This window comes from Sceloporus undulatus, chromosome 2, assembly GCF_019175285.1.
Source record: "Sceloporus undulatus isolate JIND9_A2432 ecotype Alabama chromosome 2, SceUnd_v1.1, whole genome shotgun sequence".
Taxonomy (NCBI): Eukaryota; Metazoa; Chordata; class Lepidosauria; order Squamata; family Phrynosomatidae; genus Sceloporus; species Sceloporus undulatus.
The window spans coordinates 106608781-106680869 of NC_056523.1; the positions used below are offsets into that span (position 1 = coordinate 106608781).

General features: G+C 38.7%; 2 protein-coding genes across 9 annotated transcripts; one reads left to right on the forward strand and one right to left on the reverse strand.

The window, feature by feature from the left end:
* The first annotated feature begins 2592 nt into the window (after positions 1-2592).
* On the forward strand, positions 2593-59541 carry TCERG1 (transcription elongation regulator 1). Of its 8 annotated transcripts, XM_042448397.1 has the most exons (23): positions 2614-2743; positions 4579-4748; positions 6328-6419; positions 6918-7143; positions 18359-18511; positions 18724-18973; positions 22103-22345; positions 25630-25692; positions 27162-27362; positions 28829-28968; positions 32356-32444; positions 33281-33441; positions 34000-34066; positions 34231-34366; positions 35306-35395; positions 38403-38521; positions 40988-41138; positions 46401-46565; positions 53410-53592; positions 55477-55656; positions 56598-56681; positions 57066-57166; positions 58351-59541. In XM_042448397.1, exons 4-23 carry the CDS (start codon positions 6919-6921, stop codon positions 58550-58552), a joined length of 3003 nt encoding a protein of 1000 aa, XP_042304331.1. In that variant the 5' UTR covers positions 2614-2743; positions 4579-4748; positions 6328-6419; position 6918; the 3' UTR covers positions 58553-59541. The 8 variants fall into 8 exon arrangements, with proteins under 8 accessions (XP_042304325.1, XP_042304327.1, XP_042304333.1 ...); XM_042448396.1 differs by lacking the exon at positions 4579-4748 and having other exon boundaries at positions 2610-2743; XM_042448398.1 differs by lacking the exons at positions 2614-2743; positions 4579-4748 and adding an exon at positions 2815-3076.
* Positions 59542-64904: 5363 nt separating this feature from the next.
* On the reverse strand, positions 64905-66273 carry GPR151 (G protein-coupled receptor 151). The gene has a single exon (XM_042448400.1). The coding sequence runs from the start codon at positions 66171-66173 to the stop codon at positions 64935-64937; it is 1239 nt and encodes a 412-aa protein (XP_042304334.1). The 5' UTR covers positions 66174-66273; the 3' UTR covers positions 64905-64934.
* Positions 66274-72089: the final 5816 nt, after the last annotated feature.

The window sequence follows — 72089 nt, forward strand, 5'->3', positions numbered from 1 at the left end:
CAATGCAGTTCTAGGCTGCATCAATAGTAGTGTCTAGATCTAGGGAAGTATTAGTACCAGTCTGTTCTGCTTTGATCAGGCCCCACCTGGAATACTGTATCCAGTTCTGGGCACCACAATTCAAAAAGGATATTGAGAAACTGGAGCGTGTCCAAGGGAGGGCAACTAAAATGGTGAAGGGTCTGGAAACCTTGCCCTATGAGGAACGACTCAGGGAGCTGGGGATGTTTAGCCTGGAGAAGAGAAGGTTAAGAGGTGATATGATAGCCCTGTTTAAATATTTGAAGGGATGTCATATTGAGGAGGGAACAAGCTTGTTTTCTGCTGCTCCAGAGAACAGGATTCAGAACAATGGATGCAAGCTCCAGGAAAAGAGATCCCACCTCAACTTTAGGAGGAACTTCCTGACAGTAAGGGCTGTTCGACAGTGGAACACACTCCCTCCGAGTGTAGTGGAGTCTCCTTCTTTGGAGGTCTTTAAGCAGAGGCTGGATGCCCCCCCCAGTTCCTCTCTTTGCTCCGCAGAAGCGCCGCAGCAACCAAATTGTGTGGCGCTGCTACGCAACAAAAAATACCGCCCGGAAGCGGCTCCTTTTTGCGGCGCTGCTGCAACGTCGGAAAGCGCCAGAGATGGCACGGTGACCGTTAGGATGCGGCACAGCTGCGTCATCGTTGTGCCCTGTCTGTACGGCACTGTGCAGCTGCGGCGCGCCCATGATGTGCTAGGGTTGTGGGGCGTGTGCATGCCCTGCCCTAGAGCAACCCTAGTCATGGGCATGATGCAAAGGACCCGTCTGTACCATAGAGTTGGAAGAGACCACAAGGGCCATCCAGTCCAACCCCCTTCCATGCAGGAACTCTTGATTAAAGAATCCCTGATAGATGGCCATCCTAATGTTGAGGTGGAATCTCTTTTCCTGTAGCTTGCATCCATTGTTCCAGGTCTTGTTCTCTGGAGCAGCAGAAAACAAGCTTGTTCCCTCCTCAATGTGACATCCCTTCAAATATTTAAAAAGGGCTATCATATCACCTCTTAACCTTCTCTTCTCATGGCTAAACATACCCAGCTCTTTAAGTCTTTCCTCATAAGGCATGGTTTTCAGGCCCTTCACCATTTTAGTTGCCCTTCTTTGGACACACTCCAGTTTCTCAATGTCCTTTTTTAATTGTGGTGCCCAGAACTGGACACAATATTCCAGGTGGGGCCTGACCAGAGCATAATAGAGTGGCACTATTACTTCACTTGATCCAGACATGAAAGGCCCAAACAGACAGGCCAAAATAAAGCTGCTTTGGGCCACTTTGGAAGTGTGCTGTTTAAATGATGCATGTGTACCAACAGGCCAGAAACTGTGCCAAAGCCACGCTCTGGTCCTCAGGAGTACAGCTTTGGCGCAGCTTCTGGCCTCTTAAGATACATGTGTCATTTAAAGAGCAGACCTGAAGGAGCTTTGTTTTGGCCTGTCTGTTTGGGCCTGAAACTTCTGTTGATGCAGCCTAAAATTGCATTGGCCTTTTTAGCTGCCGCATTGCCCTGTTGACTCATGTTCCACTTGTGATCTACTTCGACTCCTAGATGCCTTTCACACGTTCAGCCATGTGCCCCCCATCCTATGTCTGGGTGAGAAAAAGAAATGTCTAGCATAAAATCAGATGTCAGCAGGACTGGAGTCCAGCACATCCACACTGGAGAAATAATCCAGTTTGAGACCACTTTAAGTGCCCTGGCTCAGGCAATTCTGAGAACTGTAGTTTTGTGAGAAATATAGCCTTCTCTGTCAGAGATAGCACCACAGCACACTACAATTCCCAAGATTCCCTAGCACTGAGCCAGAACAGTTAAACTGGTCTCAAAGTGGATTATTTCTGCAGTGCAGATGCAGCAGCTTTGCTCAGGCAGCAAAAGAGAGAGAGAGAGAGAGAGAGAGCAGGGAGGAAATATAGATCGTCGTGCTTTAAAGTGACGTCTTTTTAGCTTTTTTTTAAAGTGTATTTATTAACCTTAACCTGCCCACAGTATTTGTGACGTTTTAATAATGTTTTTGTCTTGTGAGCCGCCTTGGGTCCTGTTTGGGGAGAAAGGTGGCATAGAAGTGAAAGAAAACAAACCAAGATTTATTTATTTTTACTGAGGAAAAAACAAATTTAAGATTTTATTTTATTTATGATGTTGCTTCTAATAAGAGTCTTCCAGCCAGAGAGGAACCCTGAGGCGCAGTTGCTTCTGTTTCTCTATGGCTTTCTATGGGCGGCCCTGCCTCTTTTCAAAATGGTTCCTCTCTCTGAATAAACTCCGAAGAATTACGTCCCAACGACGTCACGGCGCTCTTCCATTTTCCTCTCTCTAGAATCCGATCCTAGCTTTTTTCTTTCTTTCAACCGCATCACTTCCGGGTCGCAGTTCATGTGACGTACTCCCAGAGGCTCTCCTCGATGACCTCCCATACCACCCAGTCACCGCTCGCTTTCCTCCCCTCATTCAAACTCGGCGGCGGCGCCAGCCAATCGGGAGAGAGGCTTGTTCTCTGACGTCCGGTAAGTGACGCCTCGGGCAGCCAATGAGGAGGAGGAAGACTTGGGCGAGGGTGGGCGTGTGCGGCGGCAGCACTGGTGGGCTGGTGATGGCGGAAAGAGGAGGAGGTGGCGGTGGTGGCGGCGTTGGTGTTAGTGGCGGAGGAGCCGGGGGCGGAGAAGGGGACGCTGCGGCAGCGGCAGCGGCAGAGCGATACAATAATGAGATCAGGTAAGGCCAAAGAGGAGGAGGAGGAGGTGGGGCAGGTCGCCTGGAGCACGGGGCTTTTGTGAGCGAGCGCGCGCGCATGTGAACCGCTGAGGTCACTGACTGGCGCGCGCGCGCTCCCTCCATGCGCATGCGCGCGCGCGGAGAGAGAAGCATGGAGGGAGCGCGCGCGCCAGTCGGTGACCTCAGCGCTTCACCTGCGCGCGCACACAAACCCGTCCTCGCGCTAGCGCTCGAGGCGGAAGTGGCCGTTGGTCCAGTCAGTTTTTAGTCAGCCTAATAAGCCCCGCCCCCTCCTCTCGCTCTCTCTCCCGCTTTTCATCTCAAGCCCCGCTGGTGAGCCTTTCCCCCGTTAAATGACTGGCGCCTTTCCTCAGCAGCGCCCGCCTTTGCCTTTTTAATCGTGGCCCTTGAGGGGTTCGGTTTCATTTTAAGGGCCTTCTCCTCGGGCTGTTTCTCCTGCTTCTGAGGAAGGCGGGATTCCCGCGATTCAAGGCCTCGAGGGAGGGAGGGAGGCCTCGTTCTGACCCGCTTCAGTCGCAGGAACGATCCCAGTTCGAGGCTGCGTCCACACTGGGGAAATAACCCGGTTTGGCACCGCTTTTATTCTATCTGGTTCTTTGCTATGGAATTCTGGGAGGTGGAGTTTGTTGTGGCCCTCGGCTCTGAGCCCCACAACAAACTCCCAATTCCCAGAATTCCATAGCCTCGAGCCAGATAGAGTCAAAGCGGTGCCAAACCGGGTTATTTCCCCAGTGTGGACACAGCCTCAAGACTGTTTTGACTGCCCTCCCACCGTGATACTCAAAATAATACAGTTTGACATCACTTAAGTGTCACCCTGAGGAATTCTGGGATTTGTAGCTTGTTGTGGGAACAGACCTTTGACAGAGAATGCTTAACGTCTGGCCAAGCTACAAATCCCAGCATTCCCTTGAGCTACAGCAGTTAAAGCAGCGTCAGACTGGATTATTTGTTCCGTGTGGAAGCAGCCTTTATGCTCAAAAGAGACTTAGAGCTAGCAAGGCTGGCGGAAAACACGCTCCTGAAGGACCGGCTGTTCTTCAGCCTGATGCCTTGCGGATGTGTTGGGCTTCGGCCCCTGTCTTGGCTGGCATGATGGGAGTTGCAGTCCAAGCGCATTTGAGGTGCTAGGCAGGGAGACTCCTGTGCTAGACCATACTTGGCAAGGGGCCCTTGAGGGTAAATACTGTATTGGAATGAAAGCCAGGGGAATGGGATGTTTGCACATAGCGTCTCCGAGAACAGGGTTGACTTTGACTTGCAATGGTTATCTCACCTCTTGCAGTAGAAACAACCCAGCTAAAATGTTACTATTAAAACAGAACTACTGTATTGCACAAGGAGACTCCACCATCTAGGAAGTGCTGAATGCCATGTATGATGTCTGCCTCTGTGCCTGTCTTCTGATGGGAAAAGTGGTAGATGTTTTGGTAGAAAGCTGTGTCACATGTATTGCAGCCTGCCAGTGTCTGGGTGCAGATCAGGTTGTGCATAATTGGTCCTCGTGCATCATAGTCTTCATGCGAGGTTTGGTCCATTTCTGTACATAGAAATATACTGCTGCAGTGTGCAGAGTGACCCTGAGAAGCCAGGGAGAACTTCACCAAAATAACCTTCCATGCCAGTGTAAAGTCAGGGGGAAGGCAAGATATTGTGTAGTGTTTCAGGTGCAAGTCTGAAAGGCAGTTGATGTATTCACACAGCATGGCAAGCCTGGGATCTTTGAAACCTCCATTTCTCATGAATTGGCAGCATGGCACTTGATTGCTCTATTTCCATTGGAATGGCTTTTCTTTTCTTTTTTGGCTGTCTAGCTGCATGCAGCTTCCCTTCTCTGGTTTCCCTCCAAATAAAGTAGAGAAAGATGTCAAGAACAAATCTGGATTCCTTTCCTCCATGTTTATTCACAAGGAATGGACCAAATACTAATCTCCAGTGCCAGAGAGCCCACTCCCAGATGCAAGTTGGTTTATCCTTTTCTCCTGTAAGTTCATTTGGGATGAGCCACACTTTCCAAAGATCACTTGCTGATCATGTTATGTGAATCTATCCTGTAACTAGTTTTGATGGAAAAAGAGTTATCAAAAGTCCGTTTATGAGGGTGGTGAAAAGCACTGCACCATTATTTACAGCCTTACAATCAACTGAAAACTTTTAATGCCTTATGTTTGTATCATTAGGCTCTGTGACTTTTTAAAAACCTCTTGAAATACTGCATTATGACCAAGGAACAAGGTTAGACTATGCAAACAGGACAGCCCTTGTACTCTAGGCCCACAACTTTCTGTTCATAACAGCCGTGATTACAGCAAGTAGGACTTACAAATCCTGTAGTAATAAGCCCTCCGTATGCTTGAGGCCTAAGTTGCTGCCAGCCTCTCTTTTCCCTCAAGTGCCAGGCTTTAGAGAAAGACAAACATCTAATGTCTAGTGGATGTTTGGGGAGCTGAGGAAGTCCTGTACCACACCAGAACACTGTGTACTCTTTGGCAGGTTGTCTGAACCCGAAAAGCCATCACGCACTGAATTGAAAAAACTAAATTGTCTCAGCACATTTGCTTCACTGGTCATCTTGTAATGGAAAACAATAAACTTAAGTATCAAATGAAATTGGATTTCTACAGCAAATATCTATAGGAGAAGTTGCCAAAACAAAAAGAAAAATCTGTGAGGTTTGGTTCACTTGTTAAATCTCCTTGGCTGACACTTTCAAACAACTGCCCCCCCCCCCCAGAACCAATGCCCATATTTATTGGAAGCGACAAAGAAGCCAGCTTTCATTATGTTTGTAGTTATATGTGTGCACTTTTAAAAGAGGTCTCATAAACATCTTGATCTGAAATTGTTGAGAATGCTTTCCATATAAATGTTTGGGACCTGAATTCCTCAAATAGTATTTAACAGAAACCCTTTGGGGATTCTGCTATTGAAAAGTTATGATTCCTATGTACCATCTCCAGTTGTTTATAGAATCATAAAAATTAAAGTGAGAATAAAATAACAAAATCAATTTGGAGTCCATTTGTTGACTGTCATAGTTTTGTGGCCTACAGTAATCGTATAGATAGTGTCTTCCATAATTGTCAAAAGAGGTTCCTTAGCAAAATTGTTATTTTTAAGACATGTTGCACATAAATATTGACAAATAACTAGATAAAATTTATACTGTGTTAGTTATGCACAATTATCTAATGTGGCTTTTTCATTTTAAAATAAATGGGAGTAGTACTTAGAAAGAATCCCAACCTTGTTTATATTTTAAAAACATAAATTGAAATGTTTACATATGTACAGTTCATCCCACATGATGCTATATACATGATTACATAGTCTGATTCATTTGTCAAGGATACAGTGATCTGGTGTGGCCAGGAACATCTCAGTTGCTAGAGACCACATATGGTGCCACATTACAAATTTACAAATTTATATGCAGCAATAGAAGTTTTATATACCATAACGGTATGCAGTGTCTAAATTAGAAAATGTTTTAATAACGAGTATTGAATTATGTGTCTGTTGTCGTTCGCCACCTTATAACCTTTGTTTTTTTCAATTTTGAGTCATCATGCCAACATTGGTATTGCACTGGCACTAAATGGTGGGCAAAATTGTTTTCCTGAGAGCATCAGAAGAGCGTTTGTTGGTTACAAAGGTGAACGTTTTTTTCTATATATACATTTTCTAAGTTACCTCTTTAGAGGGCTGGGTGGCACAGTGGGATTAACATACTCAGATCTGTCTTTAGTTTATAAATGACAGGATGTAGATGCCTTCATTCAAATGAATCATGGGCATCCTTTCACATTATGACACTTTTGGTTGCCTTTCTATCTGCTACCAGTACAAAAAGATTTAGATGCCCTGGATATTTTAGAGTAGTGGGTATTACACCTTATGTTGAAGGTGCTTTACAGTTAGACCTGTGGGAGGGAAGCTTGCACAGTGCCTTTCCATTCTAAGTAGGCACCCTTTTTATATTCTTTTGTCATAAATTTAAATTTTGAGGACAGAACCTCCCAAGAAATTTGAACCCTAGCATTGTTCATGAAAACTTATGTCACAAAATTCTCATTCACTTACCACACCCGCACCCTTCTATTGTGCAACAAGCTTGAACGTAAAACTGTTTCTTTCTTGGTTTTGCTCACAGGATGGCTCAACAACAAGCACTGAGATTTCGTGGTCCAGCTCCTCCACCAAACACTGTCATGAGAGGGCCACCGCCTCTTATGCGTCCACCTCCACCTTTCGGCATGATGCGAGGCCCACCTCCACCACCTAGGCCCCCCTTTGGACGTCCTCCATTTGATCCAAATATGCCTCCAATGCCACCTCCAGGAGGGATTCCTCCACCTATGGGACCTCCCCACCTACAGGTAAAAATGTCCATGAGGTGCATTTTTCAGAATAGTACAGAGGAGTTGTTGTTGTTGTTGTTCTGTAATAGGCAAAGGACTGCTTTTCCTGGGTGAAATATGTGGTCATTCCTTTACTGATAGTGAGTTGTCTAAAGGTTTGCAATAAACCGAGATAATTTTAGATGTCTGGGTTTTTCCCCTCACTGTTGACTCTTAATATTTTGAAGTTTAAACTAATGCACTTAGCTTATAGCTTGTCTTCCTGCATGAAATTTACTGCAACAGCATTCACCTTTAGGCCCTAGGTATTTTCCTCAGCCTTTCTTCCTGTTTTGCTACTCAGTTCTACTCTCCATTCCTTCTCTAATTCTCCATCTAAAAACATTTTTTTCCCTTTTTGGTTGTCTGCTCTTCTTTGGTCAGGTCTCACCTGAAAGACTTTGTCCAGTTCTGGACGCCACACAATTCAATAAACTATGTTGACAAGCTAGAGCTGTCCAGAGTTGGACAGGGCTGGGGAGTAGTGGTGATTCTGGGGTTACTCCTTATCTTACTCCAGAGTAAGATTTTTTTTCTTACTGTTATTCCTACTCCATTAAGAACATCTTACCTCGTCCTCCTGTTCCCCAGCCCTAGAGGAAAGCCCCGATTGCTTTACAAGGCTGGGGTGTGTGTGTTTGTGTGTGTAAGTGTCTCTTTGCCCCCGAGTCCCATCCTCAGTGCACTATAATAAAATTGGGGTTTTTTTTTTTTTTTTGGTTTTTTTTGGTGTTTGCATGTACAAACAGAAATAAGGAGTAAGAAATACATTTTGTTATTTCTTACTCCTTCTCCTTTTCTTCCTCCTCCTCCCCCTACTCCCTGCAGGGCAACCAAAATGATGAAGAGATATGGAAACCATGACTTATGAGGAGAGATTTAGGGAGCTCAGTATGTTTAGTCTAGAGAAGAGACAGTTGAGAGGTGATAAGATAGACCTGTGTAAGTACAGTATTTGAAGGAGTGTCATATTGAGGATGGAGCAAGCTTGTTTTCTTCTGCTCCAGAGACTAGGGCATGGAGCAATGGATGCAAGCTATAGGAAAAGTGATTCCACCTAAACATTTGGAGGAACTTCCTGACAGTAAGAGGTGGAACACAGTCTCTCAGAGGGTGGTAGAGTCACCTTTGGAGGCTGGATGGCCATCTGTTGGGGGTGCTTTGATTGTGAATTCCTGCATGACCAGATTGGAGTGGATGACCCTTAGGGTCTCTTCCAACTCTATAACTCTGTGATTCTACTTGGAACTTACTAATGTATGATTGATTTGATTTCCAATTTTTCTTTCTCCCCCAAAAAGGAGGATCCATAGCGTCTAATAATAACATTAGATACAAGCATAAAGCAGACTGATTGAAAATAAAACATCTAACAACATTAAAGTCTACTAAAAAATAGATCAGTTGGTTAGGGGAAAGATTCCAAACTCTCAAGCTCCCTGCCATCCTTGCAACTTTGTCTCTGTGTTGTTTTCTTTCTCAAAATACCTTCTCTTGTCCAAGGTGCAATGTGAATTTTTCCCAGCCCTCCTATTTTCAGCTGTCAATTCTTTCTACAACTTTATGCTCTCTTTAGATTTGCTTTTGACATCTTTGCTATTCCTTTTTCGTATGTGCTTTCTTTGGTGTCCTGTTTTGCCATCAGGTGCGTGTGGTGTATCTTTTTTTTTAATTTTAATATATTCTTTATTTCAATAACCTAAAACAACTTAAACAAAAAATACATCCAATATATCTATATTATCCTCTTCATGCATTACCGATCCAGAGTACAGACATATGGTTAATAAGTTTAAGTACAACCTTGCACAATCTCACTATATGTATCTTTTTTTACTATACTCTGTTGAGTTTTTCATTATGTTATGACTCTCCAATCTGAAATCTTACTGCGTTCATGTATGCATATTATTATTATTATTATTATTATTATTAACTTTTATTTATAAAGCACTGTAAATTTACACAGCACTGTACATACAATCTTTTAGTTAGACGGTTCCCTGCCCTTAGGCTTACAATCTAAGAAGACACGACACAAAAGGAGAGGGGAGTGGTGGTGGGGAATGGGTCCAGCAGTTCTTCTCCACCTCCGAGACCTGGACCAAGGCAGATCGACTGGAGGAAGGGCTTGGCTTCTTAATGGATGGTTAAAAGGAGGCTTCCTGGGTCAGAGAGGGGCTCACCTCTGGGAATGCTTCTCTAAACAATGTAGTCTTTAATTAAGTTTTGAAACTGGGTAGAGAAGTGATGAGGTGTGCATGTGGGGGAAGATACTTTGTGTCAACATAAGTAAAGTAATCAAATTGATCTACCACCATAATATAGTATCTCACGCACCTATCTTCTTACTTTAACCTCACATTCTCATCCTAACGATTAACTTACATTCTTACATTCTTATATTCCATTTTTTATACACATATTATTCAAAAGGTATCCACAAACCATTTTCATATTCCTCATTTTTTAATAGTGCAGTTAATTTGTCCATTGCTTTGATTTCCAAGACTTTCTGTATCCATTCATCTATGTTAGGTAATCTTTTCAATTTCCAAAATTTGGCAAGAAGTATTCGAGCCGCTGTTACAAAATATAACACGCTTTTCCAATACCTTTTCTCTGGCTCGATCCCCAAATAAGTGGTCATATTGAGCAGATATAGCTCTGGAGTCATAGTATATTTTACTCTTATTATTTTTTGTATGCTGTCATGAATTTTTTTCCAAAAGCACTTAACTTTAGTACAGGACCACCATACATGATAATAACTTCCCTTTACCTTGCCACACTTCCAACATTTATTTGCTTTAGTATTATGTATCTTGGATAACCTTGACGGCGTCAAATACCATCTGTTTACAACTTTCAAGTGATTTTCCTTCAAGTCTTATGCCACTGTAAATTTTGCTGTTTTTTTCCACGAATTTTCCCAATTTTCCAGACTAATCGGGTGCCCCACATCCTGTGCCCATCTTCTCATATTAGCTGTAATCAGTTCAGGTTCAAGCTCCCTTAATGACAGTAACTTATAAAATTTTGAAATCTTTCCCTTATCTGTGTCCAAAATTTTTTATCCAATTCATTTGGCTGAGTCTCCAATCCCTCCTTTAATAAATCTTCTTTGAATTTGGATTTAATTTGTAAATACAGTACGTGAACCACTGAACAATAATTCCACTACTTTCCAGTTTCTCTTTGGTTTTAATTTCTATTTCACCTTTTACCGTCCTTTTAATTAAATCCTTATATCTTAGCCAACTTTGTGTTCTTTCCCATCTGCCAGGCAGAGCTTCTTGAGCAAAGGCCCAGTATGGTATCTTTGTGTAGAACATTGATCTTATTAATTTCCAGATTCTTAACAAAGGCTTCCTAATTGAGTGATTTATGAATTCTTTATTAACCAGGTCTTTACAATACCATAAGTATCCATGCCATCCATACCTCATATTGGATGACTCAGTATTTAGCAAATTGTTATTTTCTAATCTCACCCAGTCTTGCAGCCATAATAGTCCTGCCGCCCAAAAATACTACTGTATTTCATGTTGGGCAAGGCGCAACCTCCTTTTTCCTTTCTTTTCTGTAATATCTGAGCTTTGATCCTTGCCCTTCTTCCTTTCCATAGAAATTTGTTAATCTGTTTTTCCCATGTCAAAATTACTTTATCATTGTTAATAATGGGCAGGTTTAAAAAAAGATACATAATTCTCGGGAGTATGTTCATTTTGATAGTACTTATTCTTCCTAGCAATGACAGGTCCAGCTTGTTCCATCTTTGCGAATCCCTTGTAATCTGTTTCCATACTACCTTGTAATTATTTTGAAATAATTCTATGTTTTTATTTATTAACCAAATACCTAAGTACTTTGCTCTTTTTTTAACTTCAATTCCTGATTTCAATGCTAATTTTTTATCATCAGCTGTTCTCATATTCCTTGTAATCAATATAGTTTGGTTTTTGTTTATCCTAAATCCTGAGAATAAACCGAATTCATTCAATTCCCCTAAAACACGATCGATACAGTTGTTTGGATCTTCTAATATTAATATCATATCATCGGCATAGGCCCGAAGCTTGTATTCAACGCCCTTAATTCTGGTACCAGTAATTGTCTTATTTGCTCTGATAGAATTATTCAATACTTCTAAAGCAATAATAAAAAGCAAAGGTGAGAGGGGGCATCCTTGTTTTGTGCCCTTTTCTACATTAATACAATTTGTCTTTTGCCCATTTACCATAACTTGTATTTTCTGATCCGCATATAATTGAGCAGTATTTGATAAACATCTGTACCCAATCCCCATTCTTTTCATGACCTCAAACATGAACTTCCATCGCAAATTGTCAAAAGCCTTCTCAGCATCAACCAGCATTAGCGCCATCTTTTTATTATTGTGTATTGTATAATGTTCTATTATATTCAAGATGGTACGTATGTTAGATCTTACATGCCTTCCCGGCAAAAATCCATTTTGGTCTACATGTATAATTTCCTCCAGTACTTTTTAAAGTCTATTTGCCAGAATTCCAGTATAAATCTTGTAATCTGTATTTAGGAGTGCAACGGGTCTGTAGTTGACGAGCTCTGTACTATCTTTACCCTCTTTAGGTATTAAGGTTACATTTGCTAACTTCTACATGTTAGGGACCCCCCCTTCTGCTATGTTATTGAATACTTTCTCTAACTCCTTAGTGATCTCTTTTTCAAAAGTTGTATAAAAAAAGCCGTGTAGCCATCCGGCCCAGGTGCTTTCCCCTCTTTCAATGCCTTTATCCCTTTCGATATTTCCTCCTCCTGTATCGGTTTTTCTAACTCCTCAATTTGTTCTTTTGTCATCCGTTTTATGTTCTTTCTATCAAGATAAGTACTTAATTTTCCATCAAAGTCTTCATCATCTTTATTTTCTTTAAATACATTTGTAAAATATTCTTGAAACACTCTTTTTAACTCTTCCTGTTGAGTTATTTTTTTTTGTCCTATCTTAATTTCATTGATCATTTTTTTCTCTTGTTTCCTTTTTCAATTTGTATGCTAACCAACGTTTTGATTTATTAGCTCCTTCAAAGTGTTTTTGTTTAATTCTCATTAACTTTTTCGCAGTCTCTTCCGTATTTAACTGTTGTATTCTATTTTTTAGTATTATATATTGTTTTTTCAGATTGTTACTATTCTTGTTTATCATCATTTTATCTTCTAATATCTTTAGTTCCTGCATATCTTATTTGTATTTTTCGTCTTTCTGTCTTTTATTTTCTGCTCCTTTTAAAATCAACATTCCTCTTATAACTGATTTAAAAGTATCCCAGACAACCTTACTTTTTATTCCATTTGTATTGTTTTCCTTAAAAAAGTATTTCATTTTCTCTCTCATAACTTCCACAAATTTTTTGTCTTTAATCAGATTCTCATTTAATTTCCATGGCCTCCCCGTTTTCCTATACTCGACATCTATTAATACTTCTATCAAATTGTGGTCAGACATTACTCTTGGTGCTATTTCCATCTTTTAAAGCTTTGTTGTTAATTCTTTAGTTGTGAAAAACATGTCCAGATGGGATAACAAATTATGTACATCAGAGTAGTATGTGAATCCTTTTTTTCCCTTATAAAGATGTGTCCATACGTCCGTTAATTCATGTTACTCTAACAATTCAAAAAGGGAACTTGGAAGTTTACCTTGATTATTTTGGATTTTCCTCTTGGATTCCCTGTCTCTTTTTGGTTTTATAACCCCGTTAAAATCTCCTGCTAGTATTATGTTAATTCCATTGCATTCTATCAGTTCTTTGTTTAGCCTATGAAAGAATACATCCTTTTTTTCCAGTGTATACGATTTTAATTTTTTCATTACCAACAGCAACTTCGGCCGCTACAAATCTTCCTTCTGTGTCCTTAAATATTAAGTTAGAATCATACTTTCTATTAACATAAATAGCAACTCCTCTTCTTCTCTTATTTTCATTTGAGGAATAATACAAACATCCTATTTTGGGGTTTCTCAAAAATTTTATTTCATTGTTTCTAATCTTTGTCTCGTGCAGGCAAATTATGTCACAATTGTTTTCTTCCAAATAATGAAAAATCTCTTTCCTTCTGTAATTATTGTTTAATCCTCTCACATTGAAAGAGCAAATTTTTAAAGTCACATTTATTTATTTATATAGTTCAACAGGTAATCTAACCTATTCAGTACAATTCGTCTGAGTTGGAATCTCTGCTAGTTTCATGCACTGCTAGGTCTAAATCTATTAATGAAACTTCCTGCACACCTAATTCCTTGTCTTCTCTAGCTTCCTGAGTATTACTTATTTCTACAAAACCTATTTCGGTATTGCTTCCCTCCTTTTCTTTTCTTTTTTTCTTTTTCTTTAAATTCCTTCTCTTCCTCTTTCTTTTTTTTAGCTCTCAATTTCCTGTATATGTCTTTTGCTTTCTCTATCGAATTAACTCTATATCTTTTTTGCCCATATGTTAAAGAAATGCCTTCTATTCTTTCCCATCTGTACCTGATATTCCATTTCTACAGAAGTTGGGTTAAAAATCTGTATTCCTGCCTTTTTTTCAAAACATTAGCCGGTATGTCACTAAATATCTCAAGTTCTTTATCATTTATAACTAATCTTTCTTCATAACTCAACTGACACAGTTTCTCTCGAATTCTAGAATTAGTAAAACATACAACAATATCTCTTGGCAGGTTTCTCTCCTTAGCAAAAGTTGAGTTGATCCTAAAAGCTTTTTCAATTTGTAAATCTAGCATTTCATCAGTTACATCCAAATAATTGGCTAACTCCAGTAATAAACGTAAAATAAGATTTTCCTTTTCGGGAAGCCCTCTGATTTTCACACTCCTATCCCTGTATCTGATTTCTTGAATCAGGATATTTTGCTTATCATTTTCCCTATCTTTTGCTATCTTTTCCGTTTTTCTATCCAATTCCTTAGTTTTGACTACAACTTTGTCCACTTCTGCTCTTATTTCTATTACTTCCTTAGTCATACTATCTATCTTTTTAGACAGCTCTCCAATTTCTTTGCATACATCCAATCTTATTTCTTCCCTTGTATCTTTAAGTTCCTGTCTAATTTGCACGTTGAAATCTCTTAATTCTTTTAATATTGTCATAGTTATATCTGGTTGTTTATCTGATGTTTCCAGTGATCCCCTCCTGGAATTGGAGAAAATTCTAGTTTGTGTTGGCGCCTGTGTTTGTGTCTGTATTTTAGATCTAGTACCAGCCACCATGACGCAAATTTAGTTCTGCCTCAATCCTTACCTATCAGTTACGAAGCCTTCAACAAGCCTCCTCCACCATTCAAATGGAAAAATCAAAAATACATATACAATTCTAAATTTCTATGTCAACCACAAACGTTAATTATATGTTCCTTCTTTACATTCAGAAGAGCATATTCTAAGTCCAGTAATTATTGGTCTATACCTATTTTCGGCACTCCTTAGTCTCTAGTAATTTAACTGTTGATACTAAAAAAAGGAATATCAGACTAACGCTAATAGCAGTCTATCGTGGCAATGGCTACTCTGCAACCCTCTTCCCTCTCTCAATCCTTACCTCCCTTGGGAGGATCAGGAAGAGAGAGAAACAATAGGTCCCCCTCGAGCCCACAAGTCACCCCCCTTTTCTGGAGTAGAGACCCCGAATCCGTAGATCCGGCTTGCCACAATAGAAGGATAGGGAGCCAAACTGCCCCCTATTCCAATCGTCCGATTCCCTTCTTGGGTCTGCGCCTTGAAGTGCGGAGAGAGCAGATAAATCAGAGGCGTTTTTATGGCCCCCGGCTGCTCCTCTCTCACCCGCACCGCAGCTGGTTGCCAGATGGGAGGGGGTTGGAGGCGATGGTTGGGCCTCCGGTGCTCCTTCCTCTCTCCCCCACGCCACCGCGCAGCTCGTGTATCTTTTCTTTTGCTATACAATTAGCTCTCCGTATCCATGGATTTTTTAACTCATGGATTCAGCCTTCCAAGTCTTGAAAATAGCCCCATATTTCCCCTAAAGGAAACCTAAATTTTGCCATTTTATTTAAGGGACACAATTTTACTATTCCATTGGATATAATGGGGCTTGAGCATCCATAGATTTTGGTATCCATGGGAGCATCAGTTTAAAAGAACATATAAAACCAATGCATATTAAAAGTTAAATTAGATTTTTTTAAAAAGACCTGGCAAATTTTGTGAGTGGTTAGAAAACCAAAGGGAAGTTATTGATGCTAAAGAAAGGAGGATTAGGAGTACCAGATATGAATTTATACTTTGAATCAATTTGTATAACATGGGTGAAGGATAGTGGCACATGTACCTCTGGTATGGTAAAGTTAAGATGATTGTGGATTTTAAAAATCACATAATAGGAAGAGCATTGTTGAGAATATGGGTTAAATATAAAGACCGATTTGGTACTAAAATACCTGGCTGGCTCTCTCTTCAAGAAGCATTCTGTCAGAAAGTGGTAATGTACAGGAGTGGCTAAGGTACCAAGATTTAATAAAAATACAACAAGGAACAGGGAGAATGAAAGAATTGCAACAATTATAAGAGGAAGGGCACAAACTGCAATGGTTAATGCACTTTCAATTAAGGGAATGATTCAAGAAAGATAAAACTAGATTTAGCTTTGAACAAGTAAAACATTTTGAAAAACTGATTATGGAAGAAAAGCCCACTCTTGCAAAATTTATAAATTCTTAAGATTTGAAACAGAGGAGGAACAGATTCAAGATTGTATGGTTAACTGGTCCAAGGGTTTAAAATTTGCATGTAGTTATGACCTTAAAGAGAGTTACTTGTTTAAAATGATGCTACCTCTCCCCAGATAAGTTGGCCAAAATACAGTCGGCCCTTCTTATACACAGATTTTTTTATACACGGATTCAAGCATCCAAGGTTTGAAAATGTTCAAAAAAAGTATAAATTTCCAATATCAAACCTTGATTTTCCTTTTTCTATAATAGACACCAATTTGTTATGCCATATTTAATGGGACTTGAGCATCCATGGATTTTGTTATCCACAGGGGATCTTGGAACCAAACCCCAGTGTATAAAAAGAGTCCGCTGTGTATAAAAATGCATATAGCAAATACAGGAAATGCAATAAATCTATTGTATAATAATACTAATAATAATATTTATTTTTATCCCACCTCTCCCTATGGATCGAGGCGGGTTACAATAAGAGGAAATAAAATCCAAAACACACCATAATCAAAATAATACAATCTGCAACCCTCCACCAACATCAAATTAAAACAATCAATTACAAATTCAAGATTAAAATTAGTTATAAAATTATTAAAAGAATGGAGAGTGGAGTAGAACAACTAGGGGCAGGCGGGGTTATCTTTTAATGGTAGGTCATTCTGGGAAGGCCTGCTGGAAGAGATCCATTTTTGACAGCCTTTTTAAAGGGTGGTAATATGATGGATCACCTCCAGCAGGTCATTCCACACTTTTGGAGCGGCCAATGAAATTGTATTTTTTTTACCACCAATGGTGGTCTTTCAAAAAAATATTGGTTAAAAATAGGGAAGATGATGAATAAGATTTTGAAGACAGATATAATCTAGACCTGAGTTGTTCCTTTTAAATATGATTGATTATGAAGAAAAATCAGAAAGAGGGATAGTACTCTGATTTGTTATATGATTACAGCAGCAAGAGTACTGCACGTGAAATGCTGGAAGCAAAAGGAAATTCCAAATGTTGAAGAGTGGCTAGAAAAACTAATGGATCTTGCTACATCAGATAAATTGACCAACTTGATAAAAGAAATCTTGACTCAAGTGTATATGAATACCTTGCAACCCTTTATAGATTATTTTTTAAAAAAGATTGGGAGACAGTGCAATTATTGGTTTTGATGTTTAAATATGAATTATTTCTTATGGATCAGGAATGTACATACATATAAATGAAAGTTAATTAGAGAGGACATTATATAGTAGAATTGTTGACTGCAGTCAGGAATATTGTGTCCTGGAAATAATTGCAGTAAGATAAGAGAAGGGGATGCAGGGGGGACCATATGTTAGATATTCTTATCTCTTTAGGCTTGTTAGGGGTTTTTTTTTCTTTCCTTTGTTGTTTGTTTCCTTATTTGTTTGTCTTGGTGTGGATTTTGTATGTACAGTTTTTGTGTGTGTTGGTGTCTTCTATTTCCGTTTTTTGTTATTGAATTATTAATAAAATTTATTTTATTGTTTGTACCATTACAGGGTTTTCTGTTTTCCTGAACATTTAGAATGCTTATAATGTTCTCTGATATTAAAGATCTCAACCACTGGTGAAGGAATGATTGACATAGTTACAATAATTCTATTATGTTTAAGTCATTATCTGGTAACATGTTTTATGGATTTTAAAAAATTACATGGTTTTGGAATGCCGTTCATAGTGAAGTTTACTGTCCTACATGGTGGGGTGAGGTTGGACTGGTGGCATTGGCAGAAGGCAAAGATTTCCCCTGCTCTTTCAGTTTTTTTAAAATTTGCATTGTGTTAAGTCTGTTTTGATACTATGTGATTTCATTTTGAATATTAATTATTGCGGCTTTGTAAATGTGCAGATAACCTGGTTTATAGATGGCAAAAAATGTAATAGATTGTGTGTCAATGGAGTATGCATGTGGAGGTCTTCTGTCCTTAGAGTACTAACATTAGCTGATTATTTTTTGGTATGTACAATAAAAATTTTGCAGTTATCATGAATGGAATACTTTCTGTATGGCAAGTGGAAAGATTAATATGATGAATTGCATCAAAATATTCTATGAGTGTCTTATTTTGATTCTGTCCTAAATCCAGTGCAGAGCTGAAACCAGATACTGTATTCTTAAAACAATTTGGCCAGCTTGGATTAACCTCCTCCTCTCCTCCCCCCCTCCCCCCCCCCGCAAAAAAAAACCTCGCTACAGACCAACTGTCACGTTTTTTTAACTCCAAATGGTTAGATTGTAGCTTTACTACCCAGGTTTTGTTTCTCCTTTTACTTGTAAAGTTGAGTGCTTTGTTACATCCCATGCTTCTTTCTGCAATGACCACCTGTTGGTTTTACATTAACTACAATTTTTTAAAGGCTAACTACAATATATGCTTTTTCTTTTTAATTGTGAAGACACTGTGAATTGGAATACATATAATCTTTTATTGACTATTGTATATTTTTATAGAGACCTCCTTTTATGCCTCCTCCTATGGGTAACATGCCACCACCTCCTGGTATGATGTTTCCTCCAGGGATGCCACCAGTCTCTGCCCCTGGAACTCCAACAATGCCACCTACTGAAGAGATATGGGTAGAAAACAAAACTCCAGATGGAAAGGTCAGATTTATTTCTAGTAACAATTGTTGTTATGCCACCTTTACAATGCATATTGTATTATAGAACTTAGTAATCTTATTGATTCAATTGTTCGGGTAGTTAAATGTTAAGTTCAATCAGTAGATAGATTGATTTGATATTTTAGCTGTGAACTTCAAGCATAAAGGATAAGATCATATATGTAACCTAAAATTATGTATTTTTTTCTGAAGGTTTATTACTATAATGCACGAACACGTGAATCAGCATGGACCAAACCTGATGGCGTGAAAGTTATTCAGCAGTCTGAACTGACACCAATTCTGGCTGCACAGGCCCAGGCCCAGGCTCAAGCTGTAGGTGCTTCCACACCTACTACAAGTAGTCCTACATCAGCAGTATCTCCATCTGCATCATCAAGTAGTCAGGCATCTACAACCTCTACTACTACTACAGCTACGTCCGTTTCACAAACAGTTTCCAGTGAGTAAATTTTGCAGGACATAGGAAGGGAGGGATAGGAAATATTCTTTATTTGGGGGAAAATGCTACTGTGTCACTTGTCAAATGTAAGGCCTTTCAACATGTATAGATTGCTGCTGCTTTTCTTACCTCCCTTTTTTCTCTTTCCTTGTTCCATTCTGGACTTATGTGGAAGAAGATGGGCTGGATCACATTTGTAAACTAGTTTTTTTCCCCTTATCAAAAATCTAATCTATTATGTGAACATAGTGTTTTCTGTGGTGACTACCTGTGTGGAGGATCCAGGTATAAAAATAGAGTTAAGTTATGAATATTTTAAAACCCACATATTCTCCTGTTTAGTAGAGGGGAAAAAACTCAATTTTTTTGAAAAGCATGATGTGAGTCATGAGTACCTTTAGGATTTTTCTGGTTTTCCCTCTTGATATCATGGGATTCCCTTATATCTAGTGAGCGCTTAACATCATGCATCTGAAGAAATGCACCCACTATGTAGATTCTTGATCAAGATCTTATCTTGCTTATGTGCTGTTTTCAACAGGAAGGTGAATGGTTCCTTTTTTGTTGCAGTTTACTCCTGGAGTCCCTTTGTAATCTTCCCACATCTGATCTAAATTTCTGGTGCACATACTGCCTCAGTAGTAGTAAAGACAAGAATATATTGCTTATTTTCAGAAGCATTCTTATCTTGTCTGTGCATTGGTTATTAAGGTAGTACAGTGGATCCTTGTTATACGCTGGGGTTTGGTTCCAAGATCCCCCCGTGTATAACAAAATCCATGTATGCTCAAGTCCCATTAAGTATAATGACATAGCAAAATGGTGTCCCTTATAAAAAATGGAACATCAAGGTAAATTTATACTTTTTTGGAACATTTTCAAACCGTGTATGCTTAAATCCGTGTATAAAAAATCCGTGTATAAGAAGGGCTGACTGTACTTGCAGATAAGCTTGACTGTTTTTTAAAATGGTTCAGGTTTCCAAGGTTTATCGACAGTGAAGCAACCCATGTGATCCAGCTCAAATAAACTATTGGATTTATATGTCGTCTGCTTTGGTTTCTATTATTTTTTGAAGTGTTTCTATTGTGTAAGGGGAAGGAAGACCTTAGAAAATATCTGGCCCTTGTGCTGTAACAGTTTAATGTATCTGTAATTCTTCTGCAGATTTAGGCCTGTTATAGACCGCTGCTTTGTGGCGGCCTGGGGCTGACTTTAGGGTTCGGAAATGCGGAGCGTCCACACGCTCCCGAGCCCTACCATGTGCACCCCCTGGTGCCATCATGGCTCGCCCCTGTCCACACGGGGGCCACCATGATGACATACGTGTGGTGCAGCCTCCAAATGGCGCCACACGTAAATCATCACTGCGCGTAAGGGTGCCAGTGGTGCCTTGGCGCATCCCAGAAAGATCCTTTCTATGCCTCCTGGAGGCCCCGCTGTTTAGTTGGTGCAGCCTATGGGAAAAAATGGGTGGATGCAGATCACCCTTTCAGGGCTGTCTATACAGCCTCTTAGTTATGAGAATGTTACTGAAAGTGTTTTATGGTATATTTTGAATTTTAATTCTTGGTTCTCATGTAGGCAGATGAGAAAACCTATACTGAATGACTTAATTTGAGATACTTCGTGACCTTAATAACAAATTGAGTGTATTGCAGGGTAGAAAAATGCCCCAAATGCACCCCCATGTAGGTGCAGAAACAAAGTTTCTCCATAACATCCAAACACCCAGAACTAGAAAACATATGCTCACATGAGATTGTGTCTTTGTTTTGCCTGTCAGCCTTCTTTTTGTGCAAAAAAGAAAGAAAGGAAATAAACCATCATACTGATTGTGTCTTAAAATACTGATATTTCATCTGTTGATTTTTTTTTAATATGGCAGGTATCTATAAGTCAGTGAGTACAATTCTTTGGTGTAGTAAATGTTACAATATGCAGTGTAGTAAATTGCCTTGTAGGTTTTGTTCTTTGCAAAATCTGCAAAAAAACCATGATGCAGGATTAAAATGTTCTGAATGCCAGAATGAGGCTTAAAGTGAGCAAATTCTATACTGCAACCAATTACATTTATTAGGTTGTCCTGCATTTTATGCATATTGGAATAAGCAACATTAACTCCTTAAATGCCTTCCATAGTAGTAGCATTCAAAGATATAGCCATGTTAGTTTGTAGAATCAGTACATAGAGAGATCTTGTTGCACATCTGAGACTAACTGAAAGAAAGAAATTGGCAACATGAGCTTTTGTAGACTTCAATCTACTTCCCCAAATGCATTTGGGGAAGTGGACTGAAGTCTACAAAAGCTCATGCTTTCAGTTTCTTTCAGTTCATCTCAAAGGTGTTACAAGACCTCTCTGCATCCTTAAATGCCTGCAGAATTCAATATTAAATACTAATGCCACTTGGAGGTGCTACAGGATTCTAGATTGCTTACAATGTCTCAATTCAAGGGGTAAAACATTGAGCACTGCTGACATGTTTTATATTTTTTTGTTATATTGCACATAGCTTGTGCACTCGAGTTGACCAAAATGGTAGTTTTATTGTTTGGGGTGGTTCTGTATTTTCTTGGTGTTATGTAAGTTGCTTATGCATTCATAAACTGACCATCTTTGCTGTTTGGTGAATCAACAGAAAACTTCTGCCACTGCTCTGGAGGTTTGTTAGGTGCATTATATGGAAAATGTGAAGGTGAAATAAAATGCTAGAACTGTCCTTTGAAGAAAGCTGAAAAATCTCAGTATCAGCTCTTTTCAGAAATTTACTTTACATAGGCAATTGAGGTGAGTGTGTGTATGAACAGAGTAAATGTTCAGAGCTGCAGAGATTGTTCCATGATTTGTTTCTCATAGCAGAAAACTTCTTTAAAGGGGGCTACAGTAACAGAGCACCTTGAAGATCCTAGCTATAATTTGTAAAACAATTTGTTATAATGGAGATCTGTACTGAAGTGAAATAATATGTTGCCTCTCTGAAAACTATATCAATACTGTATATATGTTTAAATCAGCTGAGATTATGCCCAGTTTAGCATCAGTGTACAAGGCACTGTTGGTTAGTCCTATTAAATATACAGCTGATACTGTATGATACAGTTTCAGATGTCTGTTTTCTTTATCAGCACCTACAACACAAGACCAGACCCCCAGCTCAGCTGTTTCAGTTGCCACACCTTCAGTCAGTGTTTCAACCTCTGCTCCTTCTGCTACGCCTGTGCAAACTGTACCACAGCCAGTCCCACAGACATTGCCTCCTGCAGTTCCTCATGCAGTTCCTCAGCCAACAGCAGCAATTCCGGCTTTTCCACCAGTAATGGTACCTCCATTTCGTGTTCCCCTTCCCGGCATGCCTATTCCACTACCAGGTAAATTGGGAAGTCACAACTGTCTTGTCAGTCCCATGTCCATGTTGTCAATTTGTTTGCACTCATGTGTCCACTGTGTATGGAATTTGCCTGAATCTCTTCATTTAAAATTTATTCTTCAACAAATTTGGAGTTATTAGACAATCCTTTGAAAGCAGAATTTCCAATATTTATTTTTATTGGAAATAAGCCGCATCCAGTCATGTGAAATACTATTTTGGCATGAGCAGAATACATCTTGTGCTTCAGAAAACATAATTTATTGATTTTACAATTAGTAGTTGGAAGAAATTCATCTTGTCTCTGGTACTTAGTTTGTGATCCTTTACATACTTATCTTGGGAGTAAGTCCTATTGAATCCAATGCATAGGATTGTGCCATAAAAATGTTATATTAGGCCTTACCTGTTTTAAAATTGGATGATGTCTGGTAGAAGTAGACTACAGCCTTCAAGTAAAATAAGGTACAAACAGCTTTTACATCAGGGTTGGAGAACCTGTAATTCTTCAGATGATGTTGGATTGCCATTCCCATCATCCCTGTAATCCAACAACATCAGGAGATCCACTGGTTTTCCAACCCTGTTCTCTGCAGATTGATTCTTAGGCTGACTAGTTCTCTGTAGAAACCCTTGTAGGCTAAAATGCAGGTTCAGAACAGGTTTTTGTATGTGTACTTGACAGAAAAGGTGTTGTAATCATGGAAAGTATTCAGTATTATACAAACAAACAAAGTTATTTGGATGTCAAGAAATGTGCAGATACAGAATACATAGATTGCAAAAAGGCTGTGACTGTTGGCATATTGACATTTGAAATAACATATGCTGTGTGGAACACACTGTAATTTTAAAGCTGTATCTGAGTGGACTACACTCCAGCTTAAATTCTTATAATATGAACCTTTCACTACAAAAATGGAGTGAGGTTTCACATCTGTATGATTTAAGAGAGAATTGGTACATTGTGAGCACCATGAGAAGATAAAATGCTGGTTTACTAAGTCTAGATCTGTAGAAGTTTTGAGAACTTGCATATGGCCCCTTTGCGTCTACTTCATTCTTTCCTTCACACAAACAAGGAAAATCTTTATTTAAAAGTAAATAAGCCATTGTATTCCCTGTTATCATGTATGGATGTGAGAGCTGAACAGTGAAAAAAGCAGATAGGAAGAAAATCAATTCATTTGAGATGTGGTGCTGGAGAAGAGTATTGAGGATGCCATGGACAGCCAAAAAGACAAACAAATGGGTCCTAGAACAGATCAAGCCAGAAATCTCCCTGGAAGTTCAAGGACAGCAGCCTCAGATTATCTAATTTGCAATCAATATCTGTACAACTATAAAGAGGGTTTACAGAATAACATTTGGCAAGACTAAGATTATATTTGTTGTTACCCCTTGAGTCTTGAGAAGGTACAACTCACTGGAAAAAACAATAATGCTAGGAAAAGTAGAGGGAACCAGAAAGAGAGGAAGGCACTGTCTTTATTCTTCTCTGTAGTTGCAGTCATGCAAATTTCTACATCTCTAACGCTTAACAAAGCCAATCTAGTGCAGTTACATATTGTGTGACATACCTGTAACTGGAACAGTGGGCCTCTTTTAGGACATTCAGGCAAATGGTACATTTTAACATGGTTGAGTTTGACAGTGAAAATGACTATTTTCCTGAGAAATCTTTATGGATAAAATCTTAATTCAATTAACTTTTATATTTATTTGCACATACTAGTTTCTAGTACAATCCTATGCATGTTTATGGAGAACTGTATACACAGTTGGGCTTACTTTTCTAGTAAGTGTGTTTAGGATTACAGCCCTAGCTTTAATTTTCAGGCACATTCAGAATATGGTTAACAAGATTAACCTCTGCATTCATTACAGGTTTTATAGCATTAATTCACCCTAGCATATATCAGCAAATACTCTGCTTGACCTGCCAGGTTGCTTTTTGTTCCATGCATGAATAAAGCTTGGGAATCTTATTAGAATATTGGACATTATCTTCAAGACTGATAAAATACAAAAACCTTTGAATGATATTATAGTTTATTGCATAGAACACTCTCTTTGAGAAACATTTTGATTTTTGTGTTTTGAATTTATATTTTTTTCTTTAAAGCACACCCCCCCCCCCCCGACAGTAAAATATAATTTTTTCAGGAATTCAGAGAATTACTTTTTGCATTTCAAAACTGGAAGATACTGTAACAATTTGGTTTTTCTCATGTAGTAGCCTTCTTTAAATGATCTCTTGTTGGGAATCTCACTCCAATTCCTTTATTTTCCTTCCTCATTTTCTGGTTACCTTATCCTATGTGACCTGTCAATATCATTTTTCAATTAAAATACAGTTCTTGAATCTGTTCTTCTTAACTAGGAAACTTAATTTCAGTTAATTTCAAAGGTGCTACAAGATCTCTCTACATTAATGGTGCCCAGTAAATGCTATCCTAATCACAAGATGGAAAATAGTTCACATTTGGCTTGGATAACACGTAAAGGGCTATCCTTGAATTGATATAGGAGTGGGAGAGATGAGAGAAGATGTATGGGAGTGCAGATAGAGTGATATAAAAAGAATGGTACAAAAGTACAGTTCTTCTTACTCAGTTTTACACCATTCTTTTTTAATCACCATGTATAGGCTGCTAAATAGCCATCAACTCAGTTTTTTGTTTCTTCTCTCCATATCTTGTCTCCTCTTATTTCACTTCACTTTCTTATACTTCCCCCAAAACTGGTACACCTGTGCCTCATAGTATGATATTGTCCTTTTAGTATTACTGTTTTCTCTTGTTTCCCAAAATAAATACATTCCTACAGCTTCAGTCCATTGCATACTTGGGATTCAGCCCTACTGAACACAGTGGGATTTCCTTCCAAGTAGTTATATATATGATTGGGCTGCCTGAGATGTTTTGCCAAATACTGGGTAAAGTTCTAGAGAATAAAATAAGTATGGACTATCTTTTTAGCACTGTTTCTCAAAGGTCAAGGAATCTACCCACACTTAATCTAAATCCCTGGGTCATCCCACAATTTTAAAGGACCATATCTGTTGTCCTTTGAGTCTTCTTGCTCAGCATAAATCAAGGCTATTGCAGGAACTGTGATCAATCTGACATCACTTCAATAAAATGTTATCCCTGCTTGTTGTTTATTGCCATTGAAAAAAATGGCTTGCTAAATTTGTAGCAGGTGACTGATACTGCTCAGATTCCCAGTGGTAGCTGACATACAGTGGCAGCTTTCCAACATGCTTGCTTATCCATTTTACAGGTGTAGCAATGATGCAAATAGTCAGCTGCCCGTATGTAAAGACAGTCGCTACCACCAAGACCGGTAATTTTTTAAAACCATCTTAGTCTGTTTTGTCTGTAAGTTGGCATGGTAGTGAATGTTGTTGTTTTTATCTTTTATTTGCTTTCCCCAAATAACTGGATCTCTAACTTTATTTTCAAAGTACACTTATACAGATTTCACATGTAGCCAGCAAGAAACCTTCCAAATTAACTGACAATATTACCTTACATAGTACAAAATCTTTTCAATTTAAATTATTCTATTCATGTGAATCTCTTCCATGTCCATATTTTGCTTTTGTTGTTCTTTGTGGGATACAGTGTTTTGGTTTTTTTCCTCTCCTGCCATCTGTACATTGATCAGACTTTGTTTGCATGTTAGTGTGCTTGTGTATGTGTATATATATATGTATGTATGTATGTAAAATTTTTAAACTAAACTTTTAATGTTGTTCTAGATACATACAGTTTCACAGAAAAAGCAGTTTGTGGTCAGAACCATGTACTTACACTCAGTACAAAAGTTAAGAGTTGAATCACTAAATCTATTCTGTATGCCAAGATCCTAAATCATAGTACATTTAAGGAGAAAAATACTTAAAAGTTATGTCAATTTATTCCTTCTGCTGCTTAAATAAAGTGAGGAAATGATTCTGTCATTAATTTAACTTTATACTTTTTTTCTTTCTAAAACTTCCAGATAAAGTTCAGCTCAAAATAGTAATAATAATAAAATATGCCCTATCTTTTTCTAAAAATCTTCACAAACTTTATGAAACATTAAACTAAACCCAAGAAGAAGGGAATCAGACACCTACATGCCAGATCTAAACATTTGATCCAGCCTCCCCGAAATGGCTGCTAACGCTAATGATAATTTGAGCTCAATAAGTGTACTATGCTCTGTTCACCTACCTGAACAGAGTTTCTCTTGCTGGATCACAAATTCTGAGCAATCAAGAAAGAGAAGTAAGAGACATAAGAGAGATTATTTGCTGATAGATATTCACTGCATCTGTACAATAAAATCTGGCTTTTTATTTTAATACTCGCAGCCACTGTAATTTCTTTCAGAGAACTTATTCTTCACTGAATGTTGATCCTGATCCATATATAGAGTATATGGAATTGGGAATACTTTATTCTGTGGAAGGTGCAGAGAATCGTTTAATTCTGCTCTTGATCTTTATACATAGTGTATAGTATTGGGAAATAAATACAGTTGGTTTCTTAACACTTATAAAATGCTGTGAGCTCACATGATATGTAAAATTCCACCTACATTTTGTGTTGTAAGCAGCTAGGTGTACAATTAAACAAGAGCCGCTAGTGAGTAGTGTAACAAGTGTGGTTTACTAACATCAGAATACATTTTAGAAAGAATATGTCATCTTCAAGTGTTAGTTGTTTTGTTTCCTTTATATGACATTATAAATGCTGGATTCATTTTGGTTCTTAAGAGTCAAAAATGTTTCTTTATCAATACTTTTGTTGCCTCCTCTGACCTAGGTGTCTTGCCAGGAATGGCTCCTCCTATTGTACCTATGATCCATCCTCAAGTTGCAATTGCTGCATCACCCGCTACATTGGCTGGAGCAACAGCAGTCTCTGAATGGACAGAGTATAAAACAGCAGATGGGAAGACTTACTACTATAACAATAGGACACTGGAATCAACATGGGAGAAGCCACAAGAACTAAAAGAGAAAGGTAAAGTATTTAATTTTACATCCTGTATGCTATTTACAATGTGTTTTGCAAAATTAGGAAAGCTCTTAACTGATGAATTTGTGCATACCACTCTGCACGTGTACAAAAGTTTGTTTAAAATATTGCTCATTAACAAGATTCCAGCATAACATACAAAATTAATAAAACAAGAATTAAAATTAAAGTACAGATACAGAACCCATAGTGAAACTGAAAATTTTACTGAGGTACATTAAAATGGGCAAATTCTTAATCAAATGGACTTGTTTTTAGGAGGTGGCAAAACAGTATTTATGCTGCTGCCTGTCATATTTGTTGAAGGACAGAATTCAAAACACAAAGTGCCATATCAAAAAGCACCCTGCTTTCTGCTTGACTAAACAATCAGGCAGCTTGACTTTTGGATCACTGTGAATTAGTAGGCTTCTACCACTCAGTTTGCTTTTCAGGGTTACATCCTATCTCACTATTCCTTGGTGTCATGTTCATTATTTATCTCCCTTTCCTGGTCATTTATACAATCTGTCATTCATCTTTTCAATTTCAATTACTATCATCATAGTATTACTCTTCAGTCTCCTTTTGTGTGCTTGTTTTTGTAGTGGTCTTTAAACAGCTGTCGAATCACATATCCGTCTAGCCAAACACATCTTTCCAAATGTTCTGTCAGTATCTTAAACTGAACATCAAAGTTCGAGATCCTGTTTTTTCCACCCACTAATACTTTCTTATACCACATGTTACTGTGTTTTCTTTTTTTAGGTAAGTATCTAGTGTGTTTGTGTGTGTGTGTGTGTGTATGTAAAAATCCTATGTGACCAAAATATAGGAAATTATATGTTCTACTGGTTCTTCATCCTTAAATTCATCTTATATCTATCTTTTCTTTTCCTTGTTCTCTTTTCATTATTATTTCTAATAACTTTGAAATTAGTTAGGTAGCTTGACTAGATGTGTTTGAAAGTAACTGATAAAAGCATTCCATGGAATAGTTATCTCAAGTTAATTTTCCAAATAATCTCTGCATTTCTGGCAGTCCAATTTAGCTGTTGCACATATTAGGTTAAAGGGATTACATACCCCCCCCCCCCCCGGACTCTTCCTGTTAGAAACAAGCTCTATCCTGGGCCTAAAATGCCTGAGGAGCATGGCAAAATGCCCATCATGCCCTGACAGGTCATTTGGGACAAAAATTATTAAAGTACTGGGGAGTCCTGGGGGCCTCTCAGATCACCTTGTGGACTGCATGTGGCCCAGAGACTGCACTTTCTCCGCCGTCCACAGCTTCCCCCTCTCCAATTATTTTTGTTTGCCAAAATTAAAATTTTCTACCGTTGTGTTTGTTGAATACTGGTAATAAATATTATACTGATAAATGTATACGTGATTTTGAATTTACAAACTTCAATAAAATAATAAATGAATAATAATGTAAAGATTAAGAGTGCTTTTTTTTTCTTTTTTAGAAAAAGTAGAAGAAAAAATGAAAGAAAGCATTAAAGAACCTACTGAGGACCCATTGCCTATGGAGACAGAAGAAGAAGAACCTAAAATTGAACCTATCAAGGAGCTCATAAAGGAGGTAAAAGACGTAACACACATACAGGTGAACTTATTATTTTTATTCTGTTAATGTCTGAAAGCAGGTCTATATCTGATATTTCACTTGCTCTGTAATGCCAGTATAACATAGCTTTTTTTTCTTTCCCCCTCCACATTGCAGCCTTATCATTTTTACTCTGTTAATGTCTGAAAGCAGGTCTAAATCTGATATTTCACTTGTTCTGTAAGGCCAGTACAGCATAATTTCCCCCCCTCCACATTGCAGCTTTTGGCAGCACTCAAAACCTGGTTCTTGACAGTTTCCCAGCCCTCTGGAGTTTCCAGGGTGAACAGGCAGTTTCAGGGTAGGAGGAGATTGCTTCTCCTCCCATTTCTATTGATAGAAATAGTTCTGTAAATGGATGCCCACCACTGGATTTTGTCCATAAAGCTATAAGTAAATAGTAGAATTAAGGGCAAGCTAAAGTTAAATAATAATTTAATAACGAACCTAAGAGAAGCACCAATCCTCTCTACTCTCTCTGCTGTGGCACTGCTTTGGATCTTTTTGAATACCTGGGCAGCAGTGTTGACACTTTATCATTTCACCTCAAACAAGCTCTGAGAGAGTAGAAGGCATCAGTGTTTCTTTTAAGTTCTGGAGTGGAATAAGCTCTGTCCTTTAGTCAGTCTTGAGAGCATGACCTCCTCCTGCTTCCCTAACCCTTTCTGTCCTGGAGAGAAAGAGAGGAGTGAGGAGGGTATATGGAACAGCTGCCTCTGCTGAGAGTGGAGAGTAGGTAAGCTGTCTGGACCATGACCTCTGGCAGGGCTCATCCTGAACCATTGCTGCTTCTTCCCCCACATTTTTCATCACTGCCTTGGTTTTTTGGGATGAGGTGCTGTTTCATGTTCATGCATATTCATTAATATACATGAATGTGCAAATGAAAATATGCACCCTAAACAAACAAATATTTTTATTCAATCTACTACATTGAGTCGGGGCCATGATATCAGCATTTAGATGAAAAGGGTCACAAAAGTAACAATCTGTAAGATCCTCTGAGAGCATTTGTCTATGAACAGCAGGATATAAATACAATTAATTAATTAATTTAAAAGTTTGAGAACCACTGCTGTGTTTAATCCTGTCTGTGTATTGCTGTGGAATACAGTTGTACCCCTTAGTTACTTATAGTTCCTGTAGCAGATGAAAGGCAACCACAGCATTTCAAACGAGTCATTGAATGTTTGTTCCATTGCTTGTCTAATTTGATTTGTCGCTTTCTCTAAGAAGATGATTTCCAAATTCAGTTACATGAGTTATCTATACACATTATGTTGAATTTCCATTTACTTATGGTGGCTTGTCTTGCTGCCAACAAGGAGAAGGAGGTAAAATCCTTATTGGCAGCTTTTCAACCTGTATTATGACAACTAGACCAAGATCCAGATTGATGTGTTCAGATTTACTGATACTAATTTCTTTTCTTACCTGTTGCAAAACCCATGGACCATTGATCATTCCCTCCTTACAGGAAAATGAGGAATATAGTCACATCCTCAACACATCAAGCTGCCTTTATTAATGGGTGCCAATTTAATAGGGGTGTTAATCCTGCTTCCAGTACTGTATATATATTTTTGATTGTGTGTTATAATGAGCAGTTTATAATTGTAATTTATTTATGATTGAAACCATCCCCTTAGATTTAGAGGTATGCGTCCCCCATCATACTTGCAAAAGCAGAGAACACTTCACTACCTTGATGTGCTTCTGCTTTCAAACATAGGGAGCACTCTGCTACCTTGATGTGCTTCTGTATTCAGACTCAAAAAGTGAATCTAATTTATCTGAAACTATGCATTTATAGAAGATGATAGATTACCTCTGATTTGTTGCTTTCTTCCTTTGCTGCTTTGAGGGGAAAATATAAATTAATCTGTGTAAAACTTGTTCAGTTAGTAAATCATAATATTTTGTCTGGATGAAAGATGAGTGAGCATAACAGGATACGAAATGGTGGATGGTGAAATTCCAGGACTAGTACAGTGGACCTTGGGTTTGTTTGGAATGGTTTGTTCCTGATACACATTTCTTTGATCTAACTGATCTAAAACTATTTTAATAGAAGAAGTTGGTGCAGTTGAAATGCAGTGTCATATTTGTGGATTTCAGGGATACCCAGCCCCTCTTCTGTTACATTTTGAGATGTCATTTTTCAAAAAAGTTTTAAACTGCTTCTTTTTTTTTTTTTAAAGTATGAATTGAAGCTATATTGCCAGGTTTTGAGATGCAGTATTATCAGAAGAGCATGGAAGAGAAAATTTAATTTGAGCAGGACTTTTATTTAAATTTCCAGTACATAATGTATCCATTACAGACTAAGTTTTGGTTGATTGTTCATATTTATTTTCATTTGCTTTATTATTTCATTATGATATTCCCATACAGTAAATTGTTAAGATTAGTTGGAGGTGGTATCCTTATATCTTCTATTAGTTTGATATAAGTTCAGACCTGTATTGCGTCTTCCTTCCTCGGGATTCGTTATGGGGTTAGCAAGAATGGTTTGGGGCAGGTTTTTCCAGTTTTAACTGTTTGAACAATATCCTATCTGTCAGGGCTCTACTACAATGACACAGAATACTGGCAGCATGCAATCCTGTTTGGTCCCCTTGTTTAAAGGGGGATTATGAACTAAGGTGGAATGTAATTGATCCTATTTTGGATAATAAACAAAACATATTGGCAATTCACCAATAGTATGTTCTTTAATTAAGGAATTTATGAGATGCAATGTTTGATTTTACAGTTCTTCTCAAAAACAGAACACAATCATTACTGTGTACTGCAGTGTTATTTAGGAACTACTGCATTTTTAAAGAATAATTGTAGTGGCTGAAATGTTAAATGTCAATTCTGTTTAGAAATTAAAATATCAACAACAAAATTGTTAAGTTTTTTTCAGAACAAATAGCAAAAGATAGAGGAGAAAGATACGTACATACAAATTTGACAGCTCATATATTGCCAAGCTGTTAAGAAATGTTTTCCTTAAAAAAAAAAAACACCCGCTTGGTATATATTGAATCTTAGTATAAGTAAACCATTTTTATTAAGAAAACATGTTATGCGATGTTCAACTGTTGCCTAGACTTGATTATGTTCTAAAACATCAGGGAGTTTTTTGGTGTTTTTGTTTTGTTTTGTTTACTTTTTATCACAATTAGTTGAAGAGAATTAAATCCTATAGTATGACTCCACTTGTTCAAGCTTTTTCTACCACTCAGTATGCCTTAATTATGCTAGGTTTTGCTTGCACTAGTAATTCTGCTAGTAGTTGTGCAACTATTATTTATTTTTTTGCTGATATTATTGTTGAATACAACCCAGTAGCTAGTCTTGAAGTATAACTGATTTCCACAGCTTTTGTTCTCTCATCAGGAGCCAAAAGAAGAAGAAATGACTGAAGAAGAAAAGGCAGCTCAGAAAGCAAAACCTGTGGCTACTACTCCTATTCCTGGTACTCCATGGTATATAACTTACTTTCTTAAATTTATGAATGTATTAGACATTTTTATGTACTTCATATTGTAAAAAATTAATATTGGAATCAACAACGTAATCAACATAAACTTTTGATTTTAAAATCCTATAGTAATGGTATCAGTAGCATTGAGTGGGTTTATATATTTTGTAATTAAAAAAGGGAAAATGGATTTTTAGGTTTTTGTCTGTCAAACTGACAACTCACTAGACATTGATGACAGAAGTAGCCACAGTCCACATCTAATTGCTTTACATATGATTGAATCCAGTTGACATATTGCCTGATTAGAGTTCTATTTAGGACACTCCGGCTGGCCGGAAGAGTTGAGGAGGTGATCTTTATTGATTCTCCCCTCATCCCCGCCCCCACCTACCAAACTGTTTGAGAAGATACCTACAGAACAGATACCCATTGGCATGGGGACTGCAGGGAGCAATGGAAATCAGCCAAGATCACCTTCTGTTCCTATTCTGCCATCAGCAGAGCAGCAGTTCGCATCTGAATCTCAAGAGCAAAAGAGGAGGAGAGGGGACAATCCAAGACAGTCAGGTGCGATTAAATACCAAAGATTTTGGCTTTGGGAATAAGCACCAAATATAGTGTGGCTTTTTTCTGAGTAAATATACTTAGATTTGTATTGAAGGTGCTGAAGTCTCCATTACACAAGGAATTGGAGGCCCTTTGTTTTATGAACAGAAGCCTGACCTGTGGATTATGGACCCACTGGTAGGTGCAGAATTGTCTGCTAGTGACTCATGAATATGAAATAAAATCAAATAGAATACACCAAAATTGAGAATTTGTGGCATTTTTTCCTAGGTGTGTGGTTTGGACTGGTGATGAACGAGTTTTCTTTTACAATCCTACCACGCGTCTGTCTATGTGGGACCGACCAGATGACTTAATAGGAAGAGCTGATGTAGATAAAATTATTCAAGAACCTCCTCACAAAAAAGGAATGGATGATGGGAAAAAACAAAGTAAGAAAAAGTGTTGCCCTGATTTTCTTCTTCGATATTTTGTCATTTTAAATATGAATTCTAACTTTTGTTCGTATTTTGAAGCAGTATAAAAGTGGAGTGGGTAAAATTAATGGTTCACAGGTGATTGTTGGGACTACACTGTGATTAATCCACTTTTGTTGCCATGACAATTACGTTTACATAATATTAGGAAATCTGATACAATTATTCTTTACTTTTTATAAAATATGTGCAAGTAAAACCATTTTTTTTTTAAAAAAGCCAGTATGGTGCCAAATAAAAGATAGAGCACAAAACAGATGAAAAATAAGCTATAAGTTAAAACACCATTACATTAAAATACAGATTAAAACACTGAGTAGCAGGAAACATAATTCTACTCCATAGGGCATTCACCTGTTTAGCAAGAATGCTTTTGCATGCTGCCAGAATGCCTCCTCAGGGAAGGGGTGTGGTAGGCACACTAGTCTCAACTGAGCAAAAGAGCTTCTGGCCATAACTAGCATATGTGATGAAGTTTGCCTACAAGAATGCTAATAAAAATCTTTCTTACAGTAAAAGAAGAGCATGAAATGTTAGAAGAAACTAACGATGATGAGCCTATTAAAGCAAAGAAGCGGAAGTAAGTCAAGAGTAATATTGCATGATCAACTCACCCATGAACCTACCTAAGCTTAATTAGTTCTTCAGTCTGAACCAGGCTTTAGGCTTTTGTGAATTTGGAAAATCAGAGATTTAATTATATTGATGTTTCTTCATAGAATTTTACATGTTTCTATTTTGTAGGAAAGAAGATAGCAAAGACATTGATTCAGAAAAGGAGGCTGCAATGGAAGCTGAAATCAAAGCAGCTCGAGAGAGAGCTATTGTCCCTTTGGAAGCGCGAATGAAACAGTTCAAGGATATGCTACTAGAGAGAGGGGTCAGAAACTATTATTTTATTAAGTTAGCAGGAACATTGTAAATTTCTAATTTATTGTTGGCTATTAATTATCATATACACATATGTTTTTAAATTAGAAGAAGGACAAAACTTTCACATTGTGGTAGGAATGTACTGAGAATTATTTTTTGTGTGCTACACAGTGGTTATAGTCCTGCCCTATAGGGTGACTGGCCTAGATTTGTTGCCATGATAAATAAAGTAAGTATTATTTCTAATGAAATAATTGACAGATCTAGAAGGTACTTCTTTACCCAGTCCCTCCAGCTAGTTGTCTTTAAAAGGTTTTTGCCACCCTCAGGGTTATTACAGTGTACTACAGAGAGTACTGCAGTATCTGGACCACTGCCTGGAAAAAAATCAAATCATTATCTAAAATGAGAACTTGCGGAGACAGAAAATTCTGGGTTTTTAACTGCATTTTTTTTAAAAAAAAAGTCATAAGTCTATGAACTGTCATAAGTTTTCAACTTCCAGCTCTTTTTGTTTTACCTTGGCCCCAATTGATTCCTGCACAAAACCCTCCAGTTTATTCCAGAGTCTGAAGAATACTGTATCATTTAGAAAGAAATATGAAGGCATAGGAACCTGGAATACAGAACTTCAAGGCTTTCTTTTGATGTAGCAGTTTTTAAATGTCACACAGTAGTGGTTATTTTAATGAGTAATTAGGCGTGTGTTAGTTCTGTGTAATTATGTAGATGTTTTCAGGGCCAATTAGTGTGGAGATTTGCCATGCTGACCTCCTGCAGCTCATCATCTATTAGTGATGAAACTGCTGTATGGGTTTCAGTCATGACTCCCTTTTTAACAGATGTCCTGTAGGTTTCAAGCAGAATTGTACAACCCGTGTGTCTTAGGATGAATTTAAGTGCCAGAAAAAAGTCACCATTCTTTCCCCCACTTCTCTTTTTTTAGGTTTCTGCTTTTTCTACTTGGGAGAAGGAGCTACACAAGATAGTTTTTGATCCCCGATATCTGCTTCTTAATCCTAAAGAAAGGAAACAGGTAAAAGGAGATGACTAATAAGTCTATATTGAAGATGAGAAATAAAGTAAGTCAGTGGTATCTGACTTATTGAGTGTTTTTCAGGTTTTTTGCATTGTTATTTTCCAATCTAACTTTGGTAATATTTGAGGTTTCAAATAATTGATAATGGGTATGGAAAAAAGGGTAAGGTTCCTGTGTATTTCTCATTTAAGAGAAAATGACATTTTCTGTTGCAAGCAGAAAGCTTCACGTGCAAATGTATATGTGGGTACAGAGTTGTCCACTTCACAAATAGGAAACCTTATACCAGAGAAATTGTATAGGAATAACCAGCCTAACTGCTAGAAAAAGTTGCATTCATTTTATTTAGAATCAGCTCCAGTCTCCATAAAGTATTTCTTTTGTAGAGATGGTAATGAGAATTGTAAAAATTTGCAAATAAGAATCATCAGCGTTCATTTATCATTATAGTTTTTAGACATTTTACCAGAGTTTCCTTTATGTAGTATAAAAAAAGAAAGAATGGCCTGTTACAGACTGCCAAAATAAAGCTGCTTTGGGTCTCTTTGGAGGTATGCTGTTTAAATGATGCATGCATCCTAAGAATCCGGAAGCTGCACCAAAGCTGCACTCCAGTCCTTAGGAATGGAGTGTGGATTTGGTGTGACCTCCGGACACTTAGGACCCATGCATCATTTAAATAGCATACCTCCAAAGAGACCCAAAGCAGCTTTATTTTGGCATTCTGTAACAGGCCAATGTTCCTTTACTTATAATTCTCATCACACTTCTCTTGGTGTGAATTGTGCTTCTTCTCTTTGATTGTGACATATGAGGCAACATTTGAGTATACAACAATACTTTTTTTCCTGAATGTCTTGAACAGTAGAAATTCCTTCTTTTTATGCCTCTTTTCCTGTGGGTTCCTAACTGTTTCCTTTGGGAGCCATATGGAGCCATAAACAGACATTTCTGTCACTGCTGTATCATTGAACACTGATCAAATTTTATATAATTTTTTATATAAAAGCCCACCTTACTGCTGTCATATCAAGTGGAGTTCCCAATTCAGCATTTTGCTTCAGGTACCAAATTAATGCTCATGCTTCTGTTTTGTTTTGTTTTTTAATGATGATCCTGTACTTCAAAAAAGTCATTCAAGTACAGTTGTGCTGGTGTAAAGGCAAAGGTACTCATGATTCTGAATCCTACTAAGAGGCCCTGATGTCTTCAATGAACTTAATCCTACCACATTATTAAATACAAGAGTAAGCCTGATCAAACTAAAGCTTTGTATCCACTAAAGCTTCCTTCCATTCCACTGAGGAGGAAGATCAGCCTTCCCCACATCTTAGAGCACCTGTAGCTACAAATAGCTCTGCAGGGGAAACAGCAGCAGTAAGAATAATGAGCTTGGGTTTGTTTGTTTGTTTGTTTCCTTTCTTCATCTTGGCTTCCCCTAATTTATCAGATGCAGATTGGCCTTATATTATAAACAGCAGTGAAGTTGACTACGGAGATAAAACATTCCCCATATCTAGTGGTCAGATCCTCACAGTCTGTTCAGGTGTATTCACTTGAGGGATGCTTCACAAAATTCCTTCTGCCAATCCTTCCAGACCCACATGCCAAACTGTTCACATGGGAAATTAATTGTCAAGAGATTACTGCTCAGTCTGCATGGACTTTTCAGCAGGCCTGTCACAACATACATTGACTAGAGTAAAAAGCCACCTGTCTCGCCTTTCTCTGCTCCCAAACACTTTGCCTTCATCGTCACGTATTTCAGTGAGCCCTTTGGTATCAACTGGGGTTTAATTCCAGGACCCTCTGGATAACAAATCCATGGATGGTCAAGTCTCATCATATACAGTAGGATAGTAAGATGATGACTATTATATGAAATGACAAAAAGCAAGGTATGCTTTTTGGATTTTATTTTATATTTAAAAATATTTTCAGGCAATGTATGGTTGAATCCAACGTATGGTTGACTGCAGTAAAAATAGATGACATGATGAAAATGTCGTAAGATTTGCTCAAGAGTACTTTCCAGAATAATGGAAACCCAAAATGTGCTGATAGCCTCTTGAGTTCTGAGGCTAAACTATGCTTACCTTCCCATTCTTCTAATATGGAAGATTCTGAGGAAAGTGGTGCTGCAAAGTGCAAAAGTAGTTCTGGTGGCTTCATATTGGCCTGAGAGGCTATGGTTCTCCCTGTTGTCTCATGTGTCAGTAGAGTATCCATTGTGTCTTGGTCTCTCCACAAGTTACTAATACTGTATAAGGCCCCATCATTCATCCAGATCAGCTGCACCTAGCCTCCTGAAGCACTTGTAGTTGTTAGGTGTTCCAGCAAAGTGATAACCTCTCTTTTTTCTCCCTGTCATCCTTCCATATCAGAAATGTATATACAACCATCTCAAAAAGCATGGCTTTAAGTTAAGTTAAGGAAATTGAATCAAATATATCCTGGAATTTCTGTAATCGATTTTGGACTTCTTGTTGTTGTTGTTGTTGTTGTTGTTGTTGTTATTATTATTATTATTATTATGCTTTATTTATATAGCGCTGTAGATTTGCACAGCACTGTACATACAAACAATAAAACTTATGAGTAAAATTGCCCCTGGCATACAATCTAAGAAATAATAGCATAATACATATAAATAATACATAATGCTCCAAATACATAAAGGTAAAGGTATTCCCCATTGACAAGATTGTCAAGTCGTGTCTGGCCATAGGGGACGGTGCTCATCTCAGTTACTAAGCCGAAGAGCCAGCATTGTCAGAGACTACTCTGTGATCATGTGGCCAACATGATTGCACAGAATGTTGTTTACCTTCCCACCAGAATGGTACCTATTTATGTACTTGCATTTGCTTGTTTTCAAACTGCTAGGTTGGCAGAAGCTGGGACTAGTGATGGGAGCTCACTCCATCATGCAGCACCCAGGCCTTGAACTGCCAACCTGCCAATCTTGCAATCAACATGGTCATACTTCTTGCTTTTTCTTTAGGTATTTGATCAGTATGTCAAAACCAGGGCAGAAGAAGAACGCAAAGAAAAGAAAAACAAAATAATGCAGTCCAAGGAAGATTTCAAGAAAATGATGGAAGAAGCAAAGATTAACCCAAGGTATGACTGTTTTCTCCCATTTATATTTAAAAAGTTCTTTTTCTGATAACACGATGGGATTCCTTTACTTGTGCGCTACGTTTCACTGTTTCTACACTCATTGAAAAGACTTAGTCTTGCTTGCACTCTTCTCAACAAGTTTTCTGTCATTGTCATTTTCACACAAATTCTAAAACTTATTACAAGATATACAACAATTCTAAATATTTTGCATGATGTGGAGAATGGATTTATTTGCTTTAAATGTGCACATGTCAAGTTCCCCAACCTTTCAGCTTTTATTGTCTGTCGGAAACAATAACAAAATATCCAGTACGTATAGTAGAGAGCTTGTATTTCTTTAGCATTATGTAAATATGAAGCATACCACTGTCAGTCACTGTGTGGATTATATTACTGGAATTGTTTACAGCATTTGGCAGCAGTTTTAAAAGCTAATAGCCTCACTCCAACAATCTGTACAAATAGGCCATAGCTACAAAAGGCATTCCACAGTCAGTAGTGGATTGCTGAATTGCAAGTTGGTTTCCACAGTTAATTCACAGTGAAAGCAAGGTGTCATTGATATGTTATTTGACAGTATATAACCACTGCCATATTTAAAATTTATTTGTTCTCTATTTGCTTAAATCTGGAAGGATTGGTTGAAGTAGAACTTCACACTAATACCCAACCACAACTCTAATGGAACTTACTTCTTCTCTCCTATTCAGCCCTCTGTGCTGCAAAAAAACCTGTTCTGCATTGGGATTGGGAATCCAGTTATTATTGGACTGCCACTCCCAGTAGTTCTGGGCCCCATGAGAATGATGAGAATGGTGGGAGTTGCAGTTCAACAATGTCTGAATGGCCTTGTAATTCCCATCCTTGCTTTAGAGTTTCCCAGCCATCCAGGGCATTTTTTTAGAGTCCACAGGGGCTCCAGGTTTGACTGGCTCTGCTGATGGAAGCACATTCATTAGTACAACAACCCCACAGAATCTTGGCCATTTATTTTGCAGTTACTCTCCACCTGGGTGAGCTCATTATTGTTGTTTCCACAAAAATTAGTGAAACATAATTAAAGATGAGACTTTTTTCGGGTGTTGTGATACTTTGCTTGAATTAACTTGAAGCTGCAAACAGCTGTCCAAAAATATTGCAAATCTTAAATTAGTTATATTAATAGAGTAAGCCCTACTAAACTAATGTTACTTCTAAACAGTCATGAGATTGCCTTGTGGGCTGCACTGTAGTTTCCTCATTGATTAGAGTGAATTCATATCTGGATTTGTTTCTTTGCTAGGTAGTTATTTTGCTGATTTAGCCTCAGCTATTTCTTTTTTCACACACCCATACCCACAGAATAGAATTCATAGGTTTGGATCCCAGCTTGCTCCTTCCCTTACTAGAATGGAATGAAGTGCAATAGAGGCACCTGCTAGAGGAAGACACAGTTGATGACTGCCTTCCCTCCATTACTTTCCCTCTATCTTCCTCAAGTAGGGAAATCTTAGCAGCAGGGTTCAACCCATGGGCAGTCTGGCTACAGTCCGCTGTTTCTCTCATTTACATATGCTTTGCTTTTAGTTAACAGTGAGTGAGGAAGGCAGTATTGAAAGGGTCTGCATTATCATCATCTTTTAATTTATGTTTTTTAACCCAAAGTAAGCATAACATTTTGGATGTTGGCACTCCTTGAAATCATTTTTATGTTTTGTTTGCTCAAGAATTTGTGTCCAGCTTTGGTTCTGCAGTTCACTTTTCTTTAGTATAGGTTTACGTACACTTCCAAGCCATTGAATAAGCTACCAAATTTTTCTCTTGTTTTAATTTACCCTACAGCAACAGTAGGCGGGATTTCCCAGGTCTAATTATTTCCATGCTGTGATGAAAACATTCGTAGGATTATAATGTCTCACGTAATCTTGGGGCCAGATTAGCATCAGATCTTGGAAAATGCACAGTAGTGGGTTTTTTTTCGAGGTAAGTGGCAGTATTATATCTACTGCACATCTGAGATTTGGAATCTGGCCCTGGAGGTGAGAGAGTATTTTAAGAATAAAACTGCAGTAAGGAAGAATGGAAAACCCTGCAGCCACGTCTGTCCTTGATCTCATAATGTTACAAACAATCTGGATTTTTCTGTCATGTTAGTTCCACTCTTAGTGGTGTTGGATGGCAAATGAGGAGTTGTTAACTTTACATTGGCTAACCATAAATTATTAAGGCAGGCTAGTTATAGAACTGGTATATTACAAGGTTTTTGCAGTTTTGAAAAGACTGCATTTAACATGTAATTTTTAAAATAAAAAACAAGGCAGCCCTTTTAAAAGGTAAAATAGAGACTTTGCTTCATGGACCTGTATCTGAGATAAGGATACTCGTCTATTGGTATTTAATTCACTTATACACACTTGTGCTTTTAAATGCATGTTCCAGCTAAGAAAGCACTGCCAAATCAGTACACTTGCCATTTTATTACAGAACTACTTTTAGTGAATTTGCAGCCAAGCATGCTAAAGACTCGCGTTTCAAAGCAATTGAAAAAATGAAAGATCGAGAGGCCTTGTTTAATGAGTTTATCACAGCAGCAAGGAAGAAAGAAAAGGAAGACTCGAAGACCAGAGGAGAGAAGGTAAGACTTTTCTATTAGGTTTGTGAAAGAAGTGTAAATGTTTGAGAGGGCCTGTGCTAGCCTTCCAAGTGGCCACCCAACCCTCAAAAATTTTGAAGCATTTTCATATCTTTATAATTCTTCAGGGTGTTTTTAATCTCCAGAATTATTTCCCCTAAGATGTGTGGATACTATTCTCAGGATGGCAGGGTCTGTCAGTCTACTTCCACTGGAACATACCCAATATCTAGCTTTTAAAATCCTAGTGTTGGGGCAGGAGCCTTGTCTGACTCCAGACAGACAGTTATGTACCCATTCTGTCAGTGGTGCAAGATTTGGGAAGTTTGTGGACAAATTTCAAATAGTTGTTTTACCTCTTAAGTGCTAACACTTCAGTAATGTTTTCATCTTCCAGTAAATGTAATTTAGTATGACTACTTATCAGAATTAAAGGTCACCTATAAAAGATTAATGAATTCCAAATGTCATTTGTCTGCACTGTCAGTACGAGAGACAAAGCACATATCTCTGGGGAAGGTGAATGCTAACAAAGTGTCTTCAGTGGTGTTAGGATCAAATGTTGTTTGCATCAGCTTTCTTTAGCATTCTAGTATGCTGAATATGTGATTGGGAGGAATGGTATAGCTCTGAAATCTAATCGTTTCTGTTGTTTGTGTTTCTTTATATTCCATGTAATTGAAGCATGTAAGTCCTGTCATATAGGAAGGAATATGGGTAGAAGCATGTAGTATTTCATGCAAATGAGTTCAGCCATAAGGAATAGAAATACATTCACAATTGGAATGCAAATCTCCTATTTACATTTTAAAAAATATTGTACAACTTCATGGTAGATGTACGTGATGTTTCCCGGCTCATCTGTTTATTTCTTTATTAGTAATAGTAGTATGTACATAATGTACATATATATTTACATCACTTTGGAACATTCCAAAATTACTTAAGACACAATAATATCTTATTGTGAGCTTTCCGATAATATTTTAGAATAGATCGGTACTGCTATTCCCATATTGCAATTCAAGAACTAAGAGTAGGAGAGTGAATGAATTCATAACAGAAGTGAGATTCAAACCGGGGACTTTCCAGTGCATCACTGAGCTTTTTTAGGGTGCAGTCCTTCAGCCAGTTACCTGGGAATAAGCCCCAATCAACTCAGTGGTACCTTTCTTTTCAGTAAGCACATGTATGATTATGCTCTTAAATTCTGTGCTACACTAGAATGATCAGCTTTCTAGAGGTGAATACATGTAATTTGAAACTTCAACATAAACCTGCACTCTGTTTGTTTTAATCTAGTCATAGTTTAAACTTTATTGCTACTGCATTGCTATTATCAATATGATAATACATAAGTAAATTTGTTAATATTGCATGAGCTACATCGAGCAAGATTTTGTGTTAAATATTGTATTTATCTTTGCATTTGAAACTAATTATTTCTTTTCTCCCAAAGCCTCTTGTAACCATTTTATGTATTCTGTTTTGTAACAAGTGGATAGATTTTACAGTTTTGTGCTGTGCGGCCTGTCAATCAGTTCAGTCTGACAGCTGTCAATCACTGACACGCAAAGTATTATGGGATTCCCTAGTGAGGAAAGAATTGGTATCTCTGTGTGGTGACTTTAGCCTCCCGCAGTTCCGGTACTTTACATTTTTTTCAGTTTCTTTCCTTGTGAAGTGATGAGAGTTATACCCAGAATGTGTAAACTGCAAAAAAGGAGAAAAATCCTCCTAAATACGCACACAGTATTTCAGCCATATTTGCTTTTGTTATGTTTCCATTAAAAAGCTAGAAGTTTACAGAAAAGTTTCTGAAACATTAAGTGAAGCTTTCTCAACCAGTTTTTAAGAAAAGAAGTTAACTGTAAAAATTGTGTGAGCTTTCCACAGAGCTTTAAAGTAAGGGTTTGAATTGTCATACTTGGATTAATTCTTTATGGTTATCCTCTGGTCCTGTAGTCCACTTTTTAGTAGCATAAAGAGAGAAGATAATCAAGAACCTTTAGGATAAGAACATATTTTTATGCTGAAGGAAGAGATCAAATATATATCCTTTAAAGTTATTTTTTGTGTTTTTCTTTGACTTTAACAATTTTCAGTTCCTCTCTCTGTCACTAGTAGCAAACATTTAAGTGGAGTTATCCTGGCTATATTTTAAAAAATAAATTAGTCCCAAACTGAAAGCCTTTATTACAGATCATTGGGCAATAAATTAAATTTATTCAAGACAGTCAGGGACACCTGTCTTCTATTTCAGTGGTACTGCTGCAATCTACAGGTTATTGACTATGTCCTTGGTTTTAAACTTCATTTTCTGCTTTGCTTTTTGTAAAGGGTATGCAGGGTTTTATTTTTTTAACTAAAAGTGGAGTTTTCATCACTTGTATGAAACTAAAATCCTGCATGTTCTCTAAAACCTTTGTCTCTTAGACAAGATAGTAGTAGCAACGCCTTTTGTCAAAATACTGGCTGTTCTCTTGGCACAAGAAGTAGCACTAGGTGGTGGGCTCATGCTGGCTTTCAGGTTAGAATCAGGATGAGAGCTGCTGGTTTCTATAGCGACAAGGATGCATGCTGTGTAGATGTGAACACAATTCTTGCTGGAGAGACTCCATAGCTATGTTTTCAGTCTTTCCAGATGAATTCCATCTCTATTTTGACTTAGAGATTGACAAATAAGCTTAATAGACAGTTTTTAAAAACTATAGAAAGTAGTATTAATCCATGTAGTGTCTGTTCATTTGCCCTTACTTTAGAGATTTCTACCCAAAAAAATCTGTGTTTTCCATTTCTTGAATGTAAGGATCTTACATCTGGTTTAGAATGCTTTATATTTTAGTACTTGGATGTTTATTATGTTTAAATTCACATTTCAGAGAACAAATACTGAGTTGGATCCAGAAATAGATGGACAGACCACTGCTCCTACAACAGGACTTTACCTGGTTCTTTCTTCCCACTGTAATTCCTTATGCGAAAGCTGATTCTCAAGATTGAGGGAGTGTCTAACATATGGTGGGACCTGGGCAAGACAGGAAATCAGGAGAATTCAGTGAAGCAGCCTTCTGCAAATGGAAGTGCAAAGCATCTCTGGATCCAAGCTAGTATTTTAATACTTAGATGTTGTGCATGATCTTAAACACTATTGTGGTAGCTCATAGCAGTAAAATTGGCAGAGGGTTAATAAATTTCCTATTCACAACACTGCCTTTATTTACCTGTGGATTTTGGAAACATAATTGATATTCTCAAATGTTTAGATACTGTACCAAGAACCAACTGCCAATATTGGAGAAAATGTACAGGCAATTAACACTGTTCTTTGCCTTATCCTGTACGTGACAATTACTGTTGGTTTTTGAAGAGCATCAGAACACAAGTTTTAATCAGCAGATGAGGCACACATTATGCATCAACCTGCAATATAAGCATAGTTGAGTCAATCAGGTTTGACTTCTTTAATACATTAAGATATAGCATTTCCAGTGAAATTCTGTACATGTATACTCCAGATTAATGTGGAAGGGTATTAAAAAGATATGATCTGGTCAGGCTTACAACTGAATGACATAGTCAGAGTAACCATAGTTTATCAAGTATTAATAGAAGTTGGGAAATTTTGAGATGACTGTATATAGCTCCATAGATAAACTTGGCTATTTTGCCCAACAAAATACTGTACTCACAGAAAGGTCTTTTCCCATGAAGTAGAGGTTTTGTTATATGTGAGCACAGTTTCACACAATAAACTAAACTGAAATGTTTTATAAGACAGTTTGCCCTTTTGGGTGAACATACACAGCAGAAATAGATATTTATTTTCTCTGTTGGTAATAACAGAAAATAACAGTGTTTTCTCCCTTTTATATAGATAAAGGTGAAATTTCAGATGGTTTAGCAAATTCACATATAATTCCACATGCACAATTGAATATTTATTACACACTACATAATCACAGTTTCACATTATAAGCTGTTCGTGGGAACCAGTTTCTTTTCTGCTTGCACCAACTTCAACTATATCTGTTTTTTCAACAAGGGAAGGGTTTATAGCTGTGAAGAGTATATCTGTTGCAGACACATGGGGAGGCATTCACACAAACAAAACTTATTTATTATATCTACTTTATAGCAGTTAATATTCTTAATGAAATAAAGTTTATTATAATTCATGTTCTGTTCTTGTATTTTTAAAAAGATGATGAAAAAAACATATTTAACAAATGCATTAGCAGCCTGACAAACCTTGAGCGATGGGCAGTACTCTTAATTATGTTTTATATAGTACTTGCTTTTAAATTTAACTTAAATAAAACAAGTTTTTTAGTATTCTATGTGAAGTTTAATTGTGATATTTATAATGATTTTTAAAATCAGTGTCTACCACTAGCTGTTAGCGTAGTGTTTCTAGAACATTAGCTCCTCCATTTTAATGCATGTGTGTGTGCAAATCTACAGCACTATATAAATAATAATAATGTATATGTATTTTGTTATTTCATTCCTTAATACAGATGTTTTTTGAAATAGTACTTAAAATACAATGAGAAATCTAAGTCCACCAGGTATAGCTCCTGTGTAACAGCAAATTCAGTGGCCTACACAATGTCTGAAGTTAAGTTTACACACATGCAGTAGAACTTTAGGTTACTTGTCCAGGCAGATCCTCAGTATAAATAATGGAGAGACCATGTGGTTTTTCTCTGTACCTCCCTGCCTCCGTTTCCTTAGAGAGGAAGAATTGTACACTCCTGCGTGTTTGTACACATACATACACACTACATCATACACTAAACAAGGCCCATGTTTGTGGAAAGACCCCATGTTTGCAGTCTAGATTTTCTGGTGTAGTTCCTACTGGAGCAATATCAGATGTGTGGGGGATGCACCACTTTGAAATAGCAAGTTGGTGTTGTTGTAATACAAACTCCCCAAGAAAGCCATAAGTATTGAGGCAGATCTCTGACACATGTGTAAGGATTCTCTTTATGCTGTGGCTGATTACTGTAATGACGACAGTATCCTTTAAGGAACTATTCAGCTTACATTTTGAAGCCTCTTTTGTTATTATTTTTAATACATTGACCAAGGTTTAATCCAAAATGGCAGTGACCTAAGCACACACAAATGTAAAGTTTAGCATCCTTATGAAAAGTCTGGAAAGGAAAGTCTGGTTCTGCTTCTTAAGAATAACATTCAAGTATTTGGAAGTGACTCTTCATTTCCCTCTTTTTCTTTTGTCTTCTGTTTAAAATATAGATCAAAATGGACTTCTTTGAACTGTTATCTAATCACCACTTGGATAGTCAGTCTCGCTGGAGCAAAGTGAAGGACAAAGTAGAGACTGATCCTCGCTACAAGGCTGTGGATAGCTCTTCACAAAGGGAGGATCTGTTTAAGCAGTATATTGAAAAAATAGCCAAAGTATGTTTGCTACTGACAAAAGTGCTTCCGTTTTCTTAGTATTTCAGTGCTGGAACAATTGGTGTAAGACTACATCCAGCATAAGTCCTACTGTATCTAAAGGAGAACCATTGAAATTAGTGAAACCTAATTTAATTATGAATAGCAAATCATTTCATTATGTCGACCTCAAATACCATTCACATTAATTTAGACCATAAGAGTTTAAAATACTCACAGTAGCAGCTGAATATGAGTCCATGGACCACAGGATAAGAATCCCTGCCATAGGCAGTTCTCTTTAATAAGGTTGGCATCCTTTTCACTGTTTATAAGATATGGACTTACAATCTTGTAACCTTTGGGATTCACAATTATGGTTGTTTATGACCAAATTTTATTCCCCCCCCCCCCCCAAAAAAAAAAATAATCTCAAGCCAGGCCATGCCCCAACTGAATGATGATTGGAGAGCTCTCCTCTTTCAGGATGTGTTGAGACAAGCAGCTGTGGCAGGACTCCAAGGGGTCTCCCCAGCTGCATATCTTTGTGCACCCCATGACAAAGAGAACACTGCAGTCATTTTCCAGCACCCTAGTCTACAGATCTCTTTGGTTGATACACTGCCTGGAGAGGTATGTTTTTTGGAGGGCAACGTCAGCAAAAGTAACTACAGGAACAGAGCTGTGTCATCATAGGTATGTCTGCTGATGCACTGTTCTCAGCCAACATTTTATTAGTGATACACATTTCCTATATCAGGGATTCTTAAGCTATGGTCCAAGTTATGGTTCAGGCATCCATGAACCAGGACAAGAAAAAATTATTTTTTTGGACTTCTCTTTGCTTTGGCAATTATTTCAAATGCATTTTTAATTGGGGGGAGGGGGTTTGCATAGTTTGATCATTCATGGGGGGGTGCCTGTTACCCCTCCCCCCCAAAACAGTTAAGAGCCACTGATTTGTTGGTATCCTGCTCCTGCTATTAGAATAATTTTAATAAATGGATAGGCTTTGTATTCTGTAAATGTAAATTGGCACAATATGCTAGAAGTAGTCCCTGTGTATGAATAGGGAAATATTTCTTCCCAACTGTCATGTGGAACAGCCAGCCCTCCTTATGCATGGATTTTTTATCCATGGATTCAAGCATCCACAGCTAGAAAATACTTTTAAAATATTCTGATGCCCATAGGGAAACCTTGGTTTTGCCCTTTTACTATATAAGTAACACCATTTTACTATGCCATTATATTTAATGGAACTGGAACATCCACGGATTTTGGTATCCACGGGGGGTCCTGGAACCAAACCCCAGCCGATACCAAGGGCCCACTGTATTCTCAAGATGTATTTGAAACTAAAGGGGGGGGGGAAATAGAGTAGATAAAATTCTTGTTTAGTCTCAACTGTGCTATGGGATTTTTATGTCTGACTCATTTGTTGACCTGAGTATATGACAAGTTGACCTGAGAAGGCATTGTTATTTTCACCTCATAGTCCATTTTTTTCCTTTTCATCCTCCTTCCTAGTCTCTGTGACTCACACAAATGGGTTATCCTGTGCCTGCAAAGTGCCTCTTTTAGAGTGTTCTATAGTGTTCTAAAGAGTTCTGGCATTAGCCCCACCCAACTTTTGTCAGCCCTATATAAGGGGCTCCTGCCAAAACTCACCAGTTCCTTTGCATACACCACTGCAGCTTACTCATGGTTTGTGTACTCAAATTAAAGACATTTTCTGAGGATTGATTGTTGATGTGAGCTTTGTAGCCATGTTATCCCTCGGGGCATTCTCGGTACCACTGACTGCTTCTAAGAAATAAGTCAAATGTGGCACTAAGAGCCATGACCAAAATGGGAATTTAAAATGCTTTCAGTGTTTGGGTGAGTCCCATATTGTTACCTCATGTGTGCACTGTGCAGCATTGATACCACAGGCCAGACACAACATAAGAGTGTAGCCTCAATGCTTGCCTGTATGAGAAGGCCTTGAAACCACAAGAGCCTATACGTCTTTGAGAGATGAAGTGTGTCCTCAGCATTGATATTGGGTTTCGAAGAAATCAAAGTTGAATATGCAAAAGGCTACCTCAGTCCGGACGGATGTGAGGTCAAGGTCTCCTGTCACAGTGTAGGACTACCACTGCCCCCTCCCGAATTCATCCCTTCTCGCTTGCTGCCTCTTACTCCTGGAACCTTCTTCCCCCACATGCACACCTCATCACTTCTCTACCCAGTTTCAAAACTGAATTAAAGACTATATTGTTTAGAGAAGCATTCCCAGAGGTGAGCCCCTCTCTGACCCAGGAAGCCTCCTTTTAACCATCCATCAAGAAGCCAAGCCCTTCCTCCAGTCTCCATCTGCCTTGGTCCAGGCCTCGGAGGTGGAGAAGATCTGCTGGACCTGATCCTATTCCCCACCACCACTCCCTTCTCCTTTTGTGTCGTGTCTTGTAAGCCTGAGGGCAGGGAACCATCTGACTAAAAAAAAAAAAATTATGTACAGCGCTGTGTAAATTTACAGCGCTTTATAAATAAAGGTTAATAATAATAATGTGAGCTCTTCTAAACAAAAGGTAGCAAATACATTGATTAAGAAGGATATTTAATCCTCTAGGGAGATCTCTTGAGACTGAGGTGCAGACTGGCCTAAATTACAATCAGAAGAAGAAGAAGAAATCAGAAAAACACTGTGTCTCAGCCTTCTTTGCATTTGACTATGGCTGTAGCTGAGCCATATTCAGGCAGTTATTTTTCTATTATTTATTTGTTAGAGTACTTATACCCCACCCTTCAGCCCTAAAGGCTATCAGAGCAGCTTACAATTATTATTTTTAATTAGACAGTTCCCTGCCTTACAATCTAAAAAGACACAACACAAAAATAGAAGGTAATGGTGGTGGGGAAAGGGATCAGGTCCAGCAGTTCTTCTCTCCCTCCGAGGCCTGGACCAAGGCAGATGGACTGGAGGGAGGGCTCTTCTTCTTAATCAAGGCCAGGCCTCAGAGACATTTTTTCTTGAGACCGTGATACCTTCCTTGCTGGCTTATCTGATACAGTGTATTGTGGTGCCGGAGACCATCTCCTTCCAGAACAGAAGGTTGAACAACCATATTTTAGAGAGAGAAATACAGAGTGTCATTAGGGTTATAGCTTCTCATTCTCCAGTTCGAGTCTCGATTCGAGAGAAACCACTTTCAGCAATTCTATCTCTGCATCAACAGCAACATTGGTACTGTTCCAAGCCACTCTTATTCTAATCCAGACACTGAATTGGTTTCTTCCTATCAGCATTACAGGAGCAAAAGACACCGTTGGTCCCATCCACAAACTGTCCATAGCCGCTGATAACATGACCATTATAGTTATTGATTCCTTTTTCAGAATCCTGCTATTCTGAGGTCAGCTCTTCCCCTAGTGACAGCTGTTGTGGGTATTATACTTGCCACTATAGGAACAAAGGTTCTTCAATACAAACCTTGAGACACGAGATGCCATTTGTACAACACACACTCTGCTGTTCTGGCCTCTGTTCAGCAAAGGTGACCCTTCTAAAGGTACTGCATCTCAAGAACAGGCTGTGTCTCGGCCAGGTCAAGCTCAGGATACTGTATCTGGTATGATACAGTACCACTCCCCCTGCTTCAACTGTTGTTGTTGCCGTCCATCTTTCTACAATATTTGGGAGTTACAGGTCTGGATCTGATTCTGATTCTGTGGTCCTGCTGACTAGAAAGTTCCTCTGATTGAGTTGTGCGCCATGGACCCTTCCTCCCCAACTGATGATATCAAAGTATTTGCTGATCAGACGCACCACATGGCCAAGTCTCATGCCATTAAGGTTTAGCAACAACTTATGCCAATTGAAGATCCAGTTTTCCCGCGGTCCATTACATTTGCCAGTTCTTTTAATACTCTTGGATGTAGTTCATCAGGTCCTGGAGACTTATATTTGTTTAGATTAACCAGGTATTCCTATACTATCTACTTATTCTATGCTGAATTTCCCCTATTTTGTCCTCTGCTCCATTATCCTCAGGTTGAGCACCCTTTGCCTTTTCTGAGGACACTGTGGCAAAGAAGGTGTTGAGTAATTCTGCCTTTTCTCTGTCCTCTGTTAGCATTTTGACATCTTCTCCACGCAGTTTTCAGGAGTCAGCTGCATCAGGCCAGAAGTTCAAGTCTGGGCAAATGAAGAAGAAGCCCCCAAGCACCAACTTTGACTTTCTGTCACACAGCACTTTGACAGCCAAGTCTCCCACTTCACACCACTCTTCATTCTGAACAACCCAGAGCCGTTATCCACTGCATCACAAATCCCACTATCATCCAGACCTCTCTCAACCCTGAAAATTTTGCATCTTCTACCCACTATTCCAATGCCTTCTTTTTCATTCCACAATCAGTTACAAAAATTTCTATCAGATGTAGAACTCCATCATTGCTGATTTATAGGTGCTAGACTTTCTGACAAGAGGTTACGCCATTAAATTCAAGTCTTATCGTCCAGTGGGACTCTTCTGATCCATGTCTCCTTCCACTGTTCTACTCCGAGAAGCAGACATCCTTTTACAGAAGGGAGAAACTGAGTCTGTACCACACTCTGAAGTTGGTTGGAGGATTTTCCTAGTACTTTATCATCACCAAGAAGGATGATGGTCTGAGGCTGATTCTGGACTTGAGGGGTGTGAACCTGTACATTCATCCACGATGCTTAAATACTGTATGTTGACTTCATCTTCAATTCTTCTGTTGATTAAATCAGACAATTGCTATGCCACTTCGGACCTAAAAGATGCCCACTTCCATATTTCAGTTTGGCTTTGTCATAGACGTTTCCTGTGCTTCACTGTATGAGGAAAGACATACAAGTTTCAAGTTCTACCGTTCGGCCTCAGCACAGTTCCTCAAGTGTTTACACAGGTGATGGTTGTTGTAGTTGCTTTTCTTTGGCAGCAAGGTATTGTCTATGACCCATACATAGATGGCTGGTTAGCATTGTAACTGCTCTGAGAGCTGGTAGACTTTGTGCCTTGCAGGTGGATTACCTGTATCTCCGGTTTCATCCAGAGAGGGTTTTGTGTTGAGACCTGACATCATCTTGTCAAAGGTGATGTCATCATTCCACCTTAACCAGGCCATTGTGTTACCTTCCTTGTTTCAGAAACCCCCAATTTAGACTGCAAGAGGTGTTGGCACTGTCTCGGTATACAGAGGGCATTGACCTTCTATTTGAACAGGACTGCAGCCTCCATACCACTCCCAGACTGTTCGTTTGCTACTTGGCCTTGACGAAGGGACTACCTGTTCCCTTGCGATGTTTTTCAATGTGGGTGGCATCGACTATACAGCTGTCTTAAAAACTGGCTTGAAAGGACCTTCTGACTCTGGTTTGAGCCAATTCCACCAGGCGATTGCCGCCTCCTGCGCTTTCCTAGCTGGTGTTTTGATCGAGGACATCTGTCATGCAGCTACTTAGTCCCAAACTATGACTTTTATTTCAGATTACAGAATGGACTCAAGGTCTCGTGCTGATACCATGTTTGAGAAAGCTGTACTTCGTTCATTCCTTAACTGATTGCACTGATTGCATGTTATCTCTGTACTGTATTGCTGAATACCTTTGAATTCAGCCTTATTTCATTACTGTTGAATGCTATTTCTGTACTGTATTGCTTAATGTCTTCAAATACAGCGCGCCTGTGCTATACGTAGCTTTAATCTTACGCAGAAGGTTAAGCCGCCGGGGGATAAATGGTGCGTGCACCGAATGCAGAAGCGCTCCCCCATTGCAACCAATGGGAGTTGAGCTTATGTGTTTTTCCCCTGCGTATGGAGAGGGCCCACTTTACAACCTTATTTCAATACTGTGTTCTACTGTTTCAGAGATTCTCCCTTCTTTTGAAACTGTGTTAACTCTGTGATTCTTCTTGTATGACATATTGGAGCAGGTGGGTTGCTGTGCTTATGGTTGTTGACTGTACACATGTTCTTCAATAAAGGTTTATTGTTTGTACTGTCATTTCTGCCTCCTATGTCTTGTGGCTTGCTAGTGTCCCATTTATGTAAGTCACAGAGACCACAAAGGTGAAGGACAGGTTGCATAGTTCTTCAAGTGGTCATCTGTGAACTCACACAATCCTGTCTGTCTTCCCTTTGTCCTGTCTTGCTGATTCACAAGGATGACTGCAGTGGCAACCTATGGAACTGGTGGATTGTGGCAGGAGCCTCTTATATAGGGCTGGCAGAGGTGGGCAGGGTTACCACCAAAACTCTTTAGAGAGCCCAGGAGACCACCAAAACTCTTGAGAATGATATAGAATGTTCCAAAAAAAAAAAAGGTCACCTTGCAGGATAACCCATTTGCGTGAGTTCTAGAAATCTAAATCCAATGACCACATTTAAAACTAATCAAGCTGTTTGTTGAATACCAGCCATTGTTTGTCTTCTGCTCATAATAAAAAGAATCTCCAATTATTCATTCCTCTTTCACCTCTTTAAATCTGCAGAAGAGTGTATTGAGGTCAGGTGTATTCAACTTCCACTTCAAATTTACCACTTCTTCTTGTGGTACAATTTGGAACCAAAGATGATTTAATTTGCATTTTCAAAGGGTTGTGTATAACTTTTGCAAGGCACTATAATTTATGTGACCCATTTGAATCGTTATTCTTTAAAAGGTTTTTTAAAAAATGAAACTTAGGTTGGAACTTTATACTGGTAATCGCAAAAATATTTTCCAAAGTTGTTGCATTAAATTGTCATATTCTAAAAGTGTCAATATTAAATGTATCCATCTTATTTCCTAAGTTTACATTGCATTAATATGTGTACTTATCAAAATTTGTAATGTTGACTTGAATTTTAGAATGTGGACTCTGAAAAAGAAAAGGAAATGGAAAGACAGGCTCGAATCGAGGCAAGCTTGCGTGAACGAGAGAGAGAAGTTCAGAAGGCTCGTTCTGAGCAGACGAAAGAAATTGATAGAGAAAGAGAGCAGCACAAGCGAGAAGAGGCCATCCAGAACTTCAAAGCTCTTCTGTCTGATATGGTCAGGATCTCATATGTTATATTTTAAAAGAGAATTACTTTGTGTATGGGGAAGATATAAAAAATCATTCAGCTCAATTGTAATCCATGAAAGATCAAACAAAAAATATTGCTAACAAACAAGCTATTTCTTGGGAAGACAGATGACAGCTAATGTAGCTATTAATTTAATAGTCTTATCTAATCTGATGCTCCTCCCCTGAATTTGACTAAAATTCCTATCCATTTCTGCTGGCTTGTTTACTGATAAGAATGGTAATCCAACACATTTTAAAGGCTTAAGGTTGTGGGATGCTGTTTTATAAGTCCTGCTCCTCAGGCTGCATTCAGTCTCTTGGGGCGTTTTTGTGACCCTCAAGGCGCCCCAGGGTCAGATTCATTTAAGGCCTTTCTTTAGAGAAGAGATGCGCCAGTGGGCCTAATGCACCCCCTAGCCTTGCACAGTTGCCCAGCCTTTCTTAGAAGATACGTTTCTATTTGGCAAATCTTGCAGCCAATTCTCACATACATGCGTTATAGACTGCCCTGAAAACTGAGCCTGGAAGTGCCCAGAAATCTGCTTCAGGTTTTCAGTTCTTTTCTTCTCAGCCAAATTTCAGCCTTAAAAAACAAAACAAAACAAAAAAACCCTGAGGGTGGTGATATTGACATAGGACCCATTGATTCTGTTCTCTGCTCCTGGACATAAAAGGAGAAATGTAGAATTTTTTTCTACAGAATTATTTTACATGAATGATGCAACCAATTCACATTTCAATAAAACTGGTGACTTCATCATTCAGATCACATTCCCTGGTCCCATCTTCTCTTAATATTGTACCGATAAGAGCTTATGTAGTAGATTCAGGGGTAAAGCTGGAATCAAGAAGCCTCCAGTTAAACTGTTGAGTTCAATCCCCTCCAAGAAAGAAAGAAAGATTCCTTCTCGTGATATCATCTTGGCTTCCAGAGAGGTTTCAGGCTTAATCTGTTCTTGAACCCATTTGTTTGTCTTCTCGGCCATCCACAGCATCCTTAGCATTATTGTCCAGTACCACGTATCCGATGAATTGATTTTCCTCCTATCCACTTTCCTCACTGTTCAGCACTCACAATTGTATGTGGCAATAGGGAAAACTATGGCTTGTATAATTCTAACTTTCATGCTCAGTTGTATATCTTTATATTTTAGGATCTTTTCTAATTCTTTCATAGCTGCCCTCCCCATTCCTATTATTATTTCTTGTCTGTAGTCCCCATTCTGATCAATATTTGACCCAAGGTATGGGAACTCTTTTACTGCTTCAATTTCCTCATTGTCTAGGTTGTATCTATGTAAATGTTTTGTGGTCATTTTTTGTTTGTTTGTTTTATGTTGAGCAGTAAGCCTGCCTTTGCACTTTCCTCTTTGATCTTTCTTAGTTGTTCCAGATCTGTGATATTTTCTTCTAGTAGTATGGTGTTAATTGCATATCTAAGATTATTGTTATTCCTTCCTCCTGTCTTCACTCGTCCCTGTTCTGTGTCCAAGCCTGCTCTTTGTATATGTTCTGCATACAAGTTGAACAGATAGGTAAAAGGATGCAGCCTAGTCTGACCTTTTTGCCAATGGGGAACCATTCAGTTTCTCCTTATTCTTTTCTAACAGTAACCTCTATTCCTAAGTATAGATTTCTCATCAGGACTATCAGATGTGGTGGCACTCCCATGTCTTTAAGGGTATTCCATAGCTGTTTATGATTATGTTTACGCAGTGGGGCAGCGCATAGATGTTCTGCCTCCTTGAACAATGCATTCATGTCTAAGTTCTAGGTAAAATTTGTAGTGAAAAGTAAACTGAAACTGAACTGTGCAGAATAACAAAATAAATTATTCTGTATAGTAATCTAAAGTTTTGCCTCTTTAGGTGCGATCTTCAGATGTGTCGTGGTCTGATACCAGAAGGACACTTCGAAAAGATCATAGATGGGAATCTGGCTCCCTTTTGGAAAGAGAAGAGAAGGAAAAACTATTTAATGAACATATAGAGGCTCTTACAAAGAAGAAGAAGGAGCATTTTCGGCAACTTCTGGATGAAACATCATCAGTAAGAGAGATGTTTGCCTTTTATTTTTATATACGTGTGCGCGCACGCACACACATACACAAAACCATGCTTTAATTTCATAGTTGTGTCTTTCTTTAGCTATTTCTCAATGTGCATCTATACCATCTTAGTAAAGTTATTGTATATTTATTTTCTGTTTTTTACTGCCTTATTAAATTTGGAACAAGATACCAGTAAGTCTATCCCAAGACCCACTAGATTGGGTCTATACTTCTAGAGCTGAGCATTCAAGGAGTGGTAATAGGGAATGAATATTTGTAAATGATTTCCTGTTATCTTTTGGCAAATTAAAGCAAGAGGATCTCAAAGGGACATGAAAATGTGTACTAGTGGGGACAGAAATAGTTTTGGTCCTGTGTCAATAGTTTTTGGCAGCTTATTAACAGGCTTAGTGGTATGTATTGAAACATACCAAAGGTGTCCAAAGGTTTTCACCATCACATATCACTGAGCTGATAAGTGAAGCAGAATGCAGCAAGAATTTTTCTGTTTCTTTGTAGACTCGTAAGCTTGTATATAGCCTTCCTAATTTCTCCTCACCTAACAATGAACAAAATGAAGATGGGACATAATTGTTTTTTCCTATCATGATGAAGGAATAAAAGAGAATTGGCTTACTGAGTTATGGGATAGTAATATAAAATGTGTATGTGAATCCTGCAGGTTTCTTAAATACTTCTTTTTACTCTTGAGTCACTGTGGAGGAGATCGTGTTGACCATATTCAAAAAGCATGATGCAAAAGTAAAACTGTTCTTTTTTGGCTTTGCATCATTCTTTTTGAAATCACCTGGTTTTAGCTCTGGACCCATCCCTTGTATTTTATTCATTAGATTCTGCAGATGCTTCAGGCTGTCATTCTTTGTTAACATGAAATAAATAACAACCAATACTATTTCTTTTATCTTCGTGTTTTAAAAGATTACTTTAACATCAACATGGAAAGAAGTTAAGAAAATAATTAAAGAAGATCCCAGATGCATTAAATTCTCTTCTAGTGACAGGGTAAGATACCATGTACAGTGTGTCCGTGTCATATGCAGCTTTCAGCATATGCTGAAAGCTGCTCAGGGAGGAAGGGGCGGCGCATCCCATAGGGACAAATGGGGCGTGCGTGCAGCACCGCACCACCCCATGCACAAGCCCCATTCATATAAATGGGGCTCGAGCATACATATTATTTATTTTACACGGGGGAGTCTGGAACGGATCCCCCATGTAAACAAAGGGTGATTTGTACTGTTTTTGTATTAAACTTGCCATAACTTCCCATCCCTACCTCAGCCCCAGCAGTGATCTTTTGTTGAATGAGAATGTGTAACATAGAAGAAAAATGAGATCAGTGTTGTAATGATGAAAAAATTTCCAAATGTTCTTCTTTTCCTACAGAAAAAGCAAAGGGAATTTGAAGAGTACATCAGAGACAAATACATTACCGCCAAAGCAGATTTCAGAACACTTTTGAAAGAGACCAAATTTATCACATACAGGTATGTATTCATATGTAACACAGGGATGGATGTTTTTTCTTCCAAATTTTACTTTCTGATCCTTTTTCCTTGTCCAATATCTGATTAGCTTTCTTTTGTTAGTTTATCAGTTTTTAAGGAAATTTTAGGATTGCTATGAAAATTCCCATGAATTTTCTCACACCATCTCAGTTTCTCATATCATTGCACAAATCCTGATACAATGTGGTATTTCACTATGAAAAGTCTAGCTGTTACACAAGAGTTATGGAGCAGCACAATCCCCCTCCAGTTCATAGCTATTTGGATCATTTGCCAAAACATGGATTGTTTTGCTTACCGGTAGTCCTAAAAATCTACATAGAGAATTTGATCCTAGTAGACTTCCTTATTTTAATAGGTTGCTTTTTCTTTGCAGTTCATATATTTGCAAATTGTATGTGTTTTTTGACTGCATGTGTGTATATCACACTGCCTTGCCAACATATTTCCTGCAGATTAAAATATCGAAACCAAAAGATATAGAAGACAATATAACAGCAGATTTTTCTCAGGCTAGTGGTGTCTCTTCCAGAGCTGATGGGATGAATTCTTCAGTCTGTATGTCTCTTCTTTCTGTCTCTTGTATTGAATTCTGATTATTGTTGCCATTGAAATCGATTGCTGTCTCAAATTAATGTAATGATCAGATTAATGCTGTGATTTGACTAGACTGCTACTGGAATATTGGGACTGTTTTCTAGAGAGGTTCTTCAGCATTAACCAATCAGTTTGAAATTGTTATTTTCCTCCTATTATATTATATTTGGGTAGTTCAACTCAAGTACTGATTTTAAAAGGTTCTGGCATCCCTTGAGATTATTTATTTATTATTTATTTATGTTTTTTATACCCCGCCCTTCAGCCCTAATGGCTATCAGAGCGGCTTACATGGAAGTCTTTTGTTTACCTGCAGTTAAAGTACAAGCAATACCAATGCAAGATTTTTGGCACTGACACATCCCTGCCGTTTTGCCCAACTCCTGATCTGAAGGAGTAATCTTGCAGATGAGAGGACAGGCCAGTCTCTCTCTTCTTTTGAGCATTTGCCCTAGCTGATTGCTTTGTCAAGAAAGATTTTGTTAGGGGAGTGGACTTGTTACTGCAGTGCCAGCTCACTTGTGAAATACTCAGATAGTAATGCTAAGCCTTGCACTTAATTGCAGATCCAAAAAGTTGATCCAAGAATCTGACCAACACCTAAAGGATATAGAAAAGATACTACAGAATGACAAGCGTTATCTGGTGCTTGATTGTGTACCAGAGGAGAGACGCAAACTCATCGTGTCCTATGTAGATGACTTAGATCGCAGAGGTCCCCCTCCACCTCCCACAGCTTCAGAGCCTACAAGACGAACAACAAAATAACTACAAAGTACTCTTGAACAAGAATAACTGTTAAGTCAAGAAGATTGCATGAGCCATCTGTCAGGTTTAATCATATACATTACCGTGAACTATTGCAAAACCATCCAAGGAGCAGAGAGAAAAGCAGCATTTGTGAACACAAAGCAGTCTTTGTACAGAGAGAACATTTGCATTGTTGATGCTTTTTCTCTGTTGCATGACTGACAAATATTCTAACCATGCAGCTATTTCCAGTGATTTTTAGATTCTAGACCAATGCAATATCTGTGAACTAGGTGTGGATGTTGGTAGCATTTGGAGGTGTTCTTCTCGGCAGTGTTATGTGTGAAAGCCTTGGGATGATTGATATTTGTGGTTTGAAGTTAAGATCTTAAAATTTACACACAAAACCTCCAGTAACCACAGATATCCTAATGGGAGAGCCAAGGTCAGGCACTCTGATGATTAAACTAAACTGAAGACAGCCATGAGATTAGGCCGCTTTGTGAACCTGAAAATGTAGAGGTCCTAATTATCTATTCATGTGTGGCCTTTCCTGTATAAATCAGGACTAACTCCATTAATGTTAGATCCAGCAAGAGAGGAGAATGAACCTTGCAGTGACCAAACTGAATAAACACCATTTGATTTTGTTCACAGGCCTGCTTTGATTCCCCCCTCTCCCCCTCCTTCCCAATAGGCAGAATCAAGTTGCTTTGCCCAGTAGTCTGGTAATGTTTTTTGCTGTAAATTGGACGTGCACCGGAAAGTTAAAAAAAATCCCCTCTCCCCCTTCAGATAGCACGATTGTAAAAATACACTTTTATTTACCATACAGTGATCTCTACCCCCTTTGGATTTAGAGTATGGATTTCCCTTCTGGATATTTCTTGTAAACTATATTCCTGTTTTGAATGTTAAACTTGTGTTTCTAAAGTTTAATTTTGAAATGTTGGGATTGTTCAGTTTACGTATTTGAGCTACAATAAACCAACCCTTTTTTATATGGATTGTACATGCTTGGTAATGGTTTATTACTTTATATGGGGGTGGTTGGTAAGCCATATTGTATTCAGTGGAATTTACCCTAGGCAAATATTTACAGGATGCAACCTAATAAACCAGAAGAAATATGAAGGTCAAAAATCAAACACAATTAACTGCAGGCTAAGATCATAATGTATTTGTCTTAGTGGGAGATAACTGGTTGCCTTAGCACTTCAGATAATATCTGTTAAAACAACTCTCTATTTAGTTGTGGCTCCAAATATTTAAAAACATTGTATGGAAGGTTGATGTTTTTTATTTTATATTATTTGGTGAATTTTGGCGTTGGGAGGGTGTCCTTGTTGGTTCTACTGTATCTCTCAGTGACTTTAGATACCACTGACCATCCTACCTTTCTTGACTCCCTGGCCCACATGAGTTTTGCAGGCAATGCTTCATGGTGATTCTTGTATTTCCTGGACAGTGTGCTACACAGTTACTGCTCAGTAGTTAATTTTTTTGACCTATAGTTTCCTTATCTTTATCCTATCCTATCTTTTGTCCTATACTGACTAACATTTACTTGAAAAAACATGTCAAAATTACCCAGAGCTAGTATTTTTTATATCATTCACATGTTGATGAAAACCCAGTTCTCTACTTCATCCAAAGGTAAAGTTCTGGATCTGTGTTTGGGATCAGTAATAATCAGTAGGCAGGAATGAAACCACATGATAGTTATTCAAAGACACACTGTTCAGAGCTAACTGAAATAGAGGTATGGAAATTGGATAGCGGAAACATATGATTGTAGGAGGTAATATTTATGTGTTCTGAAGAAGAAACCACAGAAAGTGGGGTGTGGCTCAGATGATGTCTGAATGTGACACAGTGACTGGAAGAATCTCTGTATGCACCGTGCACACCAGGGCTTGGTTTGGGACAGATAGTTATACCTGAGGTCCTTGCCTTGAGGGGTGCTAGATGCTTTCTTGCAATGGTCTGATAGTCTTCTCAGTGAATCAACAATGGGGTTCCAGAACAACAGATGGCTGTAACAAAAGCACCAATTGGATTTAGGACAACCCCAAAATGGATGGATAGGGAAGTTGGCTGGCAACATGGCAGGAGTTGGGAAGTATTGGTTTACCCACCTTTGCCCTTGTCTTCAGTGTGAGAGACTATGTGGAGAGTCTCTGGGGGATGATAGAGCGATCAGCAAACCTATTTAGCTTTTATCTTGGTATTACCTGGGTCCTTCATATGTCTTTGGGTCTACATGTCCTTCCCGTGGGAAAGTCTCCCGGTGTTCCAAAGGTCGTTGTGACCTCTTAAGGACACGTCTGGCTCCAGATATGAAATTATGCAAATATAAGCTGGGCGTATGTTGGTATGCTAACAAGTGGCCTTGGCGATTTGCTTCCAGAAGTGTTTTTATACAACCGTCAACTGGGTCTGTTTCTCTTGCCACATTCAGATATATGACTTGCTTACTTGGATAAGTAAATATGCACCCTCTGAAGCTTCTTTCGAAAAGCACACACAAACTAAGCTGGTACAAAATATTAGCTAAATTTCTTGATATGTTTGTTTCATGAAGAATGTAACTTCATTTACTTTGCTTGCTAAGTATTCATTTCTAGGCTCCATTTAAAGTGCTGTTAATCTCCTTTAAAACCCTAAACAGCTTGTGACTAGGTTCCTTAAAAACCTCTCCCCCTGATCTTGCCTGTCCAGTTAAGTCAGCTGGGAGTGATCAGGATTACATAAGCTTTTTGTATCTTGGCTTCCATCGGAGGAGCAATTGGTACATGTGATGAAAGACCCTTCTTTGTTGCAGCACTCAGGCTGTGCAAATTTCAGAGATCTGCCTGAGCTGCTCTCTAGTGACATTTTGATACTAACTGAAAGCATTTTCAATTCCTGCAAGCCTTTGCCTTAATCAGTATTATATATGTCATGGCTCACTCTGTTATGATTCGTTATACTTGCTGCACTTGTGTGTTTTTGCTTTTGTTTTCATTTGTCTGTTTAAATCTTGCTGTTGCTAGGACTTTTAAGTTGCAAACCATACATCATTCAGTTGTAAGCATGACTGAGCACTTTCTGAAAAATTCTTCTTTTTAAAAAAAAAAAAGGTAGCATAATGAACACGTGCATGGATCACCCTCAATTGTAAAAGTAAATGAGTTCAATATGATTATGTTTTACTGAAGAGTTCATGAGAACCATTTCTAAACTTTTTGCCATGGGTTCTACATATACTTGTAATTCTTCCCCCCCCCCCCCCAACTAGATTGTTTAAACAACTTCCTCATAGTCCAACTGCATTGATCCAAGAACCTAAGGATGTATGGGATGTTCACTTTATGTAAGCTCAAGAACCATGCTAAAGATGCTAAACACTATAATGTCAGTAGCTACCAGCATTCTGGAACAGGATTCTGATCTGAGGTGCACTTAACATCAAGTTGTTAAAGCTGACAACTTAAAACAGTCTACTACAGACTTGGTCTTAAGAAGGGCAAAATGAAGCAGGACAATAAATTAACATTTGGTTCTGTTAAATGTTGTGTTCACTCAATTTATTTCAAGGTGTTGCAGAAACAACTTGCTGTTTAAGCACCTTAAAATGCAAGGATTTCTCAAATGGTATCAAGCACAAATAAAATGAAACTACTAATTGTCATGGGCTACTGGTGGACAAAATGATTATCCATGAAAAAGCAAGCAAATAAGTGTGCACTTATACACTGGAGCCTTTATGAAACACACTAATATGCTAGACCACCAAGCAGTTGCTTAAGATGATGATAGTTTTAGGGGGGAAAAGAAGAAATGTGTGATCCAAGAGCTGCATCTTGGGATAGTTCCTAGAAGGTGCAACTCTTGATATATACAACTGTTACTCACTGTTGTCCTCTCTCTTGTTAACAGTCTTAAGACCAGAGCTGTGTTGGACCAAACCAAAAGCCTTTGTCATCAAGTATTCTCCTGCCAAAATGGCCAGCCAGAGGGCTATGGAAAGCCCAGTGCAATTTGTCCTTGTTCTTTAGCAATTGGCAATAAGAAGGATACTGCCCCCAATAGTGGAGTTACCATATAGTCATCACATGAGTAGTTTGTCTTCAATGAATTGTTCAACAGTCAGCTTCAGTGAATGATCCCAGGTTCTAATATTTGAGAAGAGGGGGGAAATCTCTGCTTTCTCTACACCATGCATATTTTTCACATTTATAATGTTCCACCTACTTTATTTTCCTAATCTAGAAAATCCTGTCATAACCTTTCTTTTGAGGGATGTTCTTCCAGACCCTCCAATGCTAAATTATCAGTTTCTTGTTACAGTGACCAGAACTGTACAAGGTGTTCTACATGTGGGCACACCATAGATTTCTGTAAGTGCACTTTGTGACTGGCAGTTTTATTTTTGATAATCTTTTCTTGTGATATCTAACACAGATTTTTCACAGCTGCCACACTTATTCCAGTATCTACCACAACCCCAGCATTCCTTCCCCAGTCTGTCATTGCCTGTTCATGACCCAGTTCACAAATATGCGAAGAAAGGAAATGTTATTTTACAAAAAAAATTATCTGTCTTTGACCTGACTGTTAGCAGAATCTACTGAAACCATTTCCAAGAAAATGTGTGCCCTGTTCATTCCAGTGCTGCTTATAAAAGTTAAATTATGTAACCTGCATGACATGAATAATAAATAAGCCAGTGTTTTGCTATATGCACTCTTGCACCCGAAACTCAGAAAATAACACTAAATATCATCAAGTGAGCTTTCTCCCTTTAAAAAGTAGGGTTTGTTTTATATACAAGTTGTAGCTCAGTAGCAGAGTTTTTCATGCAGAGGATCCCAGGTTTAAGCCCCAGCTTCTCCAGATGGGTAGAAAAAGTCCAGTCTGAATCCTTTGGCAAATGCCTGCCAGTTAATACTGACAATACTGACTTAGATGGACCAATGATCTGATTTCCTGCGGCAGCTTGTATTCCTCTGTCATATGACATTGGAATAAAAGTAATTCTGCTCTGCACAAATGCCAACAAATAATCAGAGGAAGGAAATGGTCCGTCATTTCAAACTGAAACACATTATTGATGATACGTCTTATATTACTTGGAGGGGGGAATCTACACAGTAGAAATAATGCATTTTGACACCACTTTAAGTGCTGTAGCTCCATCCTATGGAATCCTGAGATCTGTAGTTTTGCATCTTTAGCTGCTACTGCTAAAGAGTGCTGGTGCCTCACAAAACTACAAATCCCAGGATTCTGTAGGATGGAGCCATGACTTTTAAAGTGTCAAACTGCAAATTGTTTCTACAGTGTAGATGTACCCTTAGTCAGAAACTCACTTGCTTTTTAAAAAAATCTTTGTACTAACATGAACATGCAAACTGTAAGAATCTAGATATATAGCTATATCTTACATGGTTCTGAAAAAGTTTCAGTTACATAATCTGAAATCCTTGTACAGTTGATACTTTAATTCCAACTCTTGATGAAACCTAGCCTCATTGCTAGTTATAAATTTCCAATGGACAACAAACGTCCAAAGAAACATAATGTAAGTAGGAAATTCCGTCACATCTGCCTTTCAGTATGGTACTTAAACTAGAAAGTCCACTCCATCATTCATAGTTGGAATCTGGCATACTAAAAAGACTGATCAATTATTCAGGAAACAGGTCCACTTTTGCTTTGAGCACATTTAATACCTATTTTTGGTGTCGTAATAACAAGAACACATGTAATGTGTACTATCATTTGTAAAACAAAACAAACAAATTACACATTTGCTCTGCACTTTTGTGGAATTTAACAAAACCAGCTTGACCTAACCTGTCACCTAAATTATACACAAGCCTGCTTTATATGTATTACAAATAAGCAATGAAGCCCTTCAGCTGTATAGTCAGATCATGCAGTTTCAACTCACTTAATAAAGCAGTACTATACAAATTTCACCAGTGTAAAACGTTTTCCTCTTCCGAAATTTGAACTTAAACCCTCCTCCTGAAAGTGCATAATATTACTTTTTAAATAAGATGGATAATAAAATCTTAAAAACAGAGAAACTCGAAGGATTGCTGCATTTGTACATAGCGTGAATTTTACAGGAATTGACAAGTCTTAGGCACTAATGAACACATGCAAAAGCAAAACTATAGCAGTCAATACAGCAGTGCTATCCATACCCTAAATAAGCAACAAAATTATACTGAGTTTGGATCCAGGATTTTGTATGCTTAGAAATGACTAGCCTAAGTCCCATTCATTTAAATGGGCCTGTCATAGGCATGCCTAAGTCTGGATCCAACCCCATGGTTTTGCTTGCTTTTTGTTTTGTTTGTGTTTTTTTTTAAAAAAATCTCTTATTTGCTTGTTCAGCTTTCTAACTTCACTTTTGCTGATCACAACCTACTGTCTCTTGTCCTTCACGTTCCCAAGGAATAGGATCATTGTCTTGAGCGTCGGGGACTGCTTCCCTGTCATGCCAGAATTGCTCTACATCTGGCAAAATAGGCATCTCCTTCTTTATTTCTATGCTTTCTGAGCTATGGGGTACAGGAGGGGGCTGTTTCTCTTGATCAGGAGTCATTGTCTTTGGTGAAGGAGTAGAGTCTGGTACTTCCTCAGAGTTATTGTCAGCTGCTGTTTTCTCCTGCTCCTCTGAGGTAGGCAGAGGCTTTTTCAGTGTAAGCCTTTTCCATAAGCCTTTAAAGCCCTCTCTGAACTCTTCAGACATAAGTACAAAGATGAGAGGATTGGCTGAAGAGATGGCAAACATCAAGACTTGAGTAGTGGCCAGAAACCCTTGTGGAGGAGTGGGCCCATCCTTCATCTGGTGCCAGAGCCATAACCAAGATATCCAGTTGGGAAGCCACATGACAGTGGAGGTGAGAGTAACGCTCAGAAGCATCATGGTTAGACACCTGGATCGGATTTGGTTCCTCAGGTTCTGAGTCTTGGTCCCCCTTCGCTGGCATCTGCCATAAGCTCTCCAGAAATAAAAGAAAGCAAAGGTGAGGGGTGCACAAAATACTACCAGGGGATAGAGCTTGACAAAAGCTGACATGAACTCATGAGCATGAGATGGGATCATCATGATGCACACAGCAGAGCCTCCCTCAGGCTCCCGGAGGCTGCTAAAGAACCACAAGGGCAACGGAATCCCCAAAGCCACTAGCCAAATCACCAACAGCACTGCACAGATGGTGTGCCATTTAATAGTCACCTGCTTAGCTGGATTATTGGCGTACATGAAACAGGTCTTGGCTACCACAGCAATGGTCAAGCTCTTGGCTGTCATGCAAGCATTTTGGAACCAGTCAGAGGTTTTGCAAAGAAACCAGCCCAGATACCAGGCTCCCTTAGAGTAAGCAGCTGCCCTGATAGGCACAACAAAAAGGATGAGAAGAAGGTCCGCGAAGCTGAGGTTGAGCATCAAAGAGTGAATCATAGAAGGTTTCCCTTTCTTGGAGTTGTACAGTAGGATCCCAATGACACACACATTTCCTGCAAAGCCAGCCAGGCAGATCACCCCCAAGAAGGCTGGGATTGCCACCTTCCACTCTTTGGAATCCTGTGGTTCGTAGCCTCCTGCATAATGGAGTGGTTGAGCCAGGGAGGTGTTCATGGTGCAAAGAAAACAGATTTCTCACCCGCAAGTGCCTGTTGTTCTTAATGCACACCAATAGGACTCAATCCCTTCTTGCTCCGTTTTGTCTGTCTTTCCGTCTCTTTCTTTTTTAAGCCCTCTGAGGTTGGATCAAATCTGTCATTCCACCTGTAATATACAGCCTCTGCAAGGAACCTCAATACAGTACATGTGGATTTAGCAAGACCTTCTCTTTGCTATATAACTGCTACGGCTTTGATTGACAGGCTCCCCAGTAGGAGCACCTAGCCGGTGGCTTATTAGCAAGTCTAATAGCCAGCCCTAGCAGTCCCATGGAGTAATTAAAATGATTCTTCTATAAATGATGTACAAACAAAAAACACGTACTGTGCCTGGTTCCCAGTTTTAAAAACTCAAATAAAAGCAGTAATTTGGTAAGTCAGTTCTAGATGTTTATTAAAAAGGAACAGAGGGACTGAATGATTCCCTAATTTTGATGCTAATGTGAACATAGGCCACAGAGTAAAGTAACTCTGTAATTCCGTCAACAATAATGGCAAAGCTCCATGCCGTGTGCTACAGGTGCAAATTGCATTTTGACTTTGCAGAAAATTGCTTCAGCAATTAGGAGATTTAATGATAGGATAGTGTTATTGCACAAACTGTCTAAAATGACAGCCATTGAACATCATTTGACTGAGGTATAGTTAGCTCCATCTTACTATTGGCAGAGACCCTTATTATTACTGCATCTTTTTGTTGCTGTGTATCAGGTTTGAGCTCAGTGGAGGAAAAGAGGCAACTGACAGCTGTTTTAGATTATTTAGATCATTTAACATGCAGGAAATAAGGCTTGCCCTGTTGCTTCATCTGGAAACTTATGCAGGTTTGGGGGCAAGTTGACTGGCTTATCTAGGGGACTCTTGTTATGGACATTTCAATATTATAAGCCCTGTAAGTCTGGGATATTGTTTCAAAGTATTGCTATGATAAGTACCTGTGAGTTCTAACCAATCTATAACTATCTTAAAAAGGCTAACAGGGATGTTTCAGGGTAGACTACTACTAAAGCTACATTGCAATAAAGAGAAGAGTTTCCTCAACGGAGTGGGTTGTAAGTGCCTCAAGATAAAAATGGGGAAATGTATTTCCTGTTCCACCACTCATGATCAGGCACTCACTAGGCTGCATCAGCTCTGTGGCTGAGATACACTTGTCTAAGTAACTGGATGTGTAACCCCTAGAGCCCTTTGGAAACAGTCATGGTCTCAGCATTGTTACTTCTCAGTTCACTGACTTGTACAACAGAGCATTAGCTCATACCTCTTTCCCAGGTATGACCTAATAAGCATGGATATAAAAATGAAAGGTTACCCAAAGGAAGCCCTAGCATCTGGGCCTGCATTAAGAAACATTTCCAAAATGTCGGGGTTTTGCTACAAGAGTCTTCCTTTTTCTTGTTAGCAGGGTGTAAGACTCATGATATGATTGATAAAGTTTCTGCTAGGTGCACAGCTCAGTCATGAGCTATAAGTAACCTATACTTATGACAGGCCACTTATAACATGTTCCTCTCTCCCACACACTTTGTTTGAAGGTGTAACCAAGGGCCCTTCCAAACTGTACAATTATAGTGCAATAATTCCAATTTAATTGCCATGGTTCCATCCTATAGAATCCTTGAAGTTTTGGGCAGAGTCTTTAGAACCCAGAGCCAGGGGGATCTTCTGGTGTCACTGGCCAAAGTACAAAACCCAGAATTCCAGAGGAGGCAGTTTTACCTAAAATGCAAGAGTCTCAAGAGGGCACCCATAATTGTATTCAATAAGGGAATTAATTTAGCTCGATAAGAAGCACTGAGAGAGTTTTGGGTAATCTTTTAAAAGTCGGGGGTCTAGCCTATGTATAACGGTTCCAAACCATAGAGCTCTAAGACTGCAGATTCCAAATTAGCTTAGTTTTATTTATAACAGCAAAATCAACTTTCACTCAAAGACATTCACTCACACACACATACGTGCAAGGACTAACAATGTAGAGGTGGTAGCTGATAGCAATTTCAGAAGGTTTTGCAAAGGGTGATACTTTACCAGATTCAGGCGTGGAGCTTCAGCCAGAGGATGCAGTGCATGAGTCCAGCTCATAGGGTTGCCATATCCCGGTTTTACCCGGGAAAATCCTGGGTTTGTGGCCCTGGGAATGTCTCGGCCCGGTTTTGGCCTTTTGTCCCGGGCCCCTAGGGGCCCGGGCGCTCCCGCGCCTCCGCGGTGCTTGCCAAAGGCCCACAGCTCCTCCTCCTCTAGGCTTCTCCATAGGAGAAGCTGCAGTGTCTCCAACTGCCCACAAGGGGCAGTGGCTGGCCCAGAGGACGAGGAGCCCAGGTAGGCCTGGGCAGGGCTGTGGGGCGTCGGGGAGTTTGGGGCGGCAGCGGTGGCGGGGAAAAGAGAGAGGCCTGTGTAGGCCTCTCTCCTTTGGCGGGGGGGCTTCCCTCCCCTCTTCGGCTCTGTCAGCTGCGTGGGACAAAGCCGAGGGGGAGAAGGAAGCCTTGCCACGGCGAGGCTGCCTCCCCTTCTCCGGCCTCGGCTGCAGCATTTTTAGGCAGTTTAAGAGGTGTTTTGTAGGATTTTTTTCAAGTTTTATGCCATTGTCTATTCCATTTTACAGTGTACTTGTTTTTTAAATGATGTAATGACTAATGAAAAGATTTCATTTAAACTCTATGGCTGAGATCCTAAATCAAAGCATGCAGACTGTGATGTTCAGCACATGTAGCTGTATGCATCTGTAAAGGTGGAGCTGGTGGTCACTGTCCATTTACTATCCAGGGAGAAGAGAAGTTGACGCCAACACATGGCTGCAATTCTGCAGGCGGGGGAAATAGAAATGAGGTTGTTCTCTTGGATCTACAGTGATTCACAGGGGGCATCTATACCAGCGTTTTGGACTTCAGATCCTGGAATGATGATGATGATGATGATGATGATGATGATGATGATGATGACGACGACGAAGATGATGTTAATTTATATGCCACCTTCCTACCAATAGAGGGACTCAAGGCGGATTACAAATCTAAAACACTCCAAGTTAAAACACTATAAAACATACAAAATATTAGTTTAAAAAACAATTAAACAATTCAAATAATTAAAAATATTACATTCTTAAAAATTTATAGTTTCAAACTCTTTAAAATAAAAACAAAACAGCATGCATGTCATTCAAAAGCCTGGTAGCATAAAAACATCTTTACTGCTGCCAGAACCAGCTTGGGAGCAGCCACTGAAAAGTCCCTGTCTCTTGTTTCCACCAAATGCACCTGAGAGGGTAGTGGGACAGAGAGAAGGGCCTGACTGTTGGCTAGGCTAGCTGGGGTCTCTGGGAGCTGATGCCCTAAACACCTGCAGGATAAAAGTTTGGGAAACACTGGTCTACACTGTAGAAATAATGCAGATTGACACTGCTTTAACTGCCATGGCTCCATCTTGCAGAATCTTGGGACTGGTAGTTTTGTGAGGCACTAGTACTCTTTGGCAGAGAAGGCTAAAGACCTTGTAAACCTTACTGCCACAGTCACTTGCATGTTGCTGCTGATCACTTACTGTCAGCTCTTACAGTCATGAAGTTCTTCCCAATGTTTAGATGGAATCTCTTTTCCTGCAGCTTGAAGCCATTGCTCCATATCTTATACTCTGGAACAGCAGAAACAAAATTGTTCCATGCTCAGTAAGACATCCCTTCAAATATTTAAACATGGCTATCATGTCACTCCTTATCCTTCTCTTCTCCAGACTAAACACACCCAGCTCCCTAAACAGCTCCTCATTTGGCATGGTTTCCAGACTTTTCACCACATTGGTCACCCTTTTCTAGACGCTTTCCAGCTTGTCACTATCCCTCTTGAATTCTGATGCCCAGAACGAGGCACAGTATTCCAGGTGAAGTCTGACCAGAGCAAAATAGAGTGGCACTAACCACACTGGTTTATATGGTACAATTAAAACTGTTAAGTATAAAACTTTAAAACAGCAACAGAAAATATTTATATAAAATAACAGGAACAATAACACATCCAATGTATAAACAGAAGAGCAACATCTATATATCTAAAAGCAGACTGAAACATCCAGAACATTGCAATCTATAAATAAGGAGAGATCCCTGGGTATTACTGAAGGATGGGAATGCCACAAAAAAGGCCTTGGCAACCGGATATGTTGTAGTGAGGGAGTGGGTAGGGTGTGTGTGAGAGAGAAAGGGGTGTTCTTTGGCACTAGGGAGGTCTCTACAACTGAAACTTGTCCTTCAGAAATGTGTAATCAGTAGTAATGTTGAGTACTATGTAGAAAAATAAATAGGTAGAAAATGCCTGTTAAATGGATCTGTTGCCATTATTTTGGAAAATACTTCATTGCCAGTTTACCTACCTCTGCTGAAGGAATAGCCAAAGGAAATAATTTCCCCCCACATATAGATACACACACGCTTCTGATCCGAGGAATAAAATGAAGTAGATTGTCTATTTATTATTCACTCTCTGCTTTCCAGCTGGTATTACAAATGAGCCACTTTTTAAAGTGACAAGGGACATTATTTTCACTGCAGCACATTTAGTGTGTCTATAATTCACTTCTTGTTGGAAAGCCTATGCACTACTACCTGATGCTCATTTTTTGGGTGCCACGTTTTGCTTAGAAGTTAAGATTGGTCCCTCTGAGCACATAATATGCTCACGTGTCTACCTGGTTAGCTATACAGATGATTCGGCTGCTTTACTGATCTCTGAAGAGGCAGGCAGCTTTAAAACTATGCCCTAGAGATATGACCTCTACACCCTCTACACCCAATTGCAAGTGAGGAGTTTTTGGTGTGTTGGTTTGTTTTGTATTAGAAAGTTGGAATTCAGTCTGACATCAAAATGGAGATGCAGTCTTTTATTCCTTTATGAATGTTTAAATGGCAGTCTCCCACAAACTCACATATTCTATAGCACTGTCTCCATTTCATACAGGTTTGAGATTGCATTCTTTTTAAAATAAAAACACTAAACATATTCTGTTGTTTTTCTAAAATAATACTTAAACAAATTTGATCAGTTTGCATACACTGAAAGAAACCATGTTATTCCTATGCCATGGTATTAAGATTCATTTTTTGCACTCAGAGTGCAAGTCTATGGGTGCATCTACACTGTAGAAATATTGCAGTTTGGTGCTACTTAAACGCTGTAGCTCCATCCTATGGAATCCTAGGATTTGTAGTTTTACATAGTCTTCAGCCTTCTCTGCCAAAGTGTACTGGTGTCTCACAAAACTACAAATCCCAGGATTCTGTTGGATGGAGCTGTGGCAGTTAAAGTGGTGTCAAACTGCATTATTTCTACAGTGTATGTGCATCGCAAGTGTTGTATGTATGTATTCCTGCCCTGCTAAATATATTCCAGAACTTGGAAGTGACTACCTACAATAATTTTTAGCAGTCTTGTCTAGTTCACATTTAAGGCATTTGTTGTTGTTAACTGCCATCCAGACAATTTCAACTTATGGTGACCCTATCAATGAGAGACTTCCAGGCCATCCTAGCCTTTTTTCCCCCTGTGCAATGTCTTTATTAAATTATTTTAACATATATACAGTGTTACATATGCCCCATTCCCTACTTCCCCTCCCGCTCCCACATGGCGTGATAGAGTTTAGAATCAATATATTTATTTATTTATTTATTTAGGTATTTATATCCCGCCCTTCAGCCCTAATGGCTCTCAGAGCGGCTTACAATAATATTTTTAATCAGACAGTTCCCTGCCCTCAGGCTTACAATCTAAAAGACACGACACAAAAGGAGAAGGGAATGGTGAAGGGAAAGGGGATGAGGTCCAGTGGTTCTTCTCTCCCTCTGAGGCCTGGACCAAGGCAGATGGATTGGAGGGAGGGC

What these genes read in the sequence shown, in the direction of transcription:
- TCERG1 (XM_042448391.1), top strand. Translation starts at nt 2,622, where the DNA reads ATGGCGGAAAGAGGAGGAGGTGGCGGTGGTGGCGGCGTTGGTGTTAGT. An exon ending in ATATGCTACTAGAGAGAGGG is followed by an intron (nt 34,367 to 35,305) that starts GTCAGAAACTAT and finishes CTCTTTTTTTAG; the next exon opens with GTTTCTGCTTTTTCTACTTG. An exon ending in TTCTGGATGAAACATCATCA is followed by an intron (nt 55,657 to 56,597) that starts GTAAGAGAGATG and finishes GTGTTTTAAAAG; the next exon opens with ATTACTTTAACATCAACATG.
- GPR151 (XM_042448400.1), bottom strand. Translation starts at nt 66,173, where the DNA reads ATGAACACCTCCCTGGCTCAACCACTCCATTATGCAGGAGGCTACGAA.